Below are 68,743 nucleotides of genomic sequence, written 5' to 3'. Positions count from 1 at the left end.
GCAACCAAGAGTGACCTGGCAGAAGCGCCAGCTCGGCACGACATCGAACCTACAACCCGAGCTTCGAGAAAAGAAGTCTCGAGCTCCCCCAAAGGGGGAACCTACAACTCGAGCTCCGAGTTGAAGATTCTCGAGCTCCCCAAGGAGGAACCTGAGCTCTCCCTTCGAGGTCCTGAGCCTTACAAAAAGTACAAAAGGCAAAGACCCGAACTGCCCACCCAGAGGCAGTTCGGGCCACACTTCTATCCGAGCTCAAGACTTCACCTCACACGCCACTTTGGCTCCAAGTGTCCTGGCTGAACAACCGTACCTGACGCCTAGGAGACCCGTACACGGAGGCGGCGCACCTGACTGATTAAGGGTCCGACACATGACAGCCGCCATCTAACGGCCACCTGCCACCGCCATCTTAGACGGACAGAGGTGGCCCTGGCAGCTAGCAGTGGAGGTTATGACACCCGAACTGGTAATTGGCAGAAGAAATGACACCCGATCTGGAAGAGGAAATGACACCCGATCTGGAAGAGGAAATGACACCCGATCTGGCAGAGGTAATGATACCCGAACTGGTAGAGGCATGGAAGTAAATGTACAAGGTGATTATAAATGGCCCCAATCTCACAAAGAAGAGGGTATGTGATTCTTGCGCTTTCTGGTCTTAGAATTCCTCATTTCCCTTGCCTTCTGAAGAGCACTAACTTGAGCTTCGGAGTATTCCAACCGGGTTTCTCCCCGGAAGTCTCCATTTTTCTCATTATTTCAGGCACCTCCAATCTCGTCAAAAGTGAGGTAACCAGTAGCTAGGACGGACCAGATTGCGCTTCATCACAACTCACAATGTCGAGCGAGTGATGGGAACACCATAAAGATTAAAGCTTAAAAGGGCAATGGTGAACGAAAAATACCTTTTGCTTCTCTCGAGCCGTGCCCGTCTGAGAGAGCGCAACAAGCAGCGGGATCCCACCTTCTCTCACCAACAATCCTCTATTTCGTACACTTTCAGCGCATAGTTGCAAAAGCGTTAGTACCGCGAACTCTTTCCCTTTCACCAACCCGTCTTCGATCGCTTCAACCAAAACTGTAATCCCTCCTTCGATTATGGCAGTTCTGCCCTCTGGAATTGCAGCTAAGCTGCTCAGAACCACCATCACCTTCTCCGTCAAACCGCTCCCCTGCTCTGAAATAAAGTCCACCAGCGGTTTCACGGCTCCTGCATTAACGGCCCTCTCTTTGTTCTGTTTCATAGAAACTAGCTTGTAGGTCGTAAGCGCGTCTTTCTTCCCTCGATTTGATCCGTTCAGGAGCAAAGAGACCAGCGGCAGGATCGCTCCACAAGCATCGATTGAAACCTTATTGCCTTCGATTTGAGTGGTTGTTTTATGTTTCATTGCTTATTTTTCATTTACTAATTACTGGTGTAAGTGCACCTATTATTGCATGTGTTAAATTAAGGACTTGTTTGTTTATAACTTTATTCGGGTAAATGTTCCTAGAAGTTGGGTAAATTCACTCACTCAAGTGTTTTTTGATTCCCAATATTTTTATGTAAATAATAAAATGATATTTTTATTCACAAAAAATTAATATTAAAATAGGCAAAATTATCTCAAACTTATTTACCCATCTAAGAAATGGCAAGTTTTAACTAGGGAAGTAAAACTAATTTTACCATGGGGCCCATTACTAAATGCAAAAAGAACATTGTAAATTGGTCAATGGGAAAAATACCCATTGACCAACTTTCCCCTTCTTATTTACTAGTAAACTAACAGTGCCTTAAGGTAAACTATAAGTTAATATTATATATTAAAATTTAACTTTTTAAATTCACCAAATTAAACAAAAATAAGTATTGGCTTTATAATAATATAGATAAAACTTTATATTGGTTATATATAGTGGCAAAGCTAGAAATTTTCCTTTTTTCCTTTTGGTTTGGGGGAAGGGGGAGGGACATTCAACAAGAAAATGAAATAGGGAGTATAAGAGGTAGATTTCAAGAGAAATGGGCTAGGCAGGTTTGGATCTATTACACATTTTATTTTAAAGAAAAAATAAACATTTTTTATTATGGGAGTTGGAGGAGCATTACACAGTGATCCTTGACATTTTCAGTTCACGTTTTCGAGGGTAGACCCACTTTATTACATTTTTAACCCAACCTTCATTTACTAGTTATAAAATCTTAGTTTTAAACAAACATACTCCGCCCCTCGGTATATTAAATGAAAAATTTCAGCCAACTTCAAGTTTAACTCGAACTCAACAATCATTGAGGTGTCAAATTTTTAACGAATCTAAAGAGAAATTCTCAATCCAAATGCGCTCAATCTAGACATTATAGAAGAGACAAGGGATCCATAATTATATATTTGATTTACTTTTCATGCAAAATAGAGGACTGTTAATGAGTTTAACCAACCCGACTCAACTCAACTGATAATTCGATAAATCAGGTAATTAGTTTCGGTTTGGTTGTACGTAAATCAACCAAAACCAACTTAGCCAACTACAGCCATATGGTAATGTATTATATACTATATATAATTATATATCTTAAATTTGTAATATGAGTTGTTTCATTTATATATATATATATATATATATATATATATATATATTATTGATGTTTTATTTGACCCAATAAATCATCTCAAACTGACTCTTCATGTTTGGGTTGGTTTTTACTCATAATTGATTGATTTTGGTTGGTCAATTGAACAAATTAGTTTGGTTGGCCAAACAATTTGCAAATCAAATCAAGTCGACCCATTCACACCCCTAGCAAATTAAGAAAGAAGTGGACTTCTTTATCAGCTAAAGAACATGTGCGGTTGAACAAATGTCACTTGCCAAGTGAAAAGACACTAAGATAGATAGGGTAGAAGCAAAAGGTTCCAACCAGTTTAGGGATGGCAATTTTCCCCATCCCTAGCGGGGACTCAACTTCCCCGACCCGATGGGGGTGGGGATGGGGATCATTTTGGCGGGGCGGGGGCAGGGGCGAGGACGAAGATTAGTAGGAATCCCCGATCGGGGTCAAGGTCGGAGATGGGGATTGAGGTCCCCACCCTGCCCCGACCCCGATTATATATTATTTATATTATATATTAAATGTATATTGTTATATTATTTATTATATATACATATATCAAAATATATTTAAAACTTTATTTATAACTTTAAATTTTTATTTATTTTAAGTAAATTTATTTTTTCAAAAAAATATTGTTATCTAAAAAAATTACAGGGGTTCAGGTCCCCGTGGGGAAGCCATCCCCGTTAGGGATCGGGGATGGAGGACAAATTTTATCCCGGCAGAGATCAGGGACAAGGACAGGGTTATTTTTATAATCAAGGTCAGGGACGGAGAATATGATCCCTGCCCCAAATCCTCCCTGTTGCCATTCCTAAACTAGTTGGTTGGTAAGGTATATATATATATATATATATGGTTTTAAAGCCATCAAATTTTTGGGTTTTTAAAACAATAATAAAATTTGAAGTATATATATTATATTATAAACGTGAGATTATTACCCAAAAAGTTGTATTATTCATGAGAGATGTTGACTAGTCGAAAAAATATATTTTTTTTATACACAAGAGAAAATCACTACCAAGGGGCAGAGCCCTTCCAGTAGCATCAAGGAACGCCAAGAAGCTCAAATCTCAGGGTATCTGCCTCCAATGATCTCCATCTAGACATTTAATTGCTAGCCAATCAACTGCATTATCTCCTCAGGACCATGTCATTTGATTTGGAAAGACTTTCTCATTCCTGTTTTTCCATAAATACCAAAAAAATAGTGACCATTTTTTACAAAAAAAAAAACATGGGGTATTTACTTGGAGGTGTAAATCGGCCAATATTGGTACGAACCAACACAAAATTGGATCTGCCTAAAACGATCCGATACAATGGCACGCGGGCCATGTGAGGCACAACACGATGGGATGGGTTGTGTCAGACTTGGGGTTTTAGGTCCATGAGCCGGCACGGCCCAACACATGACATAGCCTATTGGCACATAGTGGGCCAAGCGTGCCCACCTAAGGAAACTAGTCATTGGAACCCCTAATAGATAGTTTTTGCTTTTTGGGGTGGGATTTCACACAAATACCCCCAATACCTATAAACAATTATATGGGGGGTATTTATGTATTTTGGTTGGGGAGAAAAAAATGACAACAATGCCCCCAACAGCTATATAACAACTAGTTTGGGGCATTTGGATAAAATGATAAATGGCTTTTTATAATAACTAAAATATCCCTCCCAACAATTAAAAAATGACTATTTATAAGGTATTTTGGGCAATTAAATTATTTTTAATTCCTAAAAATACCCTTATTCTCTACCATTCTCATCACACCAATTATCATACTCTCTTATACACTCTCATACCCTCCCTACTCCCCAATCTCAAGCATCTCAAGTTAACAATTTGAAAGGCTTGGAGATTTCAACCATTGAAATCAAGTTGAGATTCCGAACCGGCAACCTAGGTAAGTACAATTAAATTAATTTTTGTTTATTTAGAATTAAAAAAAAAAATTGGCTATTCCTCTCGAAACCAATTCCCCAACATATTCAATGTCAATGATGTTTAGTCATAGTACGATAGTGTTAGTACCGATATGGATGCTACTAATGTTGTTAGAGTTCCCACCCTTCATACTACTACTGGAGGAAAGAAAATATTTAGAATATAAGAGGTTGAGGGAAAGGGAAAAATAGTTGTTTTCCAAACATGTAAGAGTGACTTTAGTTATACTAGCAATGGTAGTATTGACCAATTTGACAAACATTTGCTCTCCCATGAGAAACATGAAGAAGAAGAGAAAGAAACATCACAAACACAAATTGGACATGTGGTTATGGTATTTTTAAATATTCTCAAGAAAAAAATGAGTTAAGAGTTAGCAAAATATATTGTACATGCTAAACAACCATTTTAATTAGCCGAGTATATTAAACTTTAAAGATTTTTACAATATTTCTATAAATCCACAATTTAAAAAAGTTTATAGAAATATTATTAAATTATACGCTTTAATTTTTTTATTCATATAAATACAATTTAATTTATATTTTATCAAATCTTAATTATAGAGTTGCAATTACTTTTGATACTTAGACCTCTAAATATAATATAAGTTATATTTGTGCTACTGGTCATTTTATTAATGAAAATTTCCTTTTACAATAAAATAATTTTAAGTTTTATTAGGTTTGAATGGCCACAAACTGGCCCAACAATTGCTGTAATTATTTTAAATGCTTTCCATAATTATGGAATTGAAAATAAGCTTTTTTTCTATTAGTTTTGATAATGTTAGTAATAATGATTTAACAATAAATATTTTAAAATTTCAATTAAAACCATATTTAGATGGTAAATTATTTCATATTAGATGTACATGTCACATCTTAAATTTATGTGTTCATGATGCTTTAAATATTATTTCTCCTCATATTTCTAAAATTATTAATTGTATTTTGTATATTATAATTTATGGAACAAGAAAACAAGAATTTAAATATTTATGTCAAAATTATGGTTTAATAAAATATACAAATTTTGTATTAGATATTCAACATAGATGAAATTCTACCTATTTTATGTTAGAAAATTGTATTTCTTACAAACAAATTCTTATTAATTTTTGTAATGCAAAAATGCCATATGATATTATATTTGAGGAAGACTGAGAAATGACAGTTTGTATAAAAGATTTTGTAAAAAATTTTTATGTTACAACTAATGATTTTTCGGGTGTTTATTACCCAACTAGTTGTATTTTAGTTAATCATTTGTTTATGATTAGTGAATGTTTTTGCAAAATATAGAAAATATTCACAATTTTAAAGTATTGTTGAAAATAAAAAATAAAATTTAAAAATATTAGAAGAACATTTATATTATTTATTGTTTAGCTACAATATTAGATCCTAAGATTAGGAAAGATGGTTTAGATGCTTTATTTAAATCATACTGTAAAAATATGAATATTGAAATTGGAAATAAAAAAGATTGAAATGTATAATTTATATGAATATCAAATGATAGGGCATAGGAAAATTGTAACTTGTCCGGGTGAAACTTATACCTATAAAACAACTAGTTCCAATAGTGTAAAAGAAAAATTTTGGTCTCTAATAAGTAAGAGGCAAAAATTTATTGCCACTTCATCAACAAGTTCATTTATTGAACTTACAAAATAGTAGTGGTTATGTGCTTACAAAATAGCGGTGGTTTGCAGAGGCCAGTGGAAGGGGCCTTATTTATTGTATTTGGGCTTCCGCTTTTTAGAATATTGTCATATTTGCTACTTTGTTTATGATTTAATTAATCCATATGCTTTTAATTTCCATTCTAGAATATTCTTAAATATTATTATTATATAAAAGTCCCAACTCTTGAATTGCTTTATAATTTTGTAAATAATTAGCAAATAGTTGGTCTATCCTAGTTCAGTCTAACTTGGATTCGTGCTGGGTTGGCTGAGTTAATGTCCTTGTATAAATCTTACACAACCCATCTAACCTGAGCTTAATATATGCTTGAAATTGCATATTTTTATTTATCATTTATGATACGTGCACAGATTTTTATATTAAGTGTGTTTTGTACATCAAGGGGAGAATATGGGCTGAAGATGCAAGGTTAACTTTTATAATATATTATGATGTTTATCATTTCTATGTATAATTTGTGTTTACATGAGTTATGTAGCAAATATAGTCCAAGTTGCAACTTTTCCACATCTTTTTGGGCTTGGATTGGATTTCACATCTGCGCCCCATAAGGGGGCGCCCCACAATGTCCTACAGCACATTTCAACCTTGTATTGAGAACATCTCCTGATGATGTTTCATCATCTTCATACTTGTTATTGAGAGATGTTCCTAATACAAGATTGGGATGTGCTGTGGGACATTATGGGGGGCCCTTTCTGATGCGCAGATCTGAACTCTTTGGATTGACTTCAACCTAGCCCAAGTGGCACCACTATGTGCTATGGGGTTTTCAGGCCCAAGCCAAGCCCAAAGTTCATGTGCAGGTACATGACCTTGGAATAGAAGGAAATCAAAAAGCATGTACATTAGGAACCCATTGGGTTGAAGCCTAAAGGTGACACCAAGCTTGTCATACACTATTTAAATAGCAAAGCTCATCTACATTGATCTATCACCGATATAATTCCAGTCTCCAGAATCCAGCAAAGCAGTCAACAGAATCACATCGAGACTGGATTCAAACATGTTTTCAGGAAAGGGAACCAAGCAATGGATTGCTGAGCTAGCGAACTTGGTACACAAAGTCCGGGACTATTATCTGAGGAAATCCGAGTCCAAATCTACTACAGTGGTGCAACTCGGGTTGGACCGACTTAGCATTTTATGGGCTTGGGTATTCGGGCCAGGCCCATATATTATCTCTAGTTTTATAAGCACATAACTACAATCCTACTAGAAAATGAGCATAAGAATCAGAAAAAAAAGTGGAAAATTATTGACAATGGGCACTTCTAAATTTTTACTAACAATTAAGGAATGTGGAACACAAATTTTCCTTTCATAAAAACTCGCAGCCATTAGGTTTTCTGAAATGGCATTTTAAACATTCCATAGCCTTTTCTATTGATTGCTATTATTGTTTAGGAGAACTTCCCTAAGTCTGCGTTTGGTTTGAAGAAAAAAGTAGGGAAAGGTAGGGAAACGTTTATAAACCTTGTATAGGTTTTCTCACCTTTCCCTTCCTTTCTCTACCTTTTCCTTCAAACCAAACATAGGCTAAACATGAGGTAGCTTTTTTTTTGGTAGTTTTATTTTTCATTTCCTTTTACACTTTTCAACAAAACCAATATATATATATATATATATAATGTTGGGTCTGGTCGCCCGGTGTCCTACATTTTGATTATCCATCTAGCTAATTGGAGGAAGCCTATTAACATTTTATTTTATTTTTGTTTAGAGAGCTTATAGTGTGATTACCTAATAAAAGAAAAGAAAAGGCAATCCCCAGTAAGTGATAGAAACACAAGATTTTTCTTTAATCCTTTTAAAATTAAACGCAGCAAAAAGAGTGGTACCGGGTAGATTTTGGTGTGGAAAGGCCCAAGTTTTTATTGGGCTAGACCATGTTTTGGGTCTGAATTTAAGTTGGAGCTGCATGGGGTTGAATAACTTTTTTGATCAAGAAGACTTACATACCATAGCAATAGCCCAGATATACCTGCACTTACAAAATACACACACATTAATGCATCTCAACATACTTAAGTTAATACATGTCAATAGTGTTATGTTTCTATATTATTTACATAAAAGTAAATTCTAATTATTCTATTATTATTCAACAATCCCTACTTGGATTGTATTATATTATATCATTTATTGTGAACTGCAGCCCAACCTAGCATCTATGATCTGGGCTTGGATTGAGCTGACCCAAACCATCCCAAATATAGGTTTTCCTTTAGTGGTTTATGAGAGAGAGATTAGGCTTTGCAGGGGAGAAATAAAGTACTGTTAAAATGCTGTTGATGACGATTAGTTAGAAGAAAGAGCTCATGAAAGACAAAGGTAAATTAGGTATGGACCTGAAAAGCGAAACGATAATCGTTCTCTTTACGCAACCAGGGAGCTGCACTCGCTTTTAGTGCATATTAATTCCTAGAGGCATAATAGTCTTTTTAATTTAAATTACGCCCTGTATACCTCCTTCTCCAGCTATAACAACAGTTGTGCAAAAAAAAAAAAAACAAGGGTATTAATATGTTATAGCCTAGAGCTCACCTAGAAACCATGTTCTTTAGAATAGGTAGCCTCAACAAACAACAAAGAAAAACAAAGAATTTAACTGAGATTTAACAGTCATCATCTTCTAAGACAAAACATTGAGGCTGTTGATGAATGGCTTGAACCTTATCTGCCTAAATCGACAAAAAATAACAAAGGAAAACTTGGAACAGAGAGAGAAGGAAGCTGTGCTGAGTGCTGACTGGTGAAGAGAAGAGAGAAAAAGAGAGGAGAAAGCGTGTGGGAGATGTCGTTTTCTGTGAACTTTTATGTCCTCTTTTGTTTTTATACGCGTTTCCTTTTAATTTTTGTTGCTCTTTACAGGCTTTTCTTTCCCCTCGGCCCCCATGCTGTTGGTGATTTTGCTTGTTTCCTCTCTTTTATGTTTTATCCAAAAGAATAACATGAAAGAAGGTCGAAATCATCTTTTGAAGACAATGATCATGGTAGTCCCCCACTCCCTCCTTCACTCCTTCCCCCACCCACCTCCTTTAAAGACTAAAGAGAGAAATGCTGAGTCATTTTATTTATTTATTTTTTCAATTCTGTTATTTGGAATTCTTCAAGCATGCATATAAGGAAGAAAAAGATCGGATAATCAACTCAACTTGGGGCCTTGGGGCAGGTGAAACTTTTCAAAGATGCCTTTGGGGGTGGGGGGGTCATACTCAAAGTGTTTTGCATTGCTGTGCCCAAAATACTCCACAAGTTATTTTATTTATTTTTGGGCTAAGCGAAGAAATATATACACCGCAAGTTAGTGTGCTCTAAATGAACCGAAAATGATTCACTCGATGGATTTGGGAATATTTGTGTTTGTTCATGTTGTGCTCCAAATTTTTCCATGGATTTCATTTCACAGTTTAGGTTCTTATTTTAATCTTCTATTATTATTATTATTATTATTAATCATTCTTTATAATGGGGATATTTGGGTGAGCATGAAAAGTTTCAAAGTTGCAGGGGTGAGGGGGATTCTACCTCTTTTATTCTTATTCTTCTTCCTATAGTTTTCCATTGATGTAGGGATACTTGCATATTTGGCAGCAACATCCAATGAAGAATTATTGACTGGGATACAAAATATACAGGGGATAGTCCTATTGCTGGATTTGGATATCAAGTTGCAAAAATCCAATTTATTACAAAGTGCTGCAATAAAGAATTACGTCTCAAAAGGAGGGACAAAAGGAGTGTGCACACACTTGAGGCAAGGGGATCTAATCACCCATGAAAGTGTTCCTTCTCCCTTTAGGCTCTATTTGAGAAGAGCTTAAATGTTGGTTCGGTTTTATTAGGGTTTGACAAGAATGCATTTGTGTCTTTTAACAGTGACAACAAATACAGATTTTGCATTCAAAATGAGAGCAAATTTTGTATCCAAAAAATAGATATAAACTTTTGCATTCAAAGTTGATAAAAAGGTATTTTTCCGTTCTCAGGATTTGTATTTGCACCTATAACAACTAAAAATCGTTTGGCAAAGTAAATTTATCAATGTAAAATAAAACTAACTTTATATTTACATGAACCCGAGTGCAATTTATATATTTGTATTTGCACTCTTGCCCAACGGAGCCCTACAAAAACAAATATGTTTGATTACAAAAACAAATATCTATGTACATATTTGTATTTATAACCTTGCTTGAGAAGAGTACAAATATTAATATATGCAATGAAAAACCTTATATAGAGTATTTCAAACCTTGTATTTACAAAGTAGAAAACTTTCTTTGGCTGGAATGTAGAATTGAGTTTCAGAGATTATATCTCTGCCACCCCACAAGGCCTCACAGTACATCCCCACCTAGTATTAGAAATATCTCCCGATAATGACATCATCAAAAATAATACTATCATCGGAAGATGTTCCCAATACACGGCAGAGATATTCTGTGAAGCGGTTTTTGTGGAGAGGAGATGTGAACTCTGAGTTTCATCGGTTGCATTGGAGACAGAGATGGGACGAAGACGAATGCCTCCCACCAAAAGGACACTTTACTAGTCCCATACTTAATTGTCACCGTTTGGTTAAAAAAAGTCATTTCTAATTTTCTATAACTATTCTGTTTTTCATCAAGTTTCTTCGTTGGCTTCTGTGATCCTTCTTTAGAAGGCCGATGATGCGATTGCTTAATACAGAATTTAATGTGGCAAGGACCACGATTCCAATCTATTCAATATGGGGACCATATGATAATTGATAAGTTCGGATGAAAAAAAGTGCTAAAAAATTCCGATCTGGTGGTCCCATGATCGAACGACTTTGAGCTTCTGTACTACCCTATTAAATTAGAATCACCTAATATATAATCAAAATCATAAATTGCATCTCTTGAATAAGTGACCGGTCGTCACTCTTTCTACGGTAAATCAGTTGAGAATATACTTGGGTTGGACACATTGCTTAGGCCCTGTTTGTTTTTATTTATAGTAAGCGAGTTTATTAATTAATCGGGCAAGTGTTTATTGGATAAAACTATAAAAGTTATTGGAATAACTCTGGTACTAATGTTTGTGTATTTTTACCTATCAAGATAAAGAGAGAGGTAGGAGGGGATCATGGTCAATTACCTGATTGACCAAATTACCCCCGCGAGATACATTCAAATGAGTAGGGTCTAAATGGTTTGACCCAACCCATCGCCACCACCCCTCATCAAAATGTGAGTGTTGCCTCGGATGGTTGAATCAAGGGAATCAAATTTATCATGTCAGAAATGAGATGGTGAAGTTGTAGAAAAAGATATCAACAAATGAGATTATGGTTACATTCAATTCTATATGTGCTAAATGCCCACATGTATTGCTAAATAGTGCATTAAAAGAGGGATCTTAGAATGTAGTGTAATGCTCTGGTGGCTGTAGTGGAACAAGTAAAGCAAAAGGAGCCCAGTTATGGAGCTGGATGAATCAGGGGAGAAAAGGGGGAATAAAGAGAAAACTACAAAGACCAAAACACACACATACACACTCAAACAGACTTTTAGTCCACATCATTGACAACTTTTATGGGTTAAAGAAGGGCTTTTGTCTCAATCTTTGTTAATAAAATCATAAAGAATTCCATTGACAGACCAAATCCCAAAAAAAGAATTCCTCTGATAAGATGGATTTTCAGCCCAACAAGGGAAAATGCTCGTCTGCCTAATTGGTCATATCACCCCTCTTATTTCCAGATTTTTAGCTCATTTTGAAATCCAATTTGACTAGTAAACCCTAATAAATACACACTCATTTTAAGGTTAAGACTCAATTCTTCCATGTGTAACTTAATCAAACAGCAAGACGACACCTAAACACTAGGCTCATGTGAAGGAAGAAAAAATGTTTAGAGGTCAAGGGTCTGATTTGAACAATTAACAGTTAAAATGCCCATGAGTTATTTAAAATACCAACACTGATTCGACATAAAATACATGGGGTTTCATGTACAGCTAATAGTAGTTACATGTGATTAGGGAATATTAGATGAAAGCCTTGAAAGGGTAGAACGTGATTTAGAGGTGGACCAACGTGCAACCCACGTGAAGGGAGGCCCATACCCATCTCGCCAGTAGAGAGAATCTTTTAATCAAAAGGGTCTTTCGGCAACAACTTCATTAATTATTTACCACTGTGATCACGCCACGTGGCATTTTGACACCAAAGAATCGACCCACGTAACTTAATTTCTAGATCTGTGATTCATGGATGCAATAATGAGCCTTCCAACTTCATAATAATAACAAACCCAATTCATATAGGATATATCCTCATTTGGAAAGAGAAAAATATTATAAGAATAAAATACCAAAATATATTTAACTTGAGCACCTATGCTTTCGTAGCAAAGGAATCGTTCATCACCACACTATCTAGTATCTATTAGTAATCACTAATTGAAAAAAAAAATAATAATAAAATAGAAAACCAAAAGAGAGAAAAAGAGGGAGTGGGGGATGGATATTGGATAAAGAAAGAAAGAAAGCCAGCACACAGCATGTGGGGAGAAAATATTGCCATCTGCCCGTGTATAATACAAGAGAAGGATTTTTGGGGAGAAAATGTTGCGGTTTTGAGCAAATTTCCCTTGTTTTCTTAGTCTTAGGTGATTCGTGCTGATTCGGTTGACGACTCAGTCAGTACCCAACTCAGTGATGGGAGGGAGTTGGAGCAACTGGCGGGGGCTTGGCGCACTGGTAGCACTTGGCAAATAGCCCAAATGTGTCGACTTGCTTCACAAAGTTGCTCATGCTAGCCCAGCCTCCGAATCCGAAACCAACGACAAAGACCCAACCGACGATGAATATGTTGACCGCGTACATGGCCGTCCAGCTCGGAAGGAAGAAGGGAGGCTTCTCGACCGCATTCTGCGTCACAGAGGAGAGGAATAGGTAAAAAATACTGCAAAATTCAGATGAAGTCCATATCTTCTCCCCTTGACCCCCAATGAACCATGGCCACGTCAGGGATGGAAATTAAAAAGTAGTTCACGTGGTGTTTGAAATTTATTTTCCACCGCTGACTTGTCGATTTTTCATTGGGGGTCACAACCCTCACAAGCGAGTCAAGCCACCTAGCCAGCTCATCAAGGGTCTTACTCACTTCTAGCCTCTTAGCTTTTTTACCAAGTACATGGTACAACTGTTGCACATAATCAAGTGAGTTGGACATCACACCTTCCTCCTCCCAAGGGTCTTACTCACTTCTGGTCTCTCTCTCATAGTGAAAAGGTTGCTTGTTTGCCACGTAGTAATTCGGGACCCATGTAAAAGACAGAGCAAGACCCTCCATTACAATGAGATGGGACCCTCCGATTTATGTAATTAACACCTTCAAAAGCGTCAAAGCGATACAGTGGCTACTTTCGACATTTCAAAACTAGGTCGCCATAAATGTGGTTACCACACAATTATTTGAAACCGGGATCCTCGCAATCCAAGGGCTTTTAATTCTAAAGGATCCACACCTACTTGTTTGACGAAAATTCACCAGAACATGACCCGGCATACCTAAGTATCACATCAACTATGACTAAAATGCCCCTTTGCGTAGACGACAAACCAAAGTCTAGGATAAAATCCTATATCAACATTTGCTCTCGAGTCCATACAAATAACAGTTGCATGGCTCGTGGCCCATGTGAAAGTGTTGGGACCCATAATTCGTCGAGTACCAACTAGCAGATCATTAGTGGGCCATCCGTATCTGATAATTGCAGATATCAACGGCTGTTACCCAATCAGACTGTCCCGGTTATCATTTCACTAGTAGTACTGGAATACGGAACTATAATAGTGGGGGCCCTCCCAACCTGAAGTGCGGCTAATCAAAAAAGGCCAGTGAGAGTCAAACTCGTATTCATGAGTCGTGACGGCTAGCTGATAAAGAACCGAGCAAGACTCAAATTACTAAATCACCCTTGCCAATAAAAGACAATTACGATATTGCAAGCTGCACCGAAAACTAAAGCAAAAACACTAATCAGAGAGAAGACAGAGCAAATTAAATGGGCAGTGCCATCTCTATCTGCAGAGGAAGAGAGAATAGGTTACCTGGCGAGCGGAGGCCTTTCTGTAAGTGAGCATATGAGCCATGGACGGTATGATGTATACGGTGAAGCTGACCAGGAGAGCACCGACGGCGGAGTTGATAGGACCGAAGAAAGGGAAAATAATGGCCAAGAACCAAATAGGGATGACCACCGGCAGCCTAGCCAGTGCCCTCAAGCATATACTCTTGGTATCGTGCATCCCTATTACCTTCTCCCATACGAAATACAGCGGCGTACATGCGAACCCAAACGTTATAAACTGTCCACGGTGAAAAAACAATCAAAATGGCAGAGCGTTGTAAATTCAATCATTCAACAAGACCAAGTATGTTCAAATAAAAAAAAAAACAGGTGCGCCAACGGGAACGGACCTGATGAATGAGCATCAAGATAACGGCAGCGTCACGCCAGCCGTTTCGGGGAAGGAGAGAAAAGGCGTTGGAGTGGTCGAGGAGCTGGTCGCCGAAGGCCCAGTAGACGGCGGATGCTGACGGAAGCGTTAGCGTAAATACGTACAACGTCGCCAGTAGATAGATGTACTTGAATTTCTGTGGCTTCCACATCGCGTGCATAATTTCCCTGTATTTTATTTAATCAAAAACAAACGTCATGTCAAAAATCCCTACGTCCCCACATCGTTTTCACTCACTTCCACTACCAGTCACTACCACTATCAATGGCAGTGCAGCCACTCCCACTGGGTAACAGAATTCGTCTTTACTCGGGAAAAAAAAGTTACCTTCCGGCTGTTTAATTTTGACAACTAATTGAAGATGAATCAGCGGCTTAATTACAGTTAAAGAACAATTTCTGTAATACGGAAATCGAATTTCATGCGGAAGGGTTTAATGGAAACGGAGGAGGGGGGGGGGGGGGGGTTCGTCTTCAAACTGAAACAGAAAGTAGTTTTCAATAATTCACTTTCTCAGGATACCCAATTGAGCAACAAAAACTGAAAAGCTGCAAATAGAAGCAGTGTGAAAGGAGGTGAATGAGATTTTTCCTTTCTTTTCCTTTTTCTTTTTTTTATCAACAATTATAGTGATCTCTCTCTCTCTCTCTGCTTCTATGTTCAGAGACTTACACAGTGACAGCGTGACCGCCGAAAGTGTAGAGGATATTGGTAGCTCCGGTGAAATACAGAACCAGCTTCTGTGGACCAGAGTGTTTGACGCCTTCAACCTGTAAAAGAAAAACAAACATTCACTTTTACTGCTAACTACTACTTCTATAGTCCCCGATTCCATAACAGTGAACAAATCAGAACAAATGCAGAAGCTCGAAAAGGATGGAAAAACATTTCTTTTTTATATAAAATAAAGAAAAGACAAAGCAAAGTACTGGGAATTTTTTTCTTTTTACCTGGCCATGAACCAGAGCTGCAATGGCCAAATACCATGCCGTATAAGTGGTCATCCCGAGCCCGAGAAATGACCAAATCCGGTAGTTGTGGAAGGAAGGTATGAATACCGTCGTCGCACAGCAAGCTCCGAAGATGTACGTCCATGTCCTCTTGTCCAATCGGTCGTTTATGTAATATATGTTGCTGCTCTCATCATCAAACCGCCAGAAATTAGTTAAATCAAATCAGCATTCTGCACTTTCTGGAACTGTAGAAAAGGAATGCGAAAGTAACGAAAATATCAGAGCTTACCTAGCGCAAGCAATTAGCTGTATAACGGAACCAAAGAGGAGAAACGTACAGTTGAAGGCGAGTCCTAAGGCCTTCCAGTATGGCCCCAGTAATCCGTCCAGCACTTCGAACCACTGGAATTAAAAGAAAAAGCGAGTGTTCTTTAATAGAATTCAGAAGAAAAAAGGGGTCCGATTTTATCTGCGAGTCGAAAATTTTCGCCTTTTCTTTTCGGATATGTTGTTATTCTTGAGAGATTACCTGAATCACATGGTTCTTAAAGTTCACGTTCTCCTTTTCCTTTCGGCTGCGGTACTCGATGTAGAGAACACTGATGAGATAAGCAGTCCAGCTACCGACTAGGCCATAGAATATCTGCAATAATATGCCTGAGAGCATGCCCAATTGGGAAAACGAGTAGGGCAGCGTTAGCAGCACCTGAGCTACCTGTGATAAATGGCGAGATTGATTGTTTTAGATTTAACGAGGGAGGAAATAAATGGATCTCATTTTAATTTTTGAGTGTTTCTGGGGATTACTTGGTTGGAAGCGCAACTGAACCAGGCGTCGTAGACGGAGCCACCATGCCAGAGAATGCTCTTCATGCTAAATATGGGCTGATCTGCCCGCTCTTCCTCCTTCCCCTCATTTTCCGTCTCATTAAAGCTGGAGACTATCGCTTCTTCGGCTTGTTTCTGAGGCAGCATTCTTCCGTTATCTCTTAACGGCGGAGCTCAATTCCGTCTAGATCTGAAACATAACGGACAGTAAAAGAGACAAAAGAATTAGACGAAACCTCAGAAAACGAAAGCGGATATAAACCGGCATCCAACAAAAGAAATTCCATTCTTCCCAGAATACAGCTTTCACCCAGAAACAACAAACGAAGAAGAAAAAAAAAAAAAGAATCCGAAAAAGGGAGTGCCTCGCTAGTCAAGCTTGAAAAGAAAGAATGACCGAAAACGATTTCGACAATGTTTCACACCAACCAGACGAAGCAGAAGAAACCCAACCCAATTTGTGCCTCAGTTACCTTCTTCGTGTGGTCTCTTTCGGGTATGTATATGAAGCAGAAAGTGAGAAAAGCACAGGCCCTTCTGCAGACAAATGCGTTTATCTCCGGAGATCCGTTGCCTTCTTTCTTCTTTTCCTATACAAGGGTCGAGGAGATTTTTATTTCGGTACCCCTTCTTTCTTAAAGAGAAGGTTTGAGTTGGACAACTAGAATTGGACTAGTGTAACAGCAATTGCAGAGAGGTAACGATTGCAGACAAGCATTGGAAATTCCCCATTCTAACAATACCAGAGCCTTTAATGCACGCTATTATTACAGAGCTAATCGCCAGCTTCAATCTCCCTCCTCTGTCACAACAACTTGGCCGGAAACCGCACCTAAATGCGAACTTTATCTGGTGAAAACGGCAGTTCCAAGAACCATCGAGGAAGGTTAAGGTATGAGGTATCCAATTGGAAAAATCAGACTGTTTTCCCAAGGCTTGCAGAAAGACAGAGAAAAGGAGAAAAAAGGCCCCCTTTTTGGTTCTCGACTACCTACTATATATATATTCACTTCAAAGCTCCAGTTGTCTCTCTCTACAGTGGAGAGAGAAAGAGTGAGAGGAGAAAGCCGAGGTAAAGAAACGAAGGCAAAACCCAGTTTTCTTTTGATTCGATTCTGAGTTCGTTTTTTTGGGAAGGGAATCGAGATCTGGAGAAAAGGACGTCGTTCTGATCAAAGGGAAATGGAAAACCGGAGCGGCTTTTATAGGCCAAAACACGCTCCAAACGGTTTCGACAAAATTAAATGAAAATTTAGAACAGGGAAGGCCCTAAAATCTCTCTTTCTTCTGCTTTGTTTCTGTAATTATTAATTTTTTTTTTGTATATTTTTGTAACAGTGGTACTACCGTGGTGGGCTTAGTTACCTCACTCTTCCCTCTTGAAGTCTGTGTCCCTCGCTACAAAGCATTCTTTAAAAAGTAACGCTCAGATCCAAATCTCACTCAAATAATTCTGATGATTTATTTTCCCAATTAATTCCCGTCGCTTTTAAAAACCTAATTATTGTATTATTTTGTTCCCGAGTTTTCATTAAATAAAATGAATTTAATTGCACCCTGGCTCCATCAACCTGTGGCCGACTCGCCGTATCTACTGTGATTACTGTCTAGTGTCTAGTTGGATTGAATGAGAGGTGATGGGTCGTGCATCATGGGCCGCCTAACCCACCCACGCCCAGCCGTAAAAAGGGGAGAGAGAAAGAGAGGCCCATCTATGATCTTCCGTCTATCTTTTCTTTACTTTACACGTTCATCCGGCGCAGCTTGCTTTGCCTTGTCGGCTTAAGCCGAGCCAACCAGGTCCCGCCACTCAGCGCGTCTCACGCTTATTAAAGTAAACCCGCACCGCCACCCTTTGCCGGGGCGGCCCTCCCACTTCCGGCATCGAGAATATTCCTTTTTTTTTTCCCTCTTCTATTTGGACGTTCGATGGGCCAAAGAAATGCCGGTCATGTGGGACCCAGCACAAAACATTGAATCGTTTGCTGATAGAGGCGAGTCATATTTTCTTGAAGGGGAAATATGAGGGGGGAGGGGGTGTTATGCTTTATACTTACGAAGGAGGATCCGAGATTCCGAGTCGATAAGAGCGATTCGTGAGTCAAAATGGCGATTATTGCAACTGTTGATTCAAGTAAAATTAGTGGAGGCATTATAGGACCACCGAGGATGTGGTGTGATGGATGTATTTAGTGAGAAATCGTGGAGGTTAAGGCCCAAAGGGGAGGAAAAACGGTGAGACATGCCCACGACTTTCCGTTGAAACGGGATTTGTCGGCTGGGTGAGGGTTCCGCACTCCACTTGACTCGACCTCGGTCCCCCTTCAGATGGCTGGCTCGCACTTTCACTTTCACTTACTCGTCTACGTAGTCTTGGCTTGAATATATAAAAAAGATGAAGCCGATATGGAGTGTAGGACTGTTACCAAAACCAAAAAAAAGGGGTGTAGGAAGTTTCTAATGATGCTTGAGAAATAATTAAACAACAAATTTTTGTTTTAAACTTTGTTTTAGTGGGGAGGTAATGATTAATGATAGGATTTTTGAGTCGTAAGCCACGTGGAAAAAAATTCGGAATATGTTCCATCTACGTGGAGCCCACCTCGTTTTCTTCCCTATTGTTCGGTAACAGCTCACCAAGCACTTTTACACACACGCACTCAGTCACTTTCAATCACTCACTGGCCCATCTGCCCATCCCACTCACCTCTCTGCCCTGGTCTCAGGGATTAGAACCGTCCATCTCGGAACCAATTCTTTAATTAAGCGTCTAATTATCTCTTCTTTATCGGATTAATTCAAATTTCCAAATTAAATATATGTTTAGTTGTTTACCGGGAAAAGGAAGAAAGAAAAAACAAATGGTAGTGTATAATGCCGGAATATGAAAAGTAAATTGATGAAGGAAGATTTGGCCCGATCTCGTAATCACTCAATACGTGGTAAAGGCAACAATTCGGCACAACAGTACGCCCAAGGCGCAAGCTCTGAAAGGAGGAACCAGCGGTCCGAACCCCCTACAAGGAGCCCGAACTCCCCGCAAGGAGCCCGAGCTCTCCCTTAGGCCCCGAGCCTTACAAACGCAAAGGGCAACAACTCGAACTGGCCTGCCCCATGGCATTTCGGGACACACCTCTATCCGAACTCAAGACTTCACCTCGCTCACCACTCCAGCACTTCGCCTCCAGGACGCCAAACTGAACAACCGTACCACGCCTGACACCGAGGAAGTCCGTACCCAGGAGCGGCGCACCTGACTGACTTGGGATCTGACGCTTGACAGCCGCATTTCAACGGCCACCGCCACCGCCATCTCCAGTTGCAGAGACGGATCTGACAAAGAGAGCAGTGGCGGTTCTACCCCCAGCAGACGTGATGACACCCGAACTGGCAGGAGCGCAGAGATAATCATACCCAACTTGACAGAAGCTTAGGAGTGAGTAAGCGAAGTGGTTATAAAAGGCTCCCTACCCCCCAAGAGCAAAGTATGTGAACTTTGCGCCATCTGGTTTTATCTTGCCTTTGAGAGAATACTAACTTGAGCTTCGGAGCAATCTCATCGGGTTCCTCCCCGGAGATTCCCCACTTTCTCCGTTTCAGGCACCTATTGCTCCAGTCAGAGGCAAGGTCGTTGACAGCAAGGACTGGCCGGATTGTGCACCATCAATTGGCGCCGTCTGTGGGAAACGCTTCTAAAAGTCTCCCTCTAAAACTCTCATAACCTCTTTTTTCTCCAAAAAATCCCAACACTCAAGGCTTCTTCCAGCAACGCCGGACGTGGCACGGAGATGAACACCACCGGGGAACAACTTCAAGTCCCCGTGGTGTGCATCGGACAGTTCACCATCCCCCGGAAGGGGGATGGGATCCCCAGCCTGAATGCGCCACAAACAGAGGCATCCGTAAGCCTTCGCCATGAACGTCCCCTTTCCACTCCCTATCGAAACAACCTTTACTGAACCAACTGTTGTCCCCCTAGCGACCAACCAGAACCAGTTTGACGACCTAATGCAATGCATGCGGGCAATGCAAGCCCAAATGCAACAATTCCAGCAGCACCAAGTGTTGCACCACATCTCCCAGTACCACTATCAGCAGGAGTTCCCCTAACTGCCCCTTAACCAACCACTGCTTCCACCTCGGCACCTGCTCCAAAGCTAGTTAAACCCTCCCCTCAGGGTGGACGCCATCACCGAGGAGAGGCCTCCCAGCTTCAGAATCCCCACAAGAGCCAGGCCTCATCCCCGGGCCGAAGAGAAGGAAAAATCACCCTCGCAGCTCGCCGGCGGGTCGGGGACCTCGCCTGCCAAGTCAGTATCTCGACACTCCAAGTCTGAGCTCCCGTTGACAAAGAATCGATTTAGCGTCCTAGAGGCAGACTACCAATAGTCTGGGCCCATCGAGCTCGGCAACACGGAGGCTAGCAGCGCCAGTACAAGGCCCACTCAGCAACGAAGGCATCGGGGAAGTCGCTGAACTGCCGCCCGTGTCCTGCCCGAGCTTAGAGGTAAAGAAGAGACAAGCTCGGACGAGGAAAAAGCTGCCCCTATTCTCTCAGTTCCTTCCCCCCTCTCATCAGAACTCCTTGCGGTCCCCATGCCCAGAGACTTCAAGCTCCCCCCTTTGGACAAGTATGATGGGTCCTTCGACCCCAACGACCACATCGACGCCTTCCAGTCCCAAATGCACCTATCCAGGACCAGTGAATCGTGCATGTGCGTGGCCTTCACCACCACCTTCAAGGGGGTGGCCCGCACTTGGTACAGGAACCTGGCCCTCGGGTCAATAAGAAGCTGGACCCAGTTTGTGCAGGTCTTCACCGCACACTTCGTTACCAGCAAGCGGTGCCCCAGAACCGAGGAAAGCATCTTCAGAGTAGTCCAGAGGGAAGGAGAGTCCATCCGGGGCTACATCAAGCGGTTCAATGATGCGTGCTTGCAGATACCGTGACTAGACCCCACGGTACAGCTCGCGACGGCCAAGAGAGGAGTAACGCACAAGGAGTTCAAATGGCACATGGTAGCTAACCAGCCCGCGACCGTGGCCAAATTCCTCAAGCTCACGGATAAGTTCATGAAAACAGAGGAAGAGATCAACCAAAGGACTGAAAGCGGGATCGAGAAAAGGAAGAGGGAAGGCGAGCCCTCCAACCCAGTTGATAGAAGAAAAAAACCCAGCCCGGGAGGCAAAGCCGAGCCAGCCGTTCCGAGCTCCCTTAGCAGCTCGGACGGACTACACACCCTTAAACACAAGGCGAACTGAGATCTTGATGACGATCAAAGATGCCCCATACGTCAAATGGCCACCTCGCCTGAAAGGGAACCCAAACGAGAGAAATAAAAACTTGTACAGTAGTTTCCATAGAGATCACGGTTATAGTACCGAGCAATGTAGTAATCTCCGGGACGAGATAGAGGGAATCATCCATCGCGGGTACTTGAGAAATTTTGTACTGCATAATAATAATAATAATAATAATAATAATAAGGTAGGTCGGCAAGGGGAGCACGGAAGAGATGCCCCCGAATCCAGCAGCAGGCCAGTCGAACCATCGCAAAGACAACCTCCGGAAGAGAGGCCAGTTCGGGGAACCATCCACGTGATAGTGGGAGGTTCGGTGGTAGCAGGTTGTACTTCAGCAGCGGCCCGAATGTCAGTTCGCGAAGCAGCCCGAGAAGAACAGAACCCTCCAAAGAGGCCGAAGACGGAAGAACCATTTCTCTTCACTGAAGACGATGCGCGAGGGGTCCACTACCCCCACGATGATGCGCTTGTCATAAAACTAAGGATCAATGACTTCGAAGTCAGGCGCGTACTTGTGGATTCAGGTAGCTCGGCAGACATCCTCTTCAAGTCGGCATTTGACCAGCTTCAGTTGCAGAAGAGAGAGTTGAAGCCCGCGAACACTCCTCTGGTAGGCTTCAGCGGAGAGGAAGTCAGGCCCCTTGGGAAAATAACAGTACCTGTGGAAGTCGGCACATGGCCTTGTGTGGTGAGACTCAACAACTATTTCCTGGTGGTCGCGACCCCCTCCCCATACAATGCCATAATAGGGCGGCCAATTACGCATGTCCTACGGGTAGTGGTCTCCACCTACTATTTGGCAATGAAGTTCCTTACAAACTTCGGTGTGGGGGTAGCGCGGGGTGACCAGCTTGAGTCCTGCAAGTGCTATGTTGCTGCCCTGAAGGGAAAAACCAAAGTGGCCGACGACCTTGATCTGGAGCGGCCTACGGAGCAGGGCGAGGAACGAGCTTCGCCCACAGAGGAAACGGTCGCAATCCCGACTTCGGCTACGGACCCGGCTTGAACACTACAGATCGGTGCTTCCGTCAAGAAGCCTCTACGAACCGAACTGGTGAGTTTCTTACTTGAAAATTTAGATATTTTTGTATGGTCCGCGGCCGATATGCCCGGTATTGACCCTAGCCTTATAACTCACAAACTTAATACTGACCCTGTAGTCAGACTCATTAGACAGAAGAAACGCAACTTAGCCCCGGAGCGCTAGAGGGCGGTCGACGAGGAGGTCGAAAATCTCCTCGCAGCAAACTTCATAAGGGAAGTTCATTACCCGAGCTGGGTAGCCAACCCAATGCTGGTGAAAAAGGCAAACGACAAGTGGCGCATGTGCGTCGACTACACCGACCTGAACCGAGCTTGCCCAAAAGACTGCTTCCCCCTCCCTAGATTTGACCGCCTTGTGGACGCGACCTCGGGACATGAGTTGCTAAGCTTCTTGGACGCCTACTCAGGCTACAACCAAATCAGGATGGACTAGTCCGATGAGGAAAAAACCAGCTTCATAACTGAGTTCGGCCTATACTGCTATAAGGTCATGCCCTTCGGATTGAAGAATGCTGGGGCGACCTTCCAAAGACTTGTGAATAAACTGTTTCGGCCTTTAATTGACACGAAAATAGAATGTTATGTAGACGACATGGTTGTCAAGACGCAGTTTTCACAGGAATTAATAAAAGACTTAGATTCTGTCTTCCAAATTCTACGTCAATTTAGTATGAAACTGAACCCAAACAAATGTGTCTTCGGTGTCACCTCGAGTAAGTTCCTAGGGTACATTGTCAACCGGCGCGGTATTGAGGCCAACCCGGACAAGATAAAGGCCATCCTAGATATGAGACCACCCCGAAAAGTAAAAGAGGTTTAGAGGCTAAACGGCCGCATAGCCGCTCTGAGCCGCTTCATGTCCAAATCGGCAGACCGCTGTCTGTCTTTCTTTAAGGCAATCAAAGGCAAAGGGTTCGAATGGACCCGAGACTGCCAGCTCGCGTTCGACGAGCTAAAAAGCTACCTTGTTAGTGTGCCAATCTTAGCCAGACCCGAGGAGGGTGAGGTCTTAGAACTGTACCTCTCAGCAAGCGATGAGGTGGTTAGTTCGGTACTAATAAAAGAAGTAGATCGGGTCCAGCGGCCCGTCTATTATGTTAGTAAAATTTTGCAGGGAGCAGAGACGAGATACCCGTAGATAGAAAAGCTAGCATACGCTCTGGTAATTGCAGCTCAGAAACTCTGCCCATATTTCCAGCCTCACACTGTCATCGTCTTGACTGACAGACCTCTGAGGCAAGTCTTACTCAAGTCCGAGGTTTCTGGTCGGCTAACGAAGTGGGCCATCAAGCTCAACGAGTACGACCTTCAGTATAAGCCACGAGTTGCTATTAAGGTCCAAGCCTTAGCAGATTTTATCGCCGAGTGCATGTTTAGCCTCGAAATCCCTAGGCCGGTTGAGCCCGAGATCCCCAGTTCGGGTGAGCCCGGAGCTCCCAAGCCAATAGAGTTCGAACCCCGTGAAGTAGCTGCCAGTGTGGCATCTCTCCTAGTTAGGCCAAACGCAAACTGGGATGAAGAGCCCTGGATCGTTCACGTAGATGGCTCCTCTAACCAGTAGGGCAGCGGGGCTGGAATAGTGCTGCGCGGCTCGAGTGGCACAAAATTGGAATATGCACTACGCTTTGAGTTCGCGGCATCCAACAATGAGGTGGAGTATGAGGCACTGATAGCCGGGCTGAACTTAGCGCAAAAGGTAAGAGCAAAACACATAGTTATCTGCAGCGATTCCCAGCTTGTGGTCAACCAGGTTACGGGCGAATACGAAGCACGCGAGCTCACTATGATCGCATACTTGGCAAAAGTAAAAGAGGCTCTGCTCAACTTCACTTCATCAGGCAAATCCCGAGGTCAGAGAACACTGAGGCCGATGCCTTGTTCCGGTTAGCTAGCACAAGTCACAACACCATGAGAATCGTGTACATAGAGGACTTACCTCGGCCTAGCATTCTCGGTGGGGCAGAAGAGGTAGCTCCCGTCCTTGAAGCAGAGAGATGGGTCGACCCACTCGCGAGCTTCTTGCTAGATGGGACCCTCCCTGCGGACCGCAATGCAGCTAGGATGGTGCAGCGCCAGGTAGCCAAATACGTCATAATAGACGAACGGCTGTACCAACAGTCTTACACGCTCCGCTACTTGCGTTGCTTGCGACTTGTCGAAGCCAAGCTCGTACTCCACGACACTCATGAAGGTCTGTGCGGCGGACACTTGGGCGGCAAAACCCTCGCCCAAAAGGCACTTCGACAAGGGTACTACTAGCCAACGATGAAGGCAGAGGCCGTCGAGCTCGTCAGAAAATGTGACAAATGCCAGAAGCATGCTAATATCCACCATCATCCTGCCGCCAACCTCAAGTACCTCACCAGTACATGGCCCTTTGCGCAATGGGGCATCGACCTCCTGGGGCCTTTCCCGCCAGCAACGGGTGGGAGGAAGTTCCTAGTGGTAGCGGTAGATTATTTCACATAGTGGATAGAAGCTGAACCTCTGGCAATAGCTACAACCCGAAACGTACAGAACTTCTTTTGGAAGAACATAGTATGTCGCTTCGGGTTACCTCGGGTACTGATCTCTGAAAATGGCAAGCAGTTCAAGGATATCAAGTTTCAGGAATGGTGCCAAGATATGGGAATTCGGCAGAACTTCACATCGGTCGCACACCCGCAGGCAAACGGTCAGACAAAAGTAATGAACAGAGCTATCCTCCGCGGACTGAAAGCACGAGTAAACCGAGCTAAAGGGTTGTGGGCGGACGAGCTACCAAGTGTTCTATGGGCTCACTGAACCATGGAAAAAACCGCCATAGGAGAAACCCCCTTTAACCTCACCTATGGCACTGAAGCGGTAATCCCGGCGGAGATCGAAATACCTACACTGCGACTAGAAGCATACGATGATCAAACTAACGGAGATGAGTTACGCACCAACCTCGATCTACTGGACGAGGCAAGAGACCTCGCGTACATCCAGACCGCAGTTTACCAGCAGAAGGTAGCTCGGTACTACAACGCTAGAGAAAAAGTGGAACTTCCGCGTCGGCGACCTGGTTCTCCGTAAGATCATGGCTCCCGAGCCCGGCGTGGGCAAACTCAGACCGAATTGGGGAAGGACCCTACCGAGTAAAGAGAGCGCTCGGGGGGGCATACGAGTTCGAAACTTTAGAGGGCAAACAAGTACCCCGAGCTTGGAACGTCGTTAATTTGAGACGATACTACCTATAGGTCACCAGGCGAAGTGGACTAAGTCACTACCAGAGCCAAAGGACTAGGATGCCGAACTAACATGGACCTCGGCATGGACAAGCAAAAGCAAAAGATGCAAATAAAAGCTCTGGCAAAGTGCCAACAGCGAAACTAATAGGGGCATCGACATATGGTCAGTTCGACAAACGGCCAGTTCGGAGGAAAGAACGATTAACACTTAATCAAAAGAAAAATCATTCCATTACAAAATACTTTGGGTACATTTCAAAAAAAAAAATATATATATTTAATTATTATTACGTAATTAATTATTACGTAACATAAGAGTCAAGAGTCATGAGAGTGGAAGATTAGAATTTATAAAGCTTGTTATTTAAGGGAAAGAGATGCCTAAAATTCAAAGAATCACATGTTTTAAACCAATCACGGAGCGTGTTCACAAACCTTGAGCCAGTTGGTCAATTAGGGAGTTTCCCAACACATCACATAGATGGATGATGAGACACTCCAAGTTAAACTAACCACTTGTTCAATCTCTCCGTCTAGCTCTATCTCACTATCTCAACCCCACCTTTTACTAGTACTTATGAGTTTTTTCGCAAATAATATTAGTGATTAATTAAGGGGGTGTTTGCTAATAGATATGTTTTCAAAACAAAATTAACTGTCACATCATTAAAATTTCAAAACGAAAAATTCAATATTTTGTCACCAAAGATAGGGTTTACTATTTCTAACCTAATCATATAGCATCGCTTTTGGGCTCATTTTAGGCCTATTAGTAGAAGATAGAGAGATCAACGTGTGGATCATTTTGAAGTAAGACCAATTTATGATTTGGAAGATTCGTTGGATATGTTCAGCGAGATCAAATCAATCTCCCACAAGATTGCCTCCCACAATGTCCCACAGCATGTTTCCACTGGGTATTGGGAATGTTTTTCGCTGATGATATCATCATTTATAGTATTATTATTGGGAGATGTTTCTAATATACTGTAGGAATGTACTGTGAGACGTTGTGAAGGGTAAGGTTCAAAGTATTGATACGTATCAATCGATATGCATCATTTTGGAACCCCTCTGGTACTCCCCTATAGTGTGTATTAATTGGGGGTCTAACCGGTTCAGGGGGTGGTAGAGTCCTAAACTGGCTCCCCTGAACCACTTTCAAAAAAAAAAAAAAAAAGAAAAAAGTTATCAATTCGTCCGATATGCCCCTACTGACGTATCGAACATATCGATATTTTGAACCTTGATGGAGGGCTGATTTGAACTCATGATCAGCCTTCTTCATTGTATCATTCTACTACCATATTGTTTTATTTTTCTCTTTCGCTTGATGAGTATTCAACTAACATACCCGTTGCCTTTATTTGATGTATAGGGTCTACTGCATAGAAGAAAACGCAACTGATTATACAGGTTTTTAGTTCTGAGTTTTAATTGTGTCCGATTGTAATTGGGCCGGAACCAGCTATTACTATTTCAAAACCAGTTAAGATCCGTGCTTATATTTAATAATACATGAAGGTTTAATGGTTTTTTTATTGTAATTTTTGTTATATATATATATATATATCTAAAAGGGTAAATTACATAACGTTATATAAGATGGTTTTATTTAAAAAAACACTTGATTTATTACCATATAAAAATTATTTTAATTAAGCTTATATTATCAAAAAGAAAAATTTTAAACTATTAATTTACTGGTCCAATTCAATGTTTGGACCATCCAAATTAATTGTTCAAATTGGTTTTAATTTAGATTGGGTCCAATTCAAACCTGGTCCATTGACATGCCTATTCTTATCTTATATTAATAGACCAGATATTAGTTCAGTCCAATCCAGTTAAATATAAATTCATTACAAATGGAGTATATCCAATCTAATCCAATAGATACTTTAATCCATTAAATCTGAAGTAATCCAATTCAATATGTCTTATTAATCTGGTTTAATCCGTTCAAATTAATTTTATTTAAACAAATCCACCAAAACTCGGTCCACTGATATCCCTACAGCAAATGACAATGCCTGACCAGAAAATGGTCGATTTCTTTACTAATAAATTGTTATATTACTTTAGATTTCATCAAACGGTGTTCTATCTTCTCCCTCCCTCGAGGAGAAAATAAGGGTTAAAGATTTGTGGAAGCTATGTCAAAGAAGAAAGGTGGGGTGTGTCGGTGGATAGGATAAAAAAAGCCCATTTCCCACACGCCACACCTAAATTATTCAATACCCTACATCTTTGGATGGAAGAAATCAAGAAATATTCCCAAAATAATTTCACAAGAAACCTGCACACAGTATGACCAAAGATCAACTTATGGCGCTAACTTTCATTTTGAAAATATCTGTGGAGCCCATCCATCAGAGTGTCCCTAGTCCCTACATATTGATTGTGGCACATGAGAGGTTTTCAAAGGTTGTGTTTAGATACTGCGATTTTGGGGTTTGTATGTGGAACCTATGTTTGCTAGAGATCGGCTTTTATATGGGCAAATCTGTCACCACACTATTCTAACAGCCATTTGTAATTTTGTATCGGGAATATCTCCTCATGAAATAAAGTATATAAATACGAAGATATTGCCAATGCAAGGCAGTAAAAGCTGCCTGAATGAGATTTGCCCTGACTGAAGTCGAACTCTGCTTGCTACGGGAGTCTCTCTGTTGGAGGATTGACCCTCTTTTTGCAACTCTGAATCTCCTGCCCACTTAAATTCTACCTATGCCTACTCAAACGAAACTACAACTGTACATTGAGAATGTCTTTCAATGAATAATAACATGTAAATACTAAGATGTTTCCAATGTACAGCTATAATATCGTATGGATAGACGTGGGTCATAGTCTCATTACTACGGGAGTTCTTTTTTCTCGATGCTCATGGTCTCATTACTTCAGGACCAGCTATAATATTCGGGTTATTTCTTTATTATTTTTATCGGATTATTTTTGCTGATTGTATCTTGTGGGAAGTATTCTGAGCGTTTTTTTAATGAAGTTTGTCTTTTTAAGCTTAAAAAAAGTGGTGCAATTAAATCTTCATATCTACCAATATCCACCATAACATATACCCAAAAATTAAGAGAAAATAAGAAAAAAATATATGATTTTATTTCCTGACATTAGTGAGTCAGGACCAGTCTGTATAGTCCAGGTGGAAGAGAGGTTGGAATTGAATTGAATTTATAAGTTGGAAGGAGTTGAAAGCAGTGGCATGGGAAAAAGGACGAAAGAAGCGAGTTAATGTATATGATGAGCCAGCCAGGAACCCACTCATTCATTAAAAATGGTACATGTAATGTGTGAACCCAAAATTGTTTTGGTTCATCGACTTTGATTGTGATAGCTATCGACGCACATATACTAATTAATTAATTTATAATTCAATTTCAAGGAAAGTATGTCTTGCTCTACTCATCATTGGATATTCCAATGTTGAGAGTCATATGCATGTAAGTCTGACATTGGTCCGAGGAGATTTAATCATTCATAATTTAACAATAAATATGACATTAAACAGATTATAATAGCGAAACTGGATTCATGTAACAGATCTCATATAATTGAGACAAGGCTTAGATGATGGTAATGATGAGGATATGAGATGAATAATGGTATCCATGAATTAATTATAATTCAAAGAGGGTAGTCTGCATATTGGTTAGGTTTAATTTATTGAAAGAGAAATTTAGGTGGTGGGTGGGGGGATATTTTTCTTTATGACATTTATGTTGGTATTTCGAAAAATCCAGCTTCATGAGTGGTTAACTGTCTAGTATTTAATGGGTTTATAATTGCGGGGAAATCTTACCAAAAGAAATAATAATTATAGTACCAGATGTGGGGAACCAAATCTTGAATTAATTTAATTTAATTGATTCCTATTTTTACCATAACAAGATTCTTTAAAGACACAGTAGTACAAAAATGGCTTTGAGAGCATATTCTGGTTTGCTTTTGATTCAAGTTTTATTTCATTTTTGTTTGTTTGCTCTGCAAATAATGAAGTATAAAAGTACTTAATAGTAGCTGAACCCGAAATCTATACTCTTCAAAACAAACAGAGCCTTGGGAAAAATGGAGTTTGATGTGCGTGCAAGCAGTAGCAAGCTAAGTACAGATGACATGCTTTTTCTTTTCAAGTACTGCATTTACACAGTACATTATCCAGAGCCACGCGTGATGAACTTTAGATAATTTCTTGCCAAATCAAATGCATATTCTATCGTTGAAAAACTAGTATCATGCTTTTGGTGATGATAAGTGACCCACAAAAAAGCAAATTCCAACAGATAACTAATGAACCGATATATATAATAGGACTCATGAACTGACCTCCAAAGGGACCAGTTTCCGGTAGCTTTCAGGTCTTTGTCCTTGCTATCCATGGCTTCGCAATTCACATCCATATGTATATATAAACTAAATTTAATCCTAAAGAACCAATTCATCTTCAGTTCTGTTTGGGGCCCGAGATGATTATAATTAACCAATTCTATTTTTGTATAAATTAAGAACCAGTTTGAGAGTGCTTATCTTAAGCACTTATTTTATTCTGGACAACACCAATAAGCACTTATATGTATTTTGGAAGAAAGCCAAATAACTGCTTATTCCAGGAAATAAAATCATTTTTAACCCCCCAAAAAAATTATGGCTTATTTTTAAGTGTTTTTTCAGCATGTGTTTAACCCATCATGTGCGGTTTTTAAAATACCTATATTATCCTGTTTGAAAGAAAAGTTTTTTCATTAAATACTCATAAGCACTTATTTATGGAATAATAAGCACTCCCAAACTGAGGATAAATTGATTTTAACAATTTTTACACCAAGACAAATGGTGATGATGGTAAGAAGTATGAACACGCAACAAAGAACTTTCTTAAAACGTTAAAAGGGAAGAAAAAGGTGAGCTGTTATTGTTCCCCAATCTTCAAAAGCTATTAGGTTTGTAAGAAGTAATTATTGGATGATTGCTTTGATTATTAATCAACAACATAGAAAAAAGAAAGAATATATATAAGAAATAACAAAGTGTACACCAAGCCGGCTGCAGGCTGCTTTATATCTTCTCCTTTTCTCTTTTTTCTATTTCTAGTTCCCTTTGTTGCTTTCTGGAATCTTTTGATCGGAAGTGTGAGTGAGAACTGAGAAAGAACCCTAAGATATGATTTATCTCCAAGTCCCCACGTATCTGCTAATTATGCTTTTATATATATATATATTAAACAGGACAAAACTTTTCCTAATTAACCCACATTTAATTTCTTAAATATATATGTTCCTACAAATAAATACAATGGAATTTTAGTTGACGAGTGTCGTTGTGTGAGCACTGGGCACCATTTTCTCTATGTTTATCATCATAAGAGTGGTGGCCCACCTATCCATTAGCTGAACTCAAGCGTGCGATCCGTGGGGCCATGATTGAAGTTGTAATATTCCAATCCCTTGCTATATGCTAGCTGGACAAAATTGAGTGTTCAAAAGTCTACGATAATAAAGTGCGTATAATAACATTAGGTTGATAGAGGTTGTAGTCTATGGTTTGGCCCACTTATTCTTTGTATCCCATTGATTGCATGGAAGATCAGACGCTTCAAGTGAGATGCCAACCAGGAGTAATCACGTGAGGGAAGCATGACGTCACGAGGGTTTGCCGTTTTTTGTCCTTCGAACTTCGAAGAAACGGTGGAATTTAATTATTTAAGGATAGCGTGAATTTTCAATTTTGACGCTCAATCGTGAACGAAGACAAGAGATGGTCGCAGCCGCCACCGCTTCGAGCGTCCCGTAACCACCGACGGCGGCGGCGGCGCCACCATGTGTGTCAGCTCAATGAAAATTCCCCCTTTGGAAATGAGATCGGCTTCGATTAGTGCAAAACCCGTTCGAACAGTCTTTACAATCTTATATCGAAACCATTTATGCTTTATTTCATGTCACGGGGAGATATTCTTGAAACGGGCTTTACACTGACTGAATCCGATTACTTTCGGAATTTCACGCCAACAAAACTGAGTTTCCGTTTGAGCAATTCGAACTTCGAAGCAGCAGTATTAAAATAAGAAAGGTGAATGAAGTCGTGACCGAACCCACCATCCGACCCGGCGAATCTACGAATTAAGTTCAGTTCAGTTCATCGTAATTTTCGATGTTTGTTTACTCAACTGACATTTCAACGGCTATTAATTAATGTTAACCGAATTAACCGCATCCGCATAATCAACTAGTTATTCTTTCTTAATCTGGACCAGTTAACTAATTCGTACTCTTAATTTGGCATATAATTTATTATATAGTTTCTTTCTATCGGTTTGTTGTGGTTAATTTATTTCTATTTCTAAATTCTAAACTCTAAAGCAGTTTATTTATGGATGTCTATGTGAATACAGAAGCGGTTAAGTCTTGCAAAGATGTATCACCCAGGTAGAAAAGGAGGTTGCCTGGTCGGTTTTACACCACTCGGGGTTGTATTCTTAACATAATAGACAACAAATTCTGAATATCATTTGTATTTATCTGGACTTCTCCTCCCCCAGATGCGACGTACGGTGGGCAGAGGGGACGCGTTCAGGTGGGGTATGTGCAGATACAGTGGGGGTCTTTGAGACCGGTGGTGACATCGCTAGTGCCATTACGTATGAAATTTGATGGTGGAGGTGGTGGTGGTGGGTACCAGAAGAAGAAGCAGCAGCAGCTGTTGTTGGTGCTCGTATTCAAACTATGCAAATTGCCTACTGAGTACCGATCGACTCATTCCTATTGGTGGGCCAACTCTGGGATGGGATGGGCGACTCGACTGATCGAGCTACCTCCTTTCTTCACCAGAGCAACTGAGCAACTGATTCAGCTTGTTGAAGCTGAAAGCGTAGTGATGATTTCGAGGCCAAAAATGTCCATAAACAGTGAGAGAATGAATTATTCAGGGCATTGCGATTCATTCAAACTGTGTAATTAAATTTTGGTAGAGCAATATTGCCTACTACAGAGTACAGACGCAACGCCAGTGACCCATCCATCGGACCAAAACTGTGTAATTAACGTCCTGTAAGCTTCTGGCTACTTACTTAATTTTGCATACATGCTAGCTTGTCTGTATTAGGTAAATGGTACATTTATGTTGTTTTCCATAGACCATTTGTTGCTCAAAACCCACATGGAACAAACAAACAATACCTTGATTGATTGGATGGCTCCAATTCTCCAATTACTGAGACGCCCAGACATGGTTTATGCCTTGGAGCGGTGAAGAAAAAAAACTCTGCCCCAACCCCAAGATGCAAGTTGCCATCGAAATTAGAAGTAGCTTATATATGAATCAAGAATTATAATTGATCTGGTATGCTCCTTAGTCCATACTCCTTACCAATTAATGGTTCCTCTTGATGATCCTGACCATGTTCAGATTCCTGAACGACCCACCTAATTATTAGACCTCCCAAAAAGAAATGCCAATTTGCACCGATTAAGAAAACACTGATACAAATATCAAGAAATAATATTGTTACAACGGTAACGTGCATGGAAAAGTTGACTCTAGAGGCACAAAGGCACAAAGCTACAGAGTACAGACCTAGATGCAGAAGCAGAAAGAAGAGCAGCAGCGCAGCAGAAAGGCGAGAAAAGAAACGAAAAAAAAAAAAAAAAAAGAAATGCTGCTGCCTGAGCAACAGATAAACTTAAAATAAATAATGAATCAATGTAAAAAGCGTTTGATTAGAGACGATGTCAGATGCCTGGCTTTATGGATACATGGGCATGTGAATCTTGTTTTGAGGGCGCATGGGCTCTCGTCTCATATGCGGCATGGGCCGATACTCCATGACTTACTGACTGAGACTGAGCTGCTAATTAATTACACACGAACTATTCTTATAATGGGTGGCCTTAATCGCTATATGGGTTGGGTGCTTCTGCTCCTGTCGTAGTTAAGCCATGTTTGGGAGTGGTTATGTTAAAATAAGTGTTTATTGGAATAAATATTTATTTATATTTGACATTTAATTTTTTCAAAATAAACACTTGTTTTATATTGAGTATTTGGTGATCTTTTTCTTTAATAAGTACTTAAATAAGTAATTGTGACTTTTTGTCATTTATTTTCTTTCAAAATTTCAAAATATTTAATATAAAGTGAATGAATAAAAGTACTTTGATAGAAGTGTTTTTATAAAAATACTTTTACAAAATTACTTTCATAAAAGTACTTTGATATAAATATTTCTATAAAATACTTTTATAAAATCACTTCTATTGTAGGACCACTTAAAAAAAATCTGAAAATTTGGACTTAAAAAAAAAGCCTTTATTTTTAAAATAAACACTTATTTCAGACTTATTTCCTAAATATTAATAAGTGTTTAATGATATAATAATCCTCACCCAAATAAATACTTATATTCAATAAGCATTTATTTTTAAGCACTCCCAAACATTTCATTAGTGATTCACTCCCCAATTCACGCTGATAACGGAGCTACAAGCCATACACCGGCAGCTAGGATTTTGGTTTGATTGTGTTCTTTCGTTCTGTTCATTAGTTTTATGAGTTATGACTAGTGACTAGTGAGTGGCCTTTTAAGTATGATATGTACTACATCAATTGACGCCATATATGAATTTCCTTAGTTGAAACAAATTTCCGGTGTGTGGGTTTCTGCATCTGAATCTAGAACATGGTTTGTCCAGTTCATGTATCTACAACTCTCTGCTTCTCTGTTCTCCATTATTATAATAACAAATGGATGAGTAAGATAAGAGAGAACGTGGTATAGATGATTGCTTAACCCTTAGTTTATTTTTATTACTTAACCTCGTGCTCTTGTTAGTTAGTTGCTAGTTAGGAATATCACCAACAAATCACAGTCATCACAAGATTTAATTTCAAAAGTATAATTACATGCATGTGTTTATGATACTACTAGGCAATATATAATAATTAATTATTGTTTTTCTTCACTACTAGAAAATTAGTAAAGAAAAACAATGCGTAAAGCTGTTTTTCTTTATTAATTTTATAATGTTAATTATTACACATGAGCTCTGATGTGATGATTTTCTTGGGATCCTTTTCTTCCTACTTTGTCTAGTGTTACTGCTTTTCTTTACAAGGCCTGGATGGTGAGAAATATAAGAATTAATATTGTTTAATTAAATCAGGATTACTTCCAATACATTATTAGATAATAATGTAAAGTAATCTTTAGATGATGAGTTAAGAGTTTAAACAGTAAAGGGGGTGGGGGGGGGGGGTTCAAGTTTATTATTATTCTTGTCCAATTAATGAGTTATATAGTTTATTAAATTCAATAATATTAGTCGTCTGACATGTTTAGGGTGATATAGTTTTTAAAGGGGGAGATGGCACAATTATACAACAAAGCCATGATCACTACAGATTCTATACATCGCAGTTGTTGTAGTGCTTGAGTTGGCATTTGCATTTTGGAACATGATGATAGCTAATTATGCAAAAGCATCGCCACTGGGTATCTTCTGACCGTTGTGGTACAAACCCTTATGAAAATTCCAACTTGGCAGTCTAATTTCTAGGATTGTCAAAATTATTTTATTTCAGAGGATGATTGGAATAAGAATTCAATTTGATCGGATGATCCAATTCAGTAATCTTGGTAGGAGTGGGAGAACAACCTGTTGAATCCTAGAAATGCCCTATGTATAAAATCAAATGCTTAATTATTCATTTTTATTTCCTCTTTAATTTGTTGGGGATTCTCTACTCTCTAATTAGGTGGGAATTAAACCCTTGATCATCAGGTGGTCCTGATCCTCAGTTTGGCAAATCAGACGACTAATTAATGACCTTATCAGCTCATCACTGATACAACAAAAGGGTTACTGATAATCCAACTGACCAGAGGCTTTCTACTTTCTAATCCACTGAATCCCCGCTTAATTAGTAGTTGATTACTTACTTAGTCTTAACAGGAACTAGGGTCAGATCAGGATTCAGGAATGTGGTCCCTTCCTTCCAGTGATGATGAACAAAATGTTATTTAAGTTGTTGCATTCAATTCCCACTTACGCATAAAAGTGGAATCCATGAATCAGTTGGCCAATCTAAAGAAGGTTACATCAAACTTGCCACCAGAGCAATGATGCAATCTGTTAGTTTCATGGTTTGCTCTGAATATCAAATTAATTAGATGATGTGAACCACAAAGAATTAAATAATCCTTCATCTTCAAGATAACTAGTCCATGAGCCCTCCATAGAACAAAGCTCCATTCACCATACATACCCAGTAGTACATCCACTTGAATTTGTTATTGCAGCATTAACAACTTGTATCACTCTTACCTGCCAACATAGAGGGGGATTCATTACAGATAGTTGTCCATGAATGAAACAACCAGCACTGGAGAGACAGAGATGATTTTCCAGGTTTGAAGGGAAAGAAAGCGCCCTTGTATCAGTTGTCATCAGTCTTTTCAATAGTGGAAAACTAGCACCTACCATAATTTTAATTTCATCCTGGAAATGAGGGAGGGATTTGGAATCATGTGGTCATGAGTAAATTCTTAAAAAAAAAATTCTGGGTTCCAAGTTGGTGGGTGGGCTGAGGATCTTGAGAGAGTCCATCACATTCTGAGTTGATATTGGAACAAAATAAATACACACTTAATTTAACATAAAGAAGGTAGCAATGTGGATTATCTCCGGTCAAAGATTGAAAGCATTTTTCAAAGCCAGGCCGTTGATAGATGGATGGATAGAAAGGGAAGATGAGTGGTGGAGCCACCCATGAAAAGACACATAATAGAAAATGGGACCCCACTTGGATATGGAAGATAAGGGCCAGTCCAGAGTTAAATGCCTCTCCCCTTACAACTTGATCATCTCATCATTCTCTCTCCTGTCTTCAGCCTAGGGTTTGGTCTTCGCTTAGCTGTGAAGGAATAGCCCATACTTACCTACCTTTGGGGAGGGCCCAGTTCCCATACTTGAGGTGTTAGAAATACAAAATTGCCATCTGGGTTCTGCAAAACCAGTGTTGCCACAATAATTTGTATTTTGTAACACAGCATACACCTACCTTCCTTGGCTTTAACAAAGTGATTGTACTTGGTTCCTGCCATGTGCGGAGGCAAATCCTCCCCTTTTATGTTTGGTGCAGCTTGAGATTTTGCGCTCTCTCTCTCTCTCTCTCTCTCACAGTTTGGAGTTTGGAAGGAGATGGAGACGGAGGACGATGAGAGGACAAGTGGGGCTGGCTTAGGCCCCCAACCATGGGCCTCCATGAAAGATTCTTGGGTGTTAAGCTTTATTTTTCAGAAGAAAACAAGCTGCTTAGCAAACCCATTCTCCAAAGATACATAGTGAATTAATGATATGCTCAATCATTTACCCGATCCACTGAATGAAACCATCCAGATACCAGGCTCTCCCACCCAGTGTACGACCCTCTCGTATCTGTTTCTATGATCTTGTTCCGATAATTGCACTTGTGACTGAAGGAAGAAAAAAAGCTTTTTAATCTTCGTAGGTACAAAAAGAAAAAGCTTGTAGTTGTAGCAACAAAATTAATCAACAATAAAGTCTAAAGAGCTGTTATGCGATGGGCCAATGCAACTGTGGCTTTTGGGTGGTGAAATATGTTTCAAGATCTAAATGCCTACGACCCATTTGTGACAATGTCTCTCAATTACCACCATTAATTGAAGACGTTTAGCAGTAGATCGACTGTGCCCATTGCCAATTGCCAAAGGTCATCACTATTCACCACAAGCGTACGCTCCGCTTAAGATGTCATTATTTAGTTCGTTTTAGTGTGTACTTGTCATCCCATCTCAAAAAGATTATTACTACATCAGAATTTAGTAGGAGGGTGTCATGGACGGTCGATTCTTTTGTGGTGTCGGACCTCAACACCTGTAGTCTGTACATAGACTGTAGAGTTCATTTCATCATTTAATCCAAGGCCAACCCCACAACGCAACCACAAGAGAAACGAGGATGGCATTTTCGTGATTATTACAGAGTTGGGGCTCATTCTCATATCTCAACAGAACAGATCCATCCATCTGCCATTTAATGAGCCACAAGTGACTTTTTCTCGAGTTGAAGTGTGTGGGCCGGGCGGGGACCGTGGTCCGTGGGCCCATGGGCTCAAGTTCGGATTTCGGAATTGGGCATCCTAAGACAGACATTCGAGAGGGCCCTCGTGCTCGTCACGTGCCTTCCCTTGCCAGACAAAAGACAGCTGCCTAACAACAACAAACCCCTCCCTCCCTCCCTCTTCCACTTATCTCTCATCGTGCTGCCACGTGTGGTAGAAGTAAAGGAGGAAATCATCCCTGTATTTTATCCTTTTACGCATCCGACGTTGTTCTCATCTGAAAAACGACTCACAACGAACTCGTCTTATCCTCCCTTGGAAAACAAAAGCAAAATTACAAAAGCTGGGGGGAATGTGGGGATCCACACCGATTCGATTTAAGCCAAATCTCTCTCCATTCCCAAATACAAAGATTAGATTCTCAAATTCCCTTCTTTAGCAATTAGTAGGATACTGTTTCTTGGTATAATACCATTTTGAGTTGACTGAATTTGTGGACGGAAATGGAATTCCTCTCCTCCAATTGCGGAACCTATTTGGGTTTCTTTGTTTGGCACCATGGATTCTTATGATAAGTTTGTCTGAAACTAAAAGCATTTCTTGCAGTTTTTTTTTTTTTTTTTGATGGGATAAAAAAGTGGGTATCAAAGAACAACATCTTTTGACATGAAATGGAAGGACACATGGCTAAAATCACATTGTCATCAGAATGATTCCATCACTAGAGAATTGTGTTTGGTATCATTAATAAGTAGGGGTGACTAGTGAGGGAGGTCTATTTTTAAAGGAGAACAAAGTTTTGAGAAAAAAGGAAGAACAAACCCAAGAAGAGATGGAGAGAATAAATGGAGTAGTTAAGAAGATAAGAAAGATACCTGACTAAAAGGCACACTACAGTGAGTGAACTATTTACCTTTCCATGCTCCATTTCTTCTGAAAAGTTGTTAATTTTAGATGGAATTCTAGAAAATCTACTAATCCAGGCCCATTATGGTTAAGGATCCATGTGAATAATAACAACCAAATCCAAATCCAAATCCGACAAAATAAGTAGCTTCTGAAAAGGATTCATTGGTCTTAAATCATCATTCAGTAAAATGGATCTGAGATTGGAAATGATAAGCCCATCTTTCATCTCTGAGTAATAATATATTTTTGTTTCTTTATACCAACCACATCATTATATTGATCCAAACTTTTGGTTTAGGTCCCCAGGCAGAGCCAGTCAGCCACAACCAGTATCGGATGGCAATTATTGATCTAACCCTACCCAGTGGCCCACGGCCCAACCCTGTGTTCTTTCTTTCTTTTTTCTTTTCTTTTCTAATCAAAATTTTAGATTGACCGATGCCAGCTTGTTCTAAACTTGAGCTGGGCTTGGATGGGATGGATGCTAACGTCCTCCAGCCCAGCTTAGTTTGAGTTGCCATGAAGTTAGGCCAACCTGGCTTCCTTGATTCCATAATGGGCCCTAATACGAGGACATACTTTTCTCACATTAAGATTGTTTGTAATCTACTTACCTACCATGCTCCTCCTACTTCTCTCTTATATGTCCCGTCTGATACGAATCCCCTTGGTAAAAAGGCTGCAATCCTCTTTTTTCTTTTGTCTTCTTTTTGCTCTTTTCCTTTTTTTTTTTTCTTTTCCTTTCTTGAGTTTAGTACATAGAACTATGTACTCTGAAAATCGTTAAACTCAAGTCAATTGGGTAGCCAGACACGTAAAGCGTATTTAGCCATCCAGGTCTGGACGTTTTTAAGTAGACCCAATGCAAACAATGCATTGGGCACCTCAGCCCACAGCCCATAAAGGAGGAGGACCTTTGGGTTGCACGTGAAGTGGGCCACAGCCCCACCAATGTAAAGTCCTCCATAACTCTAACTTTTAGTTTGGATGTCAATTTATATGGATGAATCTTCAAATCTTCAGTATATGGACAAAGGTGCGTGGAAAGGGAATTGGGGATGAAACATTGTGCCCCTTTTCCGTAAACTATCGAATTCTGTAGTTTGGCTTCAAAAATGGCATCCTGTAGAATGGAGAGAGTAACCCAAGTTATGGGTAGAATCAGTTAATCAGTTGAAATCTGCCGAGTGTGGGGGCAGAATTAGAATTAATTTGGTCCTGTTTTAGCCCTGACCACAGCTTCAAAGACAGAACCCAGCTACATTGGTTAGTTGCCCAAATATCATTAATTTAAATGGCTTGCAGATTTGATAGTGATTTAAGCTGAGCTCTTGTTAATTCATTTTCTTCATGAAATAGAGAGGGGAAGGAAAAGTTATTTCCCTTTCTTTAATACAAATTTGGGTGCATCTCTAGGCAGATTTCTAATTAAATGGTTTTGATTGTCAAATTCCTTCAAATGTAAGGGTCTTGGTGCGGGTCACCCAAGAGAAGAATCGGATCTTGATGTGGATAGGAATGTTGTAAAAGGAATTAGTCAAAAGCCCCTTTTGAAATACCTTTGTACGGTTTGAGCAAACAGCATTCCAAGTGAGGTGGAACACCTCTCTCTCTCTCTCTCTCTCATTCGTTTGAATGCCAAAAGGAACTATACACAATAGTTATTTGAATGCTTTTTATTCCATGTGTTTGCGGGTAATATTTCAGTGAATCAGAGAGAAGTTGTAATTGTTAAAGGTGAGCCCGGGGGCTGAATACGATTGAATCTCAAAAATCAAAATCCTTTTCCTTCTCTTCTTTAACGCCATGAGCCATCATCACATGTTATGCTGCTCAAAGTGATTTCTTTTAGACGCATGGACCCTCCTAATATTCTCTAGTGACTAGCACTGACCAAATTCTAGGTACTACTGCATAGTTTTGGCTTAGCAACATCAGATATAACTTTTTTTTTTCCTGAGATCTAACTTACTTTCCATAAGAGAGCCCCATACATACATACAGTAACAGCTTAGCAGGATTTGTTGGCCAAGCAGAGCACTAGTTGGATAACCTTTGCTCTCAAGCAGACCCAACTTTTCAGCTTCTGGTTCATGTCAGCTCTCTAATGAACCCCCCGAACTGATCAAATAGCATTTCTTCCTTGAGCTTTTTTAGTTTGGCAACAGACATTTTCCAAGAATCCAACACAACGAGAGAAGTGATTGAGTACAAAAGAATCATGGGAATAGAGGCCAATTTGTTCATGTGGGCAATGCATTCAGTTGTATTTGTATCCCCATACCATACAGGTAAACTTCTGTACAACAAGACAAGGGGGACCCCATCGGATTGCACCTGGAATACTTGTCCTTGGGGTTTCTAAAATTTAATACAGGTCGTCTAAGTGTGGAATTTCATGCGGCAGGAAAATCACATGGACGATCCATCCTAGTGTTTTCTTTGGCCGCATGGCAACGTGATCGTGTGTGTATATGTATACTATAGGGGAACCAATGCTGGATTTGGATGAAGCATTGTACACATGGCCAATCTAGAGTTTGTCTCAAGACGAAACAAACCATGCTAAACGCTTGTGTTCATTGCTTAGGCTGCGTTTGGAAATGATGCAAATGTAGTGTAAATTCCGGCTTAGGGTAAATTTGCACTTTGATTCACTTTTGCATGTATTTGGCAACATTACATTTATGCATTGACAAATGACAGACCAATGCATCTTTACATTGATAATAAGATGTAAAAGTACATCAATAAAAAACAAGTAAATTTGCATTTAAATGGGCTTGTGATAAAAAGAAAACATATGCTTTATTGAAATTTGATGGTGCGCAATCCGGTTGGTCCTAGCTGCCGGTTATCTTGCCTCTGATGGAATTGGAGGTGCCTGAAACAAGGAAGAATTTGGAGACTTCCGGCGAGGAACCCAGTTGGAACACTCCGAAGCTCAAGTTAGTGCTCTTGAGAAGGCAAGGGAAATGAAAAATTTCAAGACCAGAAAGCGCAAGAATCACATTACCCTCTTCTTTGTGAGATGGGGGGCCTTTTATAATCACCCTGCACACTTACTTCCATACCTCTGCCAGTTCGGACATCATTACCTCTGCCAGATCGGGTGTCATTTCCTCTGCCAGCTCGGGTGTCATTTCCTCTGCCAATTGCCAGTTCGGGTGTCATAACCTCCACTGCCAGCTGCCAGGGCTGCCTCTGTCCGTCTGAGATGGCGGTGGCAGGTGGCCGTTGGAGGGCATCTGTCATGTGTTGCACCCCTAATTAGTCAGGTGCGCCACCTCCGTGTACGGGTCTCCTGGGCGTCAGGTACGGTTGTTCAGTCAAGAGACTTGGAGCCGAAGTGGTGTTTTAGGTGAAGTCTTGAGCTCAGATAGAAGTGTGGCCTGAATTGCCTCTGGGTGGGCAGTTCGGATTTTTGCCTTTTGTGCTTTTTGTAAGGCTCAGGACCTCAAAGGGAGAGCTCGGAACTCTTTAGCTCGGGGCCCGGGCTGTAGGTTCCTTCATTGGGGGAACTCGGGATTTTTTTCCTCGGAGCTCGGGTTGTGGGTCCACTGCCGTGCCGAGCTGGCACTTCTGCCAGGTCACTCTCGGTTGCTTCCACGTGTCGTATGTCCAAGGGGTCGGGTCAAATCTTCCTCCATCAGAATTCATGTTTGCACCCATTATAGCTAAAAGCCTATTTGGTAAAAAGATAAATTTGTCAGTGCAAAATTAACCCAATTTTATAATTTATATGAACCATTTTACACTCTACATATTTGCATCGTTTCCAAACACAGCTTTATTGACCGTTGGTTGTCTCAATTTTCCAACCAGCAAATAGCGGTAAAACATGAGGGACCAGCCCATTAGGAAACTTATTTTGGGCTGCAAGGGTATCCCTATTTGTCCCAATACGGATTCCATCTGGTTAAGGGTCATCCGAACAAGATCCATTTATATTTGGATCAAATACAAATCCCCCCTATCCAATTTATGAAGAGCTCTCTTACTCCCTCCCCCGTATGATACTGGAAAGACATGGTACCCAAAGAGTTATGACCAATGAAAGTACCCCGTGAATTTTGATTAATACCACCTGACTGGTCCAATCACCTCTTTTAAGATACCCATTGATTGGCTGTAACATTTTTTGATATCATAGTCGAACACTAAGAGCTCCCAAGCCAGTAGGGATGTCTGATCTCTGATCGTTTCTACCCAGGCCCGGTCCATCTTGCAAATTTCCAGGCTTAGGCCTGGGTCTAGGCTTATTTTTCAATCTCTCTCCAGCCCATGATCATACCCCCATGTCCACCAGGATAAGGCGGGATATACCAGGAACTGACAGTGATAGGATACAAGGCAACGATGCCAGACTGTTAAAAGCCCATTTGGCTATGATTCTATTTAAATATAGGGAGAATGACCGATAACTCCAGGGTCAGAATTTATAGGCTCAAAGTACATTTGGGATAAGTGCCAGTTCGAAATTGATGCCAATTCACAAGCGAGTATGGATGCATAGAATGTGGTTTTTAGACCTTCTGAATATTTATAGCTTTACAGTGGGAATCAGAAATCTGCATTAGGCCTGTCCGTACTTTTCCGTTAAATATATACTTCTTACATGAAGTAGGTTGGACTGCGGACTGATGACGGCTCAGACTCGTAGCAGAGAACTGGGATCAAATCTGCCACCAGGTTGGAGGGTCAAGGGAATGGGGGAGGGCTACTCCTGTTATGGAGAACCATGACCCCCCCACCCCAAAAGAATCACTTCTATTCGATCCGAGAAAAAAAGACTTTGATTACAATCAAGTGGCTTTTCAACCCAATGATACTTTATTTATTGTGACGATTTAGGATGATTACAAATCAAAGTGATATATGAATTTACAAGGATGACAAATTAAATAACCACCACGGACTTTTTCATTCAGGTGGTAACGCATCAAGCACACAATACAATTTGAATCAATGTGAATAAACCATGGACTCATTTGAAGGACACCTTACAACAGATCTTACAAACAGAAATGCCAGATTTTTTTTTGTTTAGAATAAAAGGCAACCCAGCTTCTCTGTAGAGGCAATGTAAAATTTGACAACCAGGCCATGGACAAGAATTGGGCATAGATAAACTGTAATTCAAACCATCAGGGAAACCCAACTCCTTTTCAGTAACTATATCACAAAGAAGATGAAAACCATCAGGAAAAAGATCAGAATGGCAAATATCTTGATTAAAAGCCACCTGTTTGATGATATCTGATTCAAATGCCTTAAAAGAGCATTGCGAGCACCTTCCACGTTTGCCAAAGATTCATCCATGTTATCATCAATCCTGGACATGTTTAATCAGGTGGCTTTTAATGTACTAGCAAAATATAAATAAGGTGAGCTAATTTTCCTAACCTGATTGATAAATAGAATAATATGAAAAACTGACAACTTGGTGCTGGGCAAAAATTTGAGCAAGAGTACTGCTCCATGTTGAACCAGCATGAAGCAAGCTCTATATTTGGGGTCATCAGGTGCCCCAACTTGGGGAAAATACTGATCCATTTCAAAGTTTCTTTTCGTCAATGGTCTCACAAGAAGATGAAATGAATCTTGTAGTAAAACTTGAAAATAAAACCTTCAGATGCGAGCAGTAAGAAATAACCTGATGGCAAGTTCTCCTTGTTGAGCAACCATTGTTGCCAAGTGTGTAAATATTCCACTGAGTTCAGAAATTGTAGACTCCACATTTTGAAGAGCAAGTGCTCGGCTTTGTGTGTAGTTCTCTTGTCGTGGAACAACCTGTTGTAACAAGGATGCCTCCACATGGTGGGATGGAGTACTGTCAACAGCTAACCTTCGCCTGAGCAGGTTTAAAAAATTTCATTGGGAAGATATACAATATAGTTATGTTAGATAAAACAATTCAACGATTTCGTTTTCAAAGACAAATTGAAATGACAGTTATATAATCTGAGAGACACAACTTCTTAACAAGGTATTATTGATTATTGAGGCAAGCTTCCAGAAAGTAGAGTATTATATTCAACCAAAATAGAGGAAAATGGTATAGAATCCATGGATTGTAAAGGTTAGTTCTATACAAGAAGGTAAAAATAGCTCTTGAAATTAAAAGAAAAAAACCGTAGTAAACATCTGTAATCCACATAAGAAAGCCCTTCACTCGGCATTAAGTGGACCTGTCCATTGTACAATTCCAATCCCACAGAATCCATTTAACCCAAACAAGACCATATGAACTGGAAAGTTCAATCATACAATTGCTTGATCCACCTGGCTCACAGCAGTCCATCTGTAAAACAATTGCTCCCTCATAATTGACCTACTTCACAGGATTGACTTGGGGCTAGAATGCTGGTCAAAACAGTTTGGACACACCCTCCCCCCTCCTCCCAAGTTCGGTTTGTGCCCTGGTTTTACAAGGAAAATAACTTTTACTAGAAGCTTATCAAAGATTCTGTCCTCTTTTTCTTTTCAACTAAAAAGCTTATATTATTACTTCTTATGCTTCCTTTCAGTATTCAAATCAATTTTACTAAGACTCAAGCAAAACCTACTTTTTTAGCAAGATCAAAAATTTTACCTGAACTGGTTAAGTCTGTAACCAGTCCACCCTCCCCAAGACCTCATAGAGGTAGGACCAACATTGGGTAATGGCCTTTTTATACCTTGTTAACCAAGGTAAGAGAGAGAGAGAGAGAGAGAGAGAGAGACAACGACGACGACGACGACGACGAACAGCAGGTAAAATGTAAAACTCAGTTAGTATTCCAATCCTAAGAAGGACAAGAAGTCAACAACTTATTAGTGCAAGCTCTAGTTGGTCGAGAAGTTAACTTTTAGAAAATATATAAATGATAAAGCATTTTCTTTTCTTTTGAGGAAAGTTTAACCAAATTTCATTAAAAGAAGAAGGATTACATGAGAAGATGTACACATTTCATTAAAGCATCTTCTTGCAAAGAAAATCAAATAGTAGACTATATCAACATAAAACACAATAAGATGAAAAGCTTTAATGCATCAGCCAAAGAACAAGAAGATGCAACCAAAACTTTTGATAAGGCTTAGGACTAGAAGTCATTTGATAATGTCTGGAATTGCTGAACTAAGTGGCTTATTGCCTTGTCTTTTAGTCAACAACATAGTTATATAATAAAATATGTATGGGTATGGTAATCAACCCAACATGCCAATGTGGCACATTCAATCATTAAGGAGCTTGCAACCTACTTAATGATTTTTTCACTAAAAGACAAAGTCATAAAGTTCAATCACTCTGTTAACAAAAAAACCCTTCAACTTACATGCACAAAAGGAATGAACATAAGGCTCAAGCTTACAGAGACAAGGGAAAGTTTGAAAGGATTAGAATGGAAAGCATTATTACTGAAGCACATTTATACATATCTGGGGAAAATACTAAAAATTTATCTTCCTCTATAATGGTAAAAACAGCTAAGTTAGAACAAAAATTGAACAAGTAGATCTAGGTATAGCTATTACAGTGGGACTAAACTATTTTAAAACAAAGCCTCAATCAAAAACCCTTAAATTGACTAGCATGAAAATCCAACCATGCTGATGAACAAATAACCAAACTCTAAAGTAGGGGCAATCTTTTTCAGCCATGCCTGGCCCGACCCAGAAATTTTGGGATTGTGCCTAGGTTTTGTGTTCAGGCTGAGCTCGGGCTCAGGCCAGCATCAGGTCTGCAAGTTTCTTGGCTGGGCCTGGTTTCCATACTTCGGGCCTGGTTCACACATATTTTCGTATACATTAGCTATACATATTTATATATGTTATTTGTGTCATATTTTATATTATATATAAAAATATTATAATATGACACCTATAATACATTTTATATATAATTCTATATTATATATGCTTAATATTTTATACATAAAATTCATAGGCCTCGACACCCCACTCTAGAGGATAATACCCTGTGGAGTTTTTAAGCAAAATGTTTATCAGTATGAGACCCTAACCAGCAATCGAAACATTTTCCAAAGTCAGCTTTCTTACTGTTTGAATGTCACAAATTCAGCACATGGAGCCAAATCTTAATCATCATGTAATGAAATTTCATCGCAATTGGATGGCTAGAACCCAAAATAAAGTTACTGCAAGGGTTCCCTGGGAGACTGTATGATGTTTTCTGGATAGTACCCTGTTTAGAATGGGCCGGGCCCTGGCTGGGCTTTGCCTTCATAACAATGGGCTTAGGCTAGGCCCGGGCCCAGGCCCGGCCCGCATTATGGGATTAAAAATATAAGCCCGGGCCCGGGCCTACATAGGCCCGGGCTAGGCAGGGCCAAGATTCCGGGCCTAATTATTGCATTTCAGTTCCAAAATTTAACAATTATACTTTTTTTTTCACTTATTGTCGTGGAGACTATAGTACCTGTAAGAAACTTTAAACTTAATATCAAGATAAAAGCTTCTAACATAAAAGAAATTAAATAATTATACCTTGTAAATTATAAGTTTCAATTGGTGGTTTTGTGAAATTGGTGAGAGAGAGAGAGAGCCGAGAACGGGAAGATTAGGGTTTGGTAATTTCTATATTTCATTAAATACTAAATTAGAATGTGGTAAGGTCTAGGACCCTAGGATTAAAATCTTTAATTTCCTACAAATCTCTATTAATCTCTATTTAATATATAAAACATCAATTATCAAATATTTTTAAATAATATATATACATAAAGATATATATATATATATATATATATATATATATATATATATATATATTGTTTATAAATATCCAGGCTGGCCCGGGCCTAAAAAATTAGGCCCAAGCCCGGCCCTAAATTTTGCGGGCCTGATGCATACCCGGGCCCGAGCCGGGCCTTAACAAAAAACCTAGGCATAAGCCCAGATTTTCCGGGCCAGGCTGAAATGATCACCCCTAGTGGGAACAAAAATCCCCTCAATTTTTGGGCTATGGGTCACTCTGAAAAGAATGAGGCCCATGGCAAGAATTTTATAACGAAACGCCCTAATGTTATTCATTCTTGCCCAGAATGAGCAAGAATTGCAAAAAATGAGGCCCAGAGCTGTGAACCAAACATGGCTAAAATGCTGCAAGCTCTTCTAGCATCCTGCCCACCCCATAATGTACTGTTCCATCCTACCTGAGATGATCTCCAATTGATGCTCAGAATTTTCAAATTCCCTGATATTGTGTTCCTTCCACAAGGTCCAACAACCGGCAAAAGGAACAAGCTTCTGCCATTTTTTAATGCCTCAAAACAATGAAATTTTTAGTTTACACAGTTAATGGAGGTAGACAGTGTATCTATGAGAACATCTTAGAAACAATTAAAGAAACATACTTATATATGCACCTGACCTTATGTCCATCCCTGTTGACAGTGACACATCTACCATGAGCATGTCCTATATGCTGAAAAATCTACATGGAGTTTTGTCTCATATAATTACAATTTAAAGTAGGAAGGCATATAAAGAACAAACCTTAATTGGTTGCCACTTTGAACTCCATTTGAGGGCATTCTGGTTATCAGAAGAAGAAAAACATCATATTGTTGGAAAAGTAACAAAATCAAGCAAATAAGTAAATAACAAAAGCAAAACTTGAGGATGAAAGGCCTAGGCAATAGTGTAGTTAATACCATTAAAACATTTTACAGGATATATCAAACTTTGAATAGTAAATACTTACGGATATACAGAATGTAAAACATAATTTTATCATACAGAAATGGAGAATTAAAGGTTCAAATGTAAAAGCTCTGAAAAATGTACTGGCAAAAAGCATAGATAACTGAGATTTGGTAGTTAACTCCTTTACTGTTCATGTATACTTAACAACATTATAGTGCATAATGCACTAGAGTGTGCACATGGTACATACTCCAATTTTTAAACTAATGGTTTGAGAGAAAGCAAAGGAATATCTACTTTCAGTTATGTGCTGATTGCCTTCATTTAATGGCCTTCTAATAAAATTAAAGAAAAAGGGAACAAAAGCTCAAGGTTGAGAACATAGAAGTCATTAATTAGAGAGATCGAGATGTGGAAATATAATGCTATCCAACATGGAACAATCCATAGCTAAAGTTCAGACAATGCAACATTGATCAATTTAGGAGAACCTAATTTAAGACATGAATAGTCTTCAAAATTGCACCTAATCTATCAAGTACTTTGCCTTATTACCCAAAACAATGACATTGACAAAAACTACTTGAAGCATGAAGCTTGAAAAGAATGGGGGTTTTCACAAAGAGAAGGAGATTAGTTTAGAGCAAGATAGAGACTTTCTACCTTGTAATATGCATTCAGTCAGAAATAAGAAATACACTGTTTTTTGAATTAGTTTTCCTAAAACCAATAAAGATAGGACAATATACATGTTCATGATTATCAGGTTTATGGTAGGCAAAACTGCAGATATACAAGTCTGCAAACTCTCATGATACAGTTAAAACGCTAGAATTTTGGATATCATGTCTTACATTACAGAGTGTACAAATAATCTAAAAACATAAGAAACAGGGATACATGTTGAATCATAATATCTTCTCTCAACATCAATATCAACTCTAGAGTCTTACAACTAGTGCAGATTCGCTTTAGCAGCACTTTATGTGACAATATGAGTGGTGTTGCCTTTAAAGTTGGAAGACCTATTTTAGGCAAACACATATTATAAAATTCAAAGTGCTCCCAATAGCCAACAAAGAACAAGCAACTAACTTCTAAATCTGCAGAAATGCATGCTTGTCACTGTGGCCAACTATGTACTTTGACAAAGTAAGCAAGGAAATACAAAACATGGACTGAGAAACTGATGTGTCATAAGACAATGCTATAATGAATCATAATAAAGAAAGAAATGGTTTTATGATTTTGTTATTTTCTTGGGTTTTCAGCACATGTCACCACAGGAAAGTGCTTGGTTCCTTAGGCTACAATCAACTCCTCTGGCCTTACAACCATTTTATAGAATTTTCTTTTAGTCTAATGGTATTCACTTATCACATAAGACTCTGGATGCAACTCTCCGTTTTGCCCATCCTGCTCTGAATTAGGAACTGCTGGTTGATTATAAAAAAATCTGTGATAGTTTGACACAGAAAATGAAGTGAAGATCCATATGAGAAACAATCAAGATTTAGTAGCATCTCTGTTTGCACATTGTACACAAGAATGCCTATTCATGTTTTGATGTTACACAATAATTTATAGGCATTTGGTTGTGAATGACTGAATACAGCTATCCAACCAAACAACTTAATATCTCTGGAAAAGATTTCATAAACTTTTTATTAGAAGACCATACTATTAAGCCACCACACTTTGCTCTTAGAAAAAATTGAAGAAATATGTTCAAGATAGCATAAAAAGAAAGAGAGCAGCTGAAATCATGTAATGGATCTTGTAGACACATGAATGATGTTTTTTTTTTTTTTTTACTCACTTTGATGGCGGCAAAATGGTAGATGCATTAGATGTATTTGACCAAGGTGGTGGTTCAGTCACTGTCTTTGGATGTTGCAAAAAGGGGTTCTCTCTTGATGAATTTGTGAACATTTGTCTCCTATTTTCATGAGCTTTAATGTTCTGTGAAGGGGAAAAAGAAAATCTATCATAAGGAGATATGATAAAAAAAACAAGTAAAAAGGGCAGCCCAGTGCACAAGGCTCCCACCAATGTGGGGTCTGGGGAGGGACAGATGTACGCAGCCTTACCCCTGCATATACAGAGAGTGTTTCCAAGATGATAAAAAAAACAACTAGAAAAATATAATTCAACATCCCAGGAATTACTGACCTCTGTTCTTGTGGTTAATACATCCTGAAACTGTTTTGTAGTTCCCATAAGTTTGTTCTTCAGGTCATCACAAACAGTAGTTGCATGAACAACCCTATCCTTGGAACAGTTTCCGTCAGTTATTTCCAAGTTTTGAAGGGTTTGCAAATCTGAAAGTGCTATATTCATTGCTGTAATATCATCTTTTATCAAGGCAGTAAGTTCTTGTATTTCCATGACTGGATCATCAAAAATAGATGACCTTTTTGCCACTGCAGAATGGTGAAAAGCTCAGAAAGATGCCAAAATATAGGAAAGACAGGGAAGAGACAGAAGTAATCCAAGTCAGTTTCCAGTTTTGCCCATATCTACATACTGATTCTATTGGTTTCATGAATTCAGTCTTCCACAATGTGGAATGCAAGAAAGATAACTTTTTTTGCCCATGCAGATGGATGAAAAACTCAAAAAAAGTGAAAGGTGTTCATGGAAAGATATGTAGTAATTATAGCTTTATAGCTTTATTTTTCATTTTCATGTGGACATAAATAGCAGGGAACTACTTGGTGCAATGGTAAAATCTTAGGTTGTCAAGGGTGAGAACTCGGGTTTGAGTCTGAGAATGGTCACTTTGTGCCAAAAAAATGCCAAAGATTAGGACCCCATCCAATCCACCCCTCCCAAGACACCAGGTCACTGGGACCAACATTGGGCAATGGCCTTTATGAAGTATAAATTGTAATCTAATGGCTTTTTATAGCAGATCACAAGACCCATTAAGGTTGTACCCATAAAAAAAGGTCCATTAAGGTTGCCTAGGAAGTGAAGATGCATCGGGTTTGCACCAGGTATATATTTCAGGGAAATTGTCTAAAACTCACCATGAGTTTTCAGCATCCCTTAAACTCACCACAACTTTTCAAAATGTCTAAAACTCACCATGTCACTAACTTGACGTTAAACAGACTAACGGGTGTTAATATATTGCCATTTTAACCCTCATATAAAAATATAAAATATATACAAAATAAATTAACGGTTGTTAATATATTACCATTTAAATATTTAGACATGAAAAAAGGAAAAAGTTCAAAAAATATTTTCAAATATAAAATACATAAAAACATAGAAATTACAAAAAAATATAAAAAATTATAGAAACTGCAAACAAAATAAAAATTATTTTCAAATTATAGAAACTATAGAAATTGAAAAACAAAATCAGAAAATAAAAATTGTAGAAAAAACACCAAAAATTATAGAAAAACACAGAAAATGCAAATAAATAACAAAAAATACAGGAAAATTTATAGACTGTAGAAAATAGAAAAATGTAAAAAAAAACAGAAATTGTAAAAAACATTGGAAATTATAACAAAACACTAAAAATGCAAAAAAAAAAAAACAAGACAAGTGAAAACTGAAAAAGACCATTTTTCCTCTAACTCACCATTCAAGGGTAATTTGGTCATGAAAATTGTTATTTATGCTAACATGGACACCTCTGTTAAGAAGCATTAATGGTGCACTAACGGAAGGTGAGTTTTGGAAAATAAAACTTACTGACATGGTGAGTTTTAGACATTTTGAGAAGTTGTCGTGAGTTTAAGAGAAATGTTGAAAACTCATGGTGAGTTTTAGACAATTTCCCTATATTTCATTGTTTGTTTGATAGTGACATTTGTTATAAGTTAATCTGGAATCCTACCCAACTTAACATGCAGCATCCAAATGTGAATGCTCAAAGCAGATTCAATGTCTAATAATTGATCAAAAAAAAAAAAAAAGATTCAATGTCTAATAATAAAACAATGGATCAGATCCATTGATCAAATTGTTTGGATCCACAGATTTCATGTTTCACCTATTATTTATGTCATATTGCAGGGTAGATAAGGAAATGATGTGCATATCTAGATCCAACTGAGATTTGCATTGAACATTTAGGGTCCAAATCCAGATCAGATCCAATAGAGCCAAGCTTGTATACAAGCTAGCTTTCTAAAAACAGGTAGATACCCAATAAAGTCAATTATGGATCAGATTGCCTCTTAAATTTAAAATACTCCTTATCATGCTCTAGCTCTATTAACATATGAAGCTTTCTAATTTCTTTCTATAAACAAAAAGAGTCACTCACCCTTTATCTAGGGGAAGGTTGTGTTATTAAAATATTAGACATGAAATCTTCATAACTAAACATTCTAGAAGCATTAGGTAAAGATGAAATATCCATTACACATGGTATTCTTTGCTTTATTTTCCCCTTACTCTGAGTTGTAGGTAATTTGAGTCATGCATCAATAAGCCTACCAACATGCTGCCTGGGCTTAATAAGGCCCCCCTTTTTCAACCTATGATGGAACACCTCAGAACAGTATGGATTGAATGCAATTAATTGCTCCTTTAGTTCTATGTATCTCTACATGTCATTCCTGTATTCTTAAATGGTGGTCTGATTTCTACTGGCCCGCATAGTTTATCATGGGTCATTGCACCAAATTACAGTAGTTAGCTTGTTTCCTGACTTGATTGGTATCACAGTATCTACACCATGCAGAATTGCATTGACCTTTGCCAGTGATTCTTTTCTAAAAGGGAAATCTATTTTATAGCGCTGATTAGAATCTATAAACCACTAAAAAATTAGTGAGTATTTTACATCTTAATTGAGCAAGTCAACTTATGAAATACTAAACTGATTTACGAAAAACATTCTTACATTATATAGGACTAAGAACTCAACTCAACTAAGCTTTGTCCCAACTATATGGGGTCGGTTACTTGAATCCTGTTTCATCATTCCCCCCTGTTCAGTGCGATGTCCATTGTTAAATTATGAGTCCTTAAATCATTTCTCATTACTTCAACCAATGTTCTGACACGTAAAAACTATTAATTCAAATAGAAGTGAATCAGCGCTTAAATTATTTCTCACTATTTCAACCCATGTCCTAAAAGTAAGAACTACTAATTCAAATAGAACCAAATCAGTGAATACTTACATTTTGCAAGCTTGGAGATCTTCTGAGAAGTTTCGTGAATACCCAAAGCAATTCTTGATGCCTTTTTTCTGAATTCAGATAGAGATGAGATTGAGGCAGAGGCTTTTGACGCCTCAAGATGAGTCGTGGTTCCATTAACAGTTGCAATTCCTTCGATCTTCTTCAATCTCTCCGATAGCGAACGAAATTCGGACGTCCGATCTCTATAAGACGAGAAGCCGGAAACAGCCATTGAGATATAGGGTTCCACACGAAACCCTAAAAGCGCTCTCGAATAGGGCCAATGGGAAAATACGTTACTGGGCTGCGTTGGATCCAACCGAGATCAGTGAAAACACTTCAAAGCCAAGAAAGCTTTAGATTTCTAGACGGATTTCAGCAGAAGGAAGAATACAATATATGAAAATTCAAATACGGTGAACTTTCAATTCGCACGGTAGCCGGTGAGACGTAATTGTAGATAAAATTCCCTCTCACAGTCCCAGAAGCGGGAAGGCGATCGGAATGGATTCCGGTGGTTGAAAACACTCCGATAACAATAACAACCTATTTTTCTTAAGTAAAAAATGACGCGCGTACCGAAGGAGCAGTCTGTTTTCTGTTAAAGAGACAAAATGGGCTTAATCCAGAAGCCCATATTTGGACCAGCCCATTGGCTATCAGCCTTCCGATTATACGATGCCATAAGCCAGGACCTTTGGATATAGGTATCTACTTTTGATGCGTCTTCCCTTCGATAGCTATAAATATCATTTCAAATGATCTTGTCCCTTGGTACAGTACACACCACGGAGTTCTGAGTTTTTTAGGGTTTTCAGTCGTAGGTAGTAAATAGGAATTGGAGGTCAAAGAGACGGCCTTTGCTCTGTCGTCCGCCTTGGCAAAGTGTTCTTAGTTAGATTGTTTTCTAGTTGTTTTCTGAAACTCGATCTGTTGAGAAATGGCGGTGAAGTCATCGAAAGCTGACAAGAAGATTGCTTATGATAAGAAGCTGTGCGAGCTTCTGGATCAATACACTCAGATTTTAGTCGCGGCTGCGGACAACGTGGGTTCGAATCAGCTGCAGAATATCAGAAAAGGCTTGCGTGGTGACTCGGTCGTTCTCATGGGAAAGAATACCATGATGAAGCGTACCATCAGGATTCATTCTGAACGAACCGGGAACACGGCGTTTCTTAATCTTATCCCGCTTCTTGTGGTATGTTTGCGGTATCTTCTTCTTTTGGAGTTTTATTTTTTGTTTAATTCATAGCCAATTCGATGGTGCAGTATCTGCATTAATTTCGATAATTCTTATATTCCTCTGGGGTCAGGGGAACGTTGGCCTCATATTTACAAAGGGCGACCTGAAGGAGGTGAGCGAGGAGGTTGGCAAGTACAAGGTATCGTGAAGGCTAATCAGTACTCTTATCGTTGTCCCATTGTATATTCTTTTTTTTACCCTTGCTTGGTTGAGGCTTATTACTAATCTATAATTGGTTTCTGCTTGAGCTTTTATTTTCGTAAATGCCTTGAGAGAAGACCTGAGGGCTTATTCCTCCCATGGTGAACTGGAATGGCAAAATAGGATTGTATAAGAGTTGATTGGCTGCGTATGGAAGCAGCTTGGAATTATAGCGTGTTTCTTCAATTTCTGTTGTTAGTATTAGACCTTTAGTAGGAGTAAAAGCTATTGCAAATATTTTATGGCAAATATATCACTTTTTGCTACATGGGGAAGTGACTTCAGTATATTCTCCTCATGGACCAAGACCGGTGAATTTTTTCATTTTTTTGGATAAATGCAATAATACGGGACTCTTTTCTTATTTGCCAAAGTAACTTATTTGTTTCTCTTTTCTTCTTTTAGTTCAGTTCTCAATCACCTAGAAAGCTTTTTTATAACTTCAATTATTGGTTGTTTTTCTTGTTGTTTTGGGTACATAGGGCTAGAATTAACACTTGATAATTGTTTGGCTTGTTTTTTCTGTTTAATCCTTTCTGTCATTTTGGGAACTAGAACAAAAGCTTTACCCAAAACGAAAATACCATATACAGATAGGGAGCTTATCTGGTTGTTTTGAAAATTCTATGTTGTTTTTTATTTTATTTTATTGTTTGATGGTGGTTGTGGACATGGTGGGGGATATAATCAATTCTCTATTTGTTAAAGTTATGCTTGAGACATGGCTTGCAAAAAAAATAAAAATATAAACTTCTTTAGAAGAGAATACTTTTTGTAAATATTGAATGCCAATGTAATCCATTCAATCACTAATTTGATGAATGTGACTAGGTATAGCGTTTGGAGAAAGGTTTTCTTGTTAACATTTCATGATTTCTCTTTGTGGTGTAACAAGCACCCTAGGTCAGTGGGAGAACATTTGATTCGAGGATGTATCTCTTAAAGAAGTTCATCCACTTTTGCTTATGATCTGTCCTATGCTACGAGCAATGAGATGGCGCCGAAGTCAAATTGCTTTTTTTTTTCTTTTGCTTCAAACAAGTTCTGCTTTTTGGGTTGCACGTGCATGTATAATAGGTCTAATTTCAATGTTTTTTAAATAATATTCTTTCAATGCTAACAGGTTGGAGCTCCTGCTCGTGTTGGGCTTGTCGCTCCCATTGATGTGGTTGTCCCACCTGGGAATACAGGACTGGATCCTTCTCAAACTTCTTTCTTTCAGGTTATTACCTTTTTCAGTTGGATATTGTCTTCTTTTTTCCTGCCTTTCAGTGGCATCTAGATTCAAACAGATTAATCTTTTAGGTTCTCAATATCCCTACGAAAATCAACAAGGGAACAGTTGAAATTATTACACCTGTTGAACTCATAAAAAAGGGGGATAAAGTTGGGTCTTCTGAGGCTGCATTACTTTCAAAGTTAGGCATTAGGCCCTTCTCGTATGGCCTTATTATACAGTCCGTTTATGATAACGGCAGTGTCTTCAGCCCAGAAGTACTCGATCTCACTGAAGATGATCTGGTAGAGAAATTTGCAGCTGGTGTATCTATGGCCACCGCACTAGCCCTAGCAGTATCTTACCCAATGTTGGCAGCGGCTCCTCACATGTTTGTCAATGCTTACAAGAATGTCCTAGCTGTTGCGGTTGCAACAGATTACTCCTTCCCACAGGCTGAGAAGGTTAAGGAGTATTTGAAGGTATGAGCCCCTGTTTGAACTCTCCATCATCCTTTTTCCTTGTTCAATTTCTTCATCTTGAGGTTGAATGCATAATATTTTTTTGTGCTCGAAAAATATTGCAGGATCCATCTAAGTTTGCTGTTACAGCTGCTCCAGTTGTGGCTGCCGAGTCTGCTGCTCCTGCATCTGCCAAGGAAGAAGAAAAGAAAGAGGAACCTGCAGAAGAGTCTGACGAGGACATGGGTTTCAGTCTATTTGATTAGGTAATTTATACGTAGAGCTCAGGTTACAAAGTTATTTTGCGGTGAATGGGTTACTATTTTCTTTGTTCTTCAGAAAGTTTGAGAACGAGTCTATTTGATTTGATAAATAATTTTAATATTTTTTCTGGAAATGTGAGAACGACCTGGATTTTTAGCCAAACATTATCATAATAATATATACGCTACTCTGGAAGTGCAATATGTACAAAGCTTGCATGGGCCTATGGGGTGTGAACTTTGAAGATCATTTGGTTGATTCAGAAGGGAAAGTGCAGAGACTGTCGTTTCAAAGATTAATGGTTGTTACCGTGTGCTTTGTCTATCTGTACATTTTTTATGTAAAGAAAACCAGATATATTATATATATATATATATATATATTTAAGTTATTGTTATATAGTGATACATTTATTATCTACTTGGTCAAAACATGCGTATGTAGCCAGCCTATATGGCTAACTATTTTCATTTATACAGAATATTCACAATCCAAAGGGAGTCCAAGATATTCGAATACTTTCTAGGATTCCATGTTGACAGTTGAGACCAAGATCCTTCTGCACCCTTTATTTGCTTATTTGTTTTGCTCAATAAAAGCATTATATTAGCAACCAGAAATAGATACATAGTTTGAGACTGCTGGGATCCTGTCAGGGATGTAATCCAACCAAATACCGCGGCGGAGCCAGGGGGTGGCAGAAGGGGGCCATGGGCCCCCTATCCCTTAAAAATCTCAACAATGCCCGATTCAACTACACTTGTATTTTGGCCCATTACCCATGTTTAGTTGCTTACTAACTTTTGGGTTTTGGCCCCCCTCCATCCATATTTCTTACTTTTTGGTCCCCCTCTCAAGTCTCAAGAGAAAATCCTAGCTCCGTCCAATGACAAACTAAATTACGTTTAAGTATATTTTGCCATTTGATGGGCTAAAACATTGTACGCCTATTAACATGACAAAAAGAAACAAGCGGCTAATAGGCTTCTAATGTCAAAATACAAGGGAAAACATTGCCAAGGCAATGACTTATGGAGTGGTTTGTAGGAGGGAAGAGGAAGAGTCATCATGAGACTGCAGCATCAAAAAGAAACAAAACGAGTATTTGTAGGAGCCTGTAATGGGATCTTGAAGGGAAGAGGAAGAGTCATCATGAGATGAAGGCAAATTAGTGTTGCCTCCTCCTCAGGGTTGCATCAAAATCAATGTTGATGGATTCACTTTGTTACAAAATTGTGGGCTTGAGTCTCCTCTAAGCATTATCTCCGTCTTAGAAACCAGGATGGTGATCACGTTGCAAGGCTATCTCGATCTCTCGTATAATGATTGAAGCTTTTGCTTTATTTGCAAGTCTTTTCTTTACTTATCAAGCCCTTGTAATATGCTTACAAGTTATATAATTATATATTACAACCATATCAGTTCGTAAAAACCAAAAGCAATTGCAGTCCAATTGTAATCAGTATACAGACACAGACCCTATTATAATTAGATCTTTTCAGTTTGGGTCTATTGGTTCCATGACAGCCCAAATAAATGGTAGTCACCCTTCGTCTATCCATAACAATATTGTATATAAGAGGGTCCAAATTACAATTAACGATTTATGAGAAACTCAAGCCAACTGAGTTAGACCTAGAACAAAGCAAATCAACCAGTTAACCACTATTGAATGGAAAAGAAAAAATTAAATAAATTAGGAAATCAGATGCTAAGAAATACATGGCTAAATAAGTTTTAAGTCAACAGAAATACAAGGTCTGATGTGGGTAGCCCCACTCTAGATATTCAAATTAGAAAGATGGCTCACATCCTTTTTCTCAAATTTAGTCCTATCTAATTTTCCAAGTCAAATAAAAAGCTTAACTCAGACTTGTAGGACTTACTTGGATCTTAAACAAGATAGATGTGGGTCTCATTTTAGATTTAAAATATGTTGTTTAATCACGGTTCAGACGTAATTTAGATTCCTAAATCAGTCAAATACAAAGCCCAGTCCAAAAGGATGACAAGACATAGGTCGTGCATAATTGATCCCGATTCATTAACTTGTCTAGCATGTATTATTTATACATGATTTTTTTTTCGATTAAGATATGTTGTAATGGGATGAACGCTTTTGTTCAACCAACCTCTTAAGTCTTAACTCCTAAATCACGTATTTTGTTAAATCCCACTCCCTCTACGAAGCTGACACGTAAGGTCATCAGTCATGACCTTCTATGGAAAAAAGGGGTCCAGTCTCAATGGGTTTACGGCCATTTCTAAGTTCACAGGGCCCAAGCCCAAACTGATACAATTCAAAAATAATAAATTCAGCCCAATAATATAATTTGAGTTGACTTGGGTTTGGTTGCATCAGGACAAGTTTATTATTCAACTACAAACCTAACCCAACCTAAACTGACCCAACCCTCTCCGTTAAATTTCAATCTAAGCACAATTTAGCTTGGGTTTGGACGGTCTGTTCCGGTTTTTTCTTGAGAACCAAAATGCATATAATACGGTCAGGACTTGGGAATAGATGGGCCCATCCCAGACAAATTTATTAGGTAGGGATTATGATAAGATCATTTGGTCCATCTGTCAACTAGTTATTTTTATTTTACATTAGGTTTCTAATTTAGATGAATTGGTCTATCGTTTGATTTCCTTTTGTGGAATTGAGGATCTCAGCTATGTAATTAAATTGGATCCGAACATTATATGTTAGTTAATAGACAACTGATTTACAAAATATACATCTTTGTGAAGCTAGCACGACTTGACTTAACATTAATGATAAAGGCTTCAGCCTAAACCCAGGTCTAACGAAAGATGATTTAAGGAATCATGGTTTGAGCTGGCAGAACTTTGGGCCCATGTACTGAATGGCTTTGGGCCTATGGTTCAACAAATAAGTCATGGGCCTAATTTCATTCTTAGACTTGGTTTGGGTTGACTTATCATTCTGAACAATATTATATATATTATGTATTATATATTTAATTATATATTGTACTATATTACAGATGGGATGAGATCCGGGCCAGGCCTCAAGTGTTGGGCCCAAGCCCAGGTCGGGTTGGGGCTTTACACAAAAATCAAGGCTTGAGCCCAGAAATTTACAGACTGGGCTGTGCTGGATAGGGGTTTTCTAACAATAATAATACCCCACATCAGCCATTCACATTAAGGGAGGGATCGAGAGATTGTGGAACATGTACACTTTGTGGCTGACGTGGGGATTACTATTGTTTATATAATCCCCTAACACAAGCCAAATGTACAGTCAATCCGAATTCATCAGGAACCTCCATGAATTTTGAGGAATACCAGTTGAATGGTTACAGCTTCTATGATATCGACTGATTGGTTATCAGTTTTTAGGTATCTTGCCCATTTCCGTATTATAGTGGGACTCGGTCTGTCTATCATGGTTTTTCTGGTGCTATGGAGTAAATTGCTTTTTAGAAAAATAATGAAGAATTGTATAGACCATAAAAAACTTATGTATCTATCGGCAATTCTAAAATGTTAATATCAAAACACTATTGTGCCGAAAAGTGTTTTGGTTGTTAGTTTGCTTGACCAACTTGAAGACTATGCGAGGGTTCCTATTGGAATAAGAACCCATCCTTTGAAACAAAAATCTTTTTTATCTCAGATGCTAAAGGTAGGGTGGCATCTCCTTTATGCCTTTACGCATGGTTTTTCGAACCGCCGTTGATCTAGACGGTCAGACTGTTTGGCTTAGGAACTGTTCAGGTAATGGGTTTCACTTTATCCCAAATTCGGTTCTTGGCCAAAAACTATTGAATCGGTCAATGATTCATTGACTCAGGCTGTTGAACCATCGACCCGTTAATCTATTCAACAGTTTTTTGGCCGGTTTTTTATTTTTAACTATTTTAACTATTTTTTTTTTATTTTTTTTTAATTTTTGTTGTCAGAATGGGCCATTTGTTCAAATCAGACGGTCAAACCGTCGACCTGAAAACCAGTGGACAGGATGGTTCCATTTCCGGGTTATTTTTTTAAACCATGCCTTTATGGCTGTTGTCAGGTAAGATTGGGATAGGATCCGATCACATTGAATTTGAGTCCGACTCAGTTGTTATAAAATATAAACCTAAAATCAAATTCAATTGGGAATTTTATTGGATCATGAGGTCTTCGATTGGATTTGGATCCTATTGAATTTTGAAATTCAATACAAGTTATTTCATCATCTTTAAGATAAAAAAAAATTATAAATAAATAAATCACACATTGGCTTATGCTTATAAAATAAATTTGTATGAAAATAAATGGGCAGTTTGGCAAGTCTTTTTGGAAAGATCTTCTGGTATCTCTGACAGTCAAAAGACGCAGTGAACTTTTGCATTAAGATCTTGACAGCAGGAAGATCGTTTGGTTCAGGTGTGTCTTTCCACGAGTCTTTCCACGTGAAGATGAATCGAAAAATACTGAAAAGCTCCATTTGGAGCTTCCCTAAATCATCCCAAAACAGGCTTCTCGCGTCTTTTCAGGACATGATCTTTCAACAGCTAGATCTACTACGAACCAAACGGGAAAAGACTGAATCACGGTATGTTGGGCTTATAAATAGTTGACAGATCGTGTGGAAAGATGTGCCAAATAAGGCCAAAGTTGATGCTGTCTGATCTTGTAGATAAGGGCAAACCTAGAAATTTGCCACAAACATTGGCAGTTGAGGGCCACATATAAGTTATAATCACAAAGAAATGTTAGAGGCCCCAGGGTGAGATCGTGAGAGGACGAGCTGATGGGCTTGATGACGGATGTGAGGTGCAAGATGAGATGAAATGTGTCAAGGTGATAGGGAAATGGATGTATAAGGTCTTTGAGGCTATGTTTGGGAGTGCTTAAAAATAAATGTTTATTTGGGCCATTAAGCATTTATTTGTATTTGGGAAATAAGCTTGAAATAAGTGCTTATTTTAAAAATAAGAGTTTATTTTTTAAGCCCAAATTTTCAGCTTTTTTAAGTGCTCCTACAATAAGTATTTATTCAATTTTTTTTCCATAATTGTCCTCGATAAATTTTTAGAATACTAATTATACCCTTTTATAAAGACACTTTTACAAAGACACTTATAAAAGCAATTTTATGAAAAGTACTTTTACAAAAACACTTCCACGAAAGTACTTTTATGAAAGCACTTTTAGGAATGTACTTTTACATGAAAGCATTTTTAGGAATGTACTTTTACATGAAAGCACTTTTATAAAAGCACTATTTATGAAAGTGTTTTTGCAAAAGCACTTTTATAAAAGTACTTGCATATTTGTGAAATTACTTTTATAAAAGCACTTTTATGAAAGTATTTTTATAAAAGCAATTTTATGAAAGCACTTTTATAAAATCACTTTTACAAAAGTATTTTTGTGGAAGTACTTTTATAAAAGCACTTTTACAAAATTACATTTGTGGAAGTACTTTTATAAAAGCACTTTTACAAAAGTTTTTTTATAAAAGAACTTTTACAAAATCACTTTTTATGGAAGTACTTTTATAAAAATACTTTTATAAAATCACTTCTATCAAAATACTTTTATTCATTCACTTTGGATTGGGTATTTTGAAAATTTGAAAGAAAATGAAGGACAAAAGAGTCACAATTGCTTATTTAAGTGCTTATCGGAGAAAAAGACCACCAAATGCCCAATATGAAATAAGTGCTTACTTTTTTAAATAAACACTTGAAAAAGCTGGGTGCCAAATACAAATAAGTGCTTATTTGAATAAGCACTTATTTTTAACATAAGCCCTTCCAAACATGGCTTAAGAATTTGAATGGATAGGGACTCACCTATTTATAGGAGAGGAGCCTCATTCTGGAATGACATATCATTCATACATGCTTGGAGCCTCAGTCCACATATTATGCCCACAATTGACACATTAAATACACGTGGTTGAAGGTGGGCCTGCATTAAGTATGTTAGGTGATAGTTATTTGACTAATTTGGCCTTGTGTTGCATCCAATGGTCTGTGGCCCGAGTTGTATGAAACATAAACTCGTCCCATGTACGGTTCAGAGGCCAAACCCCACCCTAACAGTAATGGTGCGGCTTAGGTCAACTAACACAAAGAAGATATAGTTCACTCAACTATGGATTCCGAACTCCATATGGGTAGGGGTGGATTCGAGCTGAGCTGAATACTTTGGTTATTCGAGCTCGACTCACTTAAATTGTGTTACGCTTGAGCTTGGCTCGACTCGAGCTCGATTGCATGCCAAGTTTAAAAAATAAAAATAAAAATTATATATATATATATAAATATTTTTTTACTTTATATACAAACAATTAAGAATTATAAAAATTATTTACTATTGTACATATAAAAAATAAAAAATATACATATAAAAATGTTTTTATTTTATATATAAAAAATAAGTATTATAAGAATTATTTACTATTATACATAAAAAATAAAAATATTATATATAAAATATTATTATATATAATAATAATAATTTATTTATTATATATGTATGTGTATATGTTTGTATATAATACAAAAATTATTTATTTATTATATTAGGCTCGATTAAGCTTGTGAGCCTCATGAGTTGAGCTTCATTGGGCTCAAGCTCGGTTTGATTAGCAAACGAGCCTATACATCAGGCTCGAGCTATGCTCAAAGCTCGGTTTAAACCAAGCCGAACTGAGCTTTTCACGAGTCGAGCTCAAATAGCTCATGAGAAGATCGGCTCGTGGCCACCCCTACATATGGGGAAGATGCTCCACCCTATTTGAGTCCAATGAGGGTATAAGGTTGTAATCCAAACTAGGTAGAGAAAGTTAGACCATTTTTGTCCACAAGCACGGTGTCATGTGGTGGTCTTTGAGTGGCAATCAGTTTTGGCTGCATAAAAAAATTATGATTTTTTTAACCATGAACTTTATATTATTATATTCTATTTATGTATATTGATGAGGGTTGAATTAACAATCAATAGGATTCTGAGTTTATTATACATCACAACATCTAAAGACATGTTAATACCTTGAATGTTGCCATTTGCAGTTGTGAGGGGCAGATGTGACTTCTGGTATGAGCACATCTTGTTGAATTGGGATCTACTCCTCATAGAGCGCGTCTCACCTGACCTCACAACCACATCCCACCATGTATTGGGAACATCTCCCATGAATAATAAATATAAATATGGGAGATGTTCCCGATATACGATCATGACATTCTGTGAGGTCAGTGTGAGGCGTGCTCTATGAGGAGTAGATCCGGTCTCCATCTCGTCGGGCTAAGCTTGGGCTAGTAGAAATACATCTTGTCAACTTAGCTTACATCAAAGGAAACACACAACAACCACTTGACAATTTACTAACTTTGGCAAGGAGTGAGACCCAAGCTCTCTCCACATCTATATTATTATAAAAAGTACGAATGAGAGTGTGGAACTTTCCTTGACTATAATGCTCATATTTGTGTATGTAGTCCATTTCTAATTATGAGGGTTGAAAATATAATTTCAATTAATGCTTTTCACCTCATTTAATCCCCTCTCATTAAGTCATATATTTAAGGTATTAACTCTCATTTTCTCTTATTAAATCCTACATTTAAGTTATTTTTTTTTCACTAATAAATGCTACTAATTAAATCTATGCCCAATACTTTTAACAATATAAACCCATATATTTTAAAACTTATTCGAAAATAAAACCACTCTTTATATCCAAGTGATGACTAAGCAATTCAACCATTTGAATGAAACTTGTCAACCTATGAAGTTATAGTTAGATAATAAAAGTTTCAAATAGGAATAAATATAGAAAATTACAAAAACGTAAAAAAATTAGACACATTTATGATATTTTTATTAATCAAACTAAAAAAAGAGTAGTAAACAAGAACTATTTTTATTGATGATGAAAATGAAATACATAATCTAAAACTAATAAAAAATGAAATTATTTTCCTCTTTGGTGGAGATCAATAGTTCAATTTTTGGGTCAAATGTGTTAACCTTTAATGTCATAATTAAATAATAGAAATTAATAAAATATAAATACACAAAAAAGAAAAAATACATAAATTTTACAAAAAAACATTTGGGCACATGTATAATATCATATATTTATCACATTAGAAAAAATAAGTGTAAAAACAGAATTATTTTTACACACATAGAAATAAAAAAAATTGTAGACAAATTGAACACATCTATAATTCTATATTTATACTACCATTAAAAATATGAATAAAATTGTAGAACTTTCTTTTAACTAAAGTACCCATTTTTTGAATTTAGTCCCTATTTAATTGTAAGATTTAAAATGTAATTTGAACTACTACTTTTCACATCATTTAATTTCCTCTCTTTAAATCTTACATGCTTTTATAAGTGAACAAAAAAAGATACAATAAGAAGATAAAACATTACAAAAAGAAGAGTCTAGCCAAATAGGTAAACCTGTCAATAATACCCAAAACTTTGCAACCCAACATGAGGTGTTTACGTAATTAGATTTATTTGAAATGTGCTACCAATTAATAATGAAAAAACAAAAAATAAATAAAAAATACATAAATTTTATAAAAAAATTTGAATATATTATCACTATCATTATCATGATCTATAAATATCATGTGGAGAGCACATGCACACTTAGTAATATACTTAAACATGTCTTTTTGATCTAACATATTTTCCACTTGTAGATTGACAAGACAAATACTCCTACTTAAATCCCAAGACATAAGGCTATGTTCGATTTGAAGGAAAAGATAGGAAAATTCCTTCCTTTTCCTATTCTTTCCTTCAAACCAAACACAGCCTAAAAGTTAAAGTTGCATTTATTAGCCTTAAATCACTTCAGAAAACTCATCCTCATTACTAACTTAGAACGTTGGATGGTTAGAGTTCCAAGCCTGAAATATCACCCCGACAAGTCCAACCATCTCTTTTTACTTTATTTGGTGACTTTTGTCATCATCATATATATATACATATATTACATACATATGGAAAATTCCATGGAATCTTCATCAAATTGAATCGATTAATGCACATCAAATCTAATTATTAACCGGATATGGTTTTTAAAATCCACATCCAAAATGTTTACATAGATGAATAATACGAATAGGAAATAATTAATCGGATCCCTTGTGGTATGTGGTCTCGGACTTGGGAATTCGATTTACAGCCTTACGTGCCGGGAATGTACAGAGCCTGGCTATTTAAGTGGTAGCACCATAAATGCAAACAACTTAGACAACATGATCGGGACAATTGGACAGTAATGAAAAGCAGGACAAATTAGGGCTGTTCACAAATATATATATTTGTAATATATGTTTTCACAAATATATTTCTGAAATAAAGCTGATATATATATATATATATATATTTACAAATATATATTTGAAATATATATTAAAACTGAAATATATTAGATATATATAAATAATATCTGAAATATATTATATATAATATATATCTAAATCGGTTTGAGTCGGTTTGATTTCGGTTTTCACACATGAAAATTGAAACCGAATCGAACCATTGGTTTATGTTTTTTTGTAACCCGAAACCGATTGATACTGAAGAAAAACCGATCAACTCGGATTGAATAAGACCGAATTGGTCGGTTTGGGTCTTGTTATGAACAGCCCTATGACAAATCAATTCCATACAAAGGAGAAGCAAAAAGAACAAATACAAACACGCAAACAGAGCATTCAAATGCAAATAAAATAAGCAAGGAATAATCCTTATCCAACTTTTGTGAATGGGAATAAGCAATAACTATTCTCTCAAGGAAGGGGATGATGGATGATGGAGCTACGCTAGTCGCTAGGCACAGGCAGTGGGCCGCACAAGCACACAATTTTAATTTTTGCATTTGCTCGTTATCTCTTGTTCTCTACAACATGATAAGATGTATTTCACGTATGGGTGCTATGACTCACCTTTTGGGTAAAATTTTCGCTTGATTTGTAACAATTACCAATTTTCAGTCGAGTTTGCATTTGCGCCCCACAAGAGGGCGCTCCATAATGTCCCACAGTGCATTCCTGCCGTGTATTAGAAACATTTCCTGATGATAATATCAGACTGATGTTGTCATCATTGGGAGATATTCCCACTACAAGACGGAGATGAATTGTAGGACGTTGTGAGGCGCCCCACAATCTGAACTCCTTTCTGTCCCACCATCTTTGAGACATGCACACGATGAATGGGTTGAGGTATCCCTTTAACGTGACTTAGTCGAGATCAGATTCAGTCCTTATATACAAGACCGTCTTCACTTGCATTGTTCTTATAACCTTTTACAGTCATGTATTAGAAATATCTGTTTAATTTATATGTCTTTTTTTTTCTCATGAGGAGATATTTCCAATACAAAGTTAGAAGAAACTGTAGGAACATGTGTGAGCAGTCTTATGAAGACTAAATCAGATTTTGACTTGTACAATTTTAAGAGGTTCATCATCATCTTGCGATCAGAGGAAATTTACTTTAGAGATGCATTAGATTATGTGATCTCGTCTTGTGATCAGAGGATAATTCTCAATCAGTTTAGGATACTCTAAATTGAGAGACTACTATCCATAGGGATCCTACAACCACAAACTCGAGACGCTTTGTAATAAAATTATAAAAATAAACATATTTACTATATATGTAATGCCGATACTTGCTTTGGCTTCATATCGGCCCATGAAAGTTGTATACTTAATAATGATATTAGAGCAGGGGCGGAGCCAGGGGACCAGAGGAGCCATCCCCCCCCCTCCCCCCTATGGTTCAGAAAATCCCTACGGTAAGTCGGTTTTTCATGTAAATTTTCATATTAAAAAGCATGAGAAGTGGATACAATTAAGCACGTTGAATAAGAAGACTGAAATGGAAATAAGAAAGGAATGATCGATCTGATCCCACTGTTGTCAAGTGGAATATATGGCCATTTGCCCATTTGGGGTCATGAAAGAAAATCAATTAGTGGACCACATCCACATGGTGCATTTCTTTCTTTGCTCGTTTTTCTTATTTATTATCCTTTTGAATCATGCAGCTAGGGATCTTCCACATGTAACTTAATTAGTTTAGAGCACCCAAGGACAATCCATGCTAATTTTTTCTTTGGAGGTCTCAAATTTCTTCCAACGTCATCTGTGTTCACACATCTCACCATAAGGCCAGGATCCACATATACAAGACACAGATGTGAGCAGATCTGCTCTCTTCTATCCCCATTTTAATATTCCTGTCATATGTTAATGTAACTTTTACATTTATTCGGTATAATCTTTAATCCAAGCCTATTTAAACCGATGGGAGATATTTTTTGCTGATGATGTGGTAACCAAGAATTTGGATGAGATGCACTTGCTGTGTTTAGCCAATAATAACGTCCGGACATGCACATGAAGTGAGAGATTTGAATGATTGTAGGAT

At 38.5% G+C, this 68,743-nt stretch overlaps 3 protein-coding genes and 1 long non-coding RNA gene across 7 annotated transcripts; 2 read left to right on the top strand and 2 right to left on the bottom strand.

Moving 5' to 3' along the window:
- Positions 1–12,591: 12,591 nt before the first annotated feature.
- LOC104596961 (auxin transporter-like protein 2) lies at positions 12,592–17,932 on the bottom strand. The gene is made up of 9 exons (XM_010258301.3): positions 17,018–17,932; positions 16,524–16,734; positions 16,246–16,431; positions 16,006–16,118; positions 15,714–15,897; positions 15,436–15,533; positions 14,723–14,930; positions 14,353–14,610; positions 12,592–13,167 (listed from the first exon to the last, which is right to left on the bottom strand). The coding sequence occupies exons 2-9, from the start codon at positions 16,689–16,691 to the stop codon at positions 12,949–12,951; spliced, it is 1,434 nt and encodes a 477-aa protein (XP_010256603.1). The 5' UTR covers positions 16,692–16,734; positions 17,018–17,932; the 3' UTR covers positions 12,592–12,948.
- A 13,931-nt stretch (positions 17,933–31,863) lies between these two features.
- Positions 31,864–33,253, top strand: LOC148801964 (uncharacterized). Of its 2 annotated transcripts, none has more exons than XR_016083036.1 (2): positions 31,864–32,245; positions 32,514–33,253. It is a non-coding gene; the product is annotated as an uncharacterized LOC148801964 (long non-coding RNA). The 2 variants fall into 2 exon arrangements; XR_016083035.1 differs by having other exon boundaries at positions 31,864–32,250.
- A 10,655-nt stretch (positions 33,254–43,908) lies between these two features.
- SYP31 (syntaxin of plants 31) lies at positions 43,909–54,493 on the bottom strand. 3 transcript variants are annotated; one of them, XM_088897381.1, is made up of 7 exons: positions 53,917–54,493; positions 50,933–51,183; positions 50,580–50,722; positions 48,611–48,649; positions 44,766–44,963; positions 44,355–44,444; positions 43,909–44,241 (listed from the first exon to the last, which is right to left on the bottom strand). In XM_088897381.1, exons 1-7 carry the CDS (start codon positions 54,146–54,148, stop codon positions 44,097–44,099), a joined length of 1,098 nt encoding a protein of 365 aa, XP_088753507.1. In that variant the 5' UTR covers positions 54,149–54,493; the 3' UTR covers positions 43,909–44,096. The 3 variants fall into 3 exon arrangements, with proteins under 3 accessions (XP_088753507.1, XP_010256604.1, XP_088753508.1); XM_010258302.3 differs by having other exon boundaries at positions 44,127–44,444; XM_088897382.1 differs by lacking the exons at positions 43,909–44,241; positions 44,355–44,444 and adding an exon at positions 44,451–44,656 and having other exon boundaries at positions 53,917–54,481.
- Positions 54,494–54,654: 161 nt separating this feature from the next.
- On the top strand, positions 54,655–57,502 carry LOC104596963 (large ribosomal subunit protein uL10). Its single transcript, XM_010258303.3, has 5 exons — positions 54,655–55,114; positions 55,230–55,298; positions 56,484–56,582; positions 56,666–57,058; positions 57,163–57,502. Exons 1-5 carry the CDS (start codon positions 54,857–54,859, stop codon positions 57,301–57,303), a joined length of 960 nt encoding a protein of 319 aa, XP_010256605.1. The 5' UTR covers positions 54,655–54,856; the 3' UTR covers positions 57,304–57,502.
- The last annotated feature ends 11,241 nt before the right edge of the window (positions 57,503–68,743 follow it).

The sequence above is a fragment of the Nelumbo nucifera genome, chromosome 2 (assembly GCF_055504915.1).
Source record: "Nelumbo nucifera cultivar China Antique chromosome 2, China Antique-T2T, whole genome shotgun sequence".
Classification (NCBI taxonomy): Eukaryota; Viridiplantae; Streptophyta; class Magnoliopsida; order Proteales; family Nelumbonaceae; genus Nelumbo; species Nelumbo nucifera.
Note: the sequence above shows the minus strand (reverse complement) of the source record. Positions and strands in the feature narration are given on the sequence as shown.

Bases quoted from the DNA above. Each gene is read 5' to 3' on its own strand.
- LOC104596961 (XM_010258301.3), bottom strand. From the start codon at position 16,691: ATGCTGCCTCAGAAACAAGCCGAAGAAGCGATAGTCTCCAGCTTTAAT. The intron at 16,432-16,523 runs GTAATCCCCAGA...CATTTATCACAG, and splicing joins TCAGTTGCGCTTCCAACCAA to GTAGCTCAGGTGCTGCTAAC. The intron at 14,611-14,722 runs GTCCGTTCCCGT...CACCGTGGACAG, and splicing joins TCTTGATGCTCATTCATCAG to TTTATAACGTTTGGGTTCGC.
- SYP31 (XM_088897381.1), bottom strand. From the start codon at position 54,148: ATGGCTGTTTCCGGCTTCTCGTCTTATAGAGATCGGACGTCCGAATTT. The intron at 51,184-53,916 runs GTAAGTATTCAC...ACCATTCTGCAG, and splicing joins GATCTCCAAGCTTGCAAAAT to TGGCAAAAAGGTCATCTATT. The intron at 44,242-44,354 runs GTGGCTTTTAAT...TTTGAATTACAG, and splicing joins AATCAGATATCATCAAACAG to TTTATCTATGCCCAATTCTT.
- LOC104596963 (XM_010258303.3), top strand. From the start codon at position 54,857: ATGGCGGTGAAGTCATCGAAAGCTGACAAGAAGATTGCTTATGATAAG. The intron at 56,583-56,665 runs GTTATTACCTTT...TTAATCTTTTAG, and splicing joins CTCAAACTTCTTTCTTTCAG to GTTCTCAATATCCCTACGAA. The intron at 57,059-57,162 runs GTATGAGCCCCT...AAAATATTGCAG, and splicing joins AGGTTAAGGAGTATTTGAAG to GATCCATCTAAGTTTGCTGT.